The 71,653-nt window shown below is 49.1% G+C and overlaps 1 pseudogene; it reads right to left on the reverse strand.

Annotated features, from left to right (window-relative positions):
• Nucleotides 1-13,501: 13,501 nt before the first annotated feature.
• On the reverse strand, nucleotides 13,502-38,274 carry LOC110146362 (ribosomal protein eL22-like 1 pseudogene; annotated as a pseudogene).
• Between the last annotated feature and the right edge of the window lie 33,379 nt (nucleotides 38,275-71,653).

The raw sequence follows: 71,653 nt of genomic DNA on the forward strand, positions 1-71,653 counted from the left end.
GATTCCCGTCCCACCGCAGTTACGTGGGGACTCGGTTCTGTCACAGGGCCTGGCCAAGCAGCTAAGGACCGGGGCGGCGAGGCGCCAGCCTGTCCTTGGAAGAGGTCCCCTGGTCTGGCTGTCCTTCCTCTAACAGAGTCATCACATTTGGGGTGGAGAACCAAACCTCCCCTTTACTCCCCAACTCATTAGAGTCAGAGCACATCAGAGCCAGACGGCCCATAAAGACTCTCCCCACGTTTGGGGTCCGGAAAGTGTGGCTTGGGAGGAGAGTGACTGCCCAAGTCACAGGTTTACCAGGGGCAGGGCTGAAGCCAGGATCTGGAACTCTGGGCCGTGTTCTTTCCACAACAGCAGAGGAAGTGGAGGGAAGCAGTTAAGAGCCCAGACTTTGGATCAGGCAGGCCTCGGTCCAGAGGTGAGCCCAGCTCCAGCCTCGCTGCTGTGTGATCTGGGGCAGGTGTCTCAACATCTCTGCTCCTTCAGAGCATACACCCTGGTGAGGACTGCTGTGAGGCTCAAATGAGACGCGTGCCTGAGGAAAGCCCGACCCTGCTTGCTGTTGTCACCGCTGTCCTTGTTGTTGGGTTTCGTGATCAAGCAGAGCAGAGGAGGAGGAACAGAGCAGGCGGAGAGCAGGGCTGGAGGCAGAGTGTGAGGGCACACAGCTTCCTCCCCGAGTGAGGGGCCTGAGTCAGTGACCTGGGCTTCTTGGTGATCAGACCCTTGACATAGATGATCGCGTTTATTTCCCCCACTACCCTATGAGCTGAGTGGAACGATACCCATTTTACAGATGAAATGAGAACACTAATAAGGTTCAGAAAGTGAAAGTCTTAGTCTCAGTCGTGTCTGACTCTTTGAGACCCCACGGACTGTGGCCCGCCAGGCTCCTCTGTCCATGGGATTCTCCAGGCAAGAATACTGGAGTGGGGTAGCCATTCCCTTCTCCAGGAGATCTTCCCAACCCAGGGATTGAACCTGGGTCTCCTGCATTGCAGGCAGATTCCTTACCATCTGAGCCACCAGGGAAGCCCAAGCAATTCAAGCAACGTGACCCCGTTACCCAGTTGGTGAGATGGGCAGGACTGGAATCCTGGTCCCTGTTTTTGTTTTTCCATTTTGCCAGCGGCCCCTGAGGCCAGCCTCACTCTCCAGGGGTGCCTGTGTTTGCAGGGCATGAGATGGGCAGCCGACTCTGTTTCGATCCTTCTAAGAGGCTGGACCCACTCTAGCCTGGCCCGGATGGGGCCCCCAGCTTTCAGGCTCCCTCCTGGCTGAGTCCAGCCTCCCCCGACAGAGGGAGGCAGTGCTCTGGTTCTCGGGCCGTCACGTGGCCCACCTGGTCCTGCCTGTTTCCCTGGAGACAGGCGGGGTTGACTCGCCCCGAGTTGGTGCTGAGGGAGGGACAGTCTCCTTTGTTCCCCAGCTCCTGCCTGCGCTGTTGACTTAGGCTGGTTCTGTGGCTCTGATGGGAGAATAACACAAAACAGACCAGAATGTTGTTTCATAGTAAATTACTCTGATTTTTATGGTGCTGTGTATCTTGTTGCCTGACAAAGTATATCTAGTTTACCGTGGGAGTTTTTCTTGTTGAGTTTTAGCTCCTCTGCCCCCTGCCTCCACCCTCAGCACTTGATTACAACACAGAGAAGGACGTGGAAACCACTGAGTCCCCCTCAAGTTCACTTCGAGGAAACTGGGGCCCCGAGAGGTGAGATGCCAGCACCCAGGTCCCGTGGCAGGGCGAGATTCCAGGATCCCTCTTACACGGACCACAGCGCTGCCTGTGGGATGCACAGACGGGCAAGTCTGGGGGCCCTGTTCTCAGAGCTGCCCCCAACTCCTCTTGCTTAACACCAAGGCCAAGTGGGGGTGCTCCCCACCCTGCCTCACAGTCTGCCCTTTCAGGACCCATCATCTTGTCTCCTTTACCCCCAAAGCTAATATTTACTGGGGAGGAGTCCCCTTGAAGGCCATTGCTGAGGTTCTTGTAACTTGATTTGTATTAAAAGGCTGAGCATGTGCTATCCAAAAGTCTACAAGTAATAAATGCTGGAGAGGGTGTGGAGAAAAGGCAACCCTCTTACACTGTTGGTGGGAATGCAAACTAGTGCAGCCGTTATGGAGAACAGTGTGGAGATTTCTTAAAAAACTGGAAATAGAACTGCCATATGACCCAGCAATCCCACTTCTGGGCATACACACTGAGGAAACCAGATCTGAAAGACACGTGCATCCCAATGTTCATCGAAGCACTGTTTATCATAGCCAGGACATAGAAGCAACCTAGATGCCCATCAGCAGACGAATGGATAAGGAAGCTGTGGTACATATACACCATGGAATATTACTCAGCCATTAAAAAGAATTCATTTGAATCAGTTCTAATGAGATGGATGAAACTGGAGCCCATTATACAGAGTGAAGTAAGCCAGAAACATAAAGACCAATGCACTATACTAACACATATATATGGAATTTAGAAAGATGGTAATGATAACCCTATATGCAAAATAGAAAAAGAGACACAGATGTACAGAACAGACTTTTGGACTCTGTGGGAGAAGGCGAGGGTGGGATGTTTCGAGAGAACAGCATTGAAACATGTATACTATCTAGGGTGAAACAGATCATTAGCCCAGGTTGGATGCATGAGACAAGTGCTCGGGCCTGGTGCACTGGGAAGACCCAGAGGGATCGGGTGGAGAGAGAAGTGGGAGGGGGGATCGGGATGGGGAACACATGTAAATCCATGGCTGATTCATGTCAATGTATGACAAAAACCACTACAATATTGTAAAGTAATTAGCCTCAAACTAATAAAAATAAATGGAAAAAAAAAAAAGGCTGAGCATGTGGAACTGCTCTCTTAAAGAAAATACCAGCATACCAGCATATTTGAAATTGGGTACAGATTGGGAAAGGGGTATGTCAAGGCTGTATATCATCTCCCTGCTTATTTAACTTGTATGCAGTGTGTGTATGTGTGTGTGTGTGTGTGTGTGTGTGTGTGTGTGTGTGAGTCATTCAGTCGTGTCCAACTCTCTGTGACTCCATGGACTGCAGCCTGCCAGGCTCCTCTGTCCGTGGAATTCTCCAGGCAAGGATACTGGAGTGGGTTGCCATTTCTTTCTCCATATATGCAGAGTACATCATGCAAAATGCAGGGCTTGATGAAGCACAAACTGAAATCAAGATTGTCAGGAGAAATATCAATAACCTCAGATATGCAGATGACACCACCCTTATGGAAGAAAGCAAAGAGGAACTAAAGAGCCTCTTGATGAAAGTGAAAGAGGAGAGTGAAAAAGTTAGCTTAAAACTCAACATTCAAAAAACTAAGGTCATGGCATCCAGTCCCATCACTTCGTGGCAAATAGTTGGAGAAACAATGGAAACAGTGACAGACTTTATTTTCTTGGGCTCCAAAATCACTGCAGATGGTGACCGAAGCCATGAAATTAAAAGATGCTTGCTACTTGGAAGAAAAGCTATTACCAACCTAGACAGCATATTAAAAAGCAGAGACAATACTTTGCTGACAAAGGTCCATGTAGTCAAAGCTATGTTTTTTTTTCCAGTAATCATGTATGGATGTGAGAGTTGAACCATAAAGAAAGCTGAGTGCCAAAGAATTGATGCTTTTGAACGGTGGTGTTAGAGAAGACTCTTGAGAGTCCCTTGAACTGCAAGGCAATCCAACCAGTAAATCCTACAGGAAATCGGCCCTGAATATTCATTGGAAGGACTGATGCTGAAGTTGAAGCTCCAGTACTTTGGCCACCTAATGCAAAGAACTGACTCATTGGAAAAGACCCTTATGCTGGGAAAGACTGAAGGCAGGAGAAGGGGACGACAGAGGATGAGATGATTGGATGGCATTACCAACTCAGTGGACATGATTTTGAGTTAGCTCAGGGAGTTGGTGATGGACAGGGAAGCCTGGTGTGCTGCAGTCCATGGGGTTGAAAAGAGTTGGACACGACTGACTGACTTAACTGAACTGATGTTTAAAAACTGCCAGGATTGGTGGAACTGAGGTGACACCTTGAAACTCCCAGAAATTTCCTGGGCCCTCCATCCATCTGACTGCACTCCTCCATACCCCATTGCCAGGGAGCCAATGCTATTTGCTAGGCTTTAGGTGAGGTGTTCAAATACAAGTCACTCCAAGTATGCCAGTGCTGCCAGCATAACCAAGAACTTGCTAGAAATGCAAATGGGTAACCTGATCCCCTGGTGAGTGCACATACATGAGAGTTTGAGCAGGGATACTTTATTTTGGTTTAGTGTTTATTATTTACTTTTGGCTGTTCCGGGTCTTAGTCGCAGATCTTCCTTGCAGCATGAGAGATCTTAGTTCCCTGACCAGGGATTGAACCTGTGTCCCCTGTATTGGAAGGTGGATTCTTAACCACTGACTGCCAGGGAAGTCCTGAGAAGTGCTATTTTAAACCATACTTTTAACCTTCACTCATCCCCACTTCATAGATGCAGACCCTGAAGCTTATGAAGGGTCCATGGCTAGTCTGGGTGATGCTGTTATTAAGATATAGGGCTGGGATTCAGACTGATCCTTCTAATGCCAAAGGATCTTGGAGGATGGGGAGGGTTTCAACAGGAGAAGATGGAGAGAAGGGGCATTGAGAAAAAGTGACTGGAAGGTGGAGATATAAGATGGTGAGGGTGAGTTTAGGAAGAATATTAGAGTTATTTGGAAAGAGGCTTTGGCTCTTTTCAGCAGGCGATGGGGAACTACTGAAGACCTAGGAGCGGAGCATAGTCGCTCTATCAATCCCTCTTCCCAATAGGCCCTGCGTTGCAAGAGATGCTCCCAGGTCTGTCTAAAGGCATTGGGGGTCCTCGTGGCTGAGAGGTGTTCTTGACCCTTCTTTGAAGACTCTGGCTACACATCTGACCTCATAACTGGCTGCTGGTCTGAATTATCCAGCCCAGTGTGGAGCTCAGGGTCAGATGGGTAGGCCGCTGGGGGCTTGGACCACAGGGAGTCGGGGGTGGGGGCAGTGGGAGGAGCCCTGGATGGGGAGGAGGATTCACGTGCTCCGTGTCATCTCCTCTCCGGCAGAAACACCTGCACTTCCTCCACCTGGGTCTCGAGGGCTTCTTCTCCTGTGCCAGCTTGAGCCACCTCCTGCTCCTGTGTGCCCCTGCTCTGCCCACAACCCGGGCTCGGAAAGGACCAGGGGTTCCATCTCCCTGCGTCCCGGAGTTCTCTATCTAGCGCAGCCCATTATAGCATTTTTGACAGCGAGCTCAGGGCAGGGAGCAGTTGCCAGTGCAGTGGAAGCAGTAGCGGGTTTCCAAGTCTAAGGTGCTTGTCCCATGGGTCCGCTCAGACACACGGCCACTCCCCCGCCTCCCCTTTTCCTAGTCGTCCCATCCCTGCTCCCCTCACTATGCTGGTCAGTGCTGATGGCGCTTCCTACATCGCCAGACTTACAGAACCAGACACTCATGTGCTCCTAGGACAACCTGATGAGATAGGTAAGATTTATCATCCCCATTTTACAGATGGGAAGGTGGTGGCCAATAAAAGTCAAGTGACTTGCCCAATATCACAGGCTCAGAGCCAAGGCCACAACCCAAGGCTCTCGACTTTTAGTCCATAGCTCCTTCCACTTCAAAACCCTGAACACTCTTTCTAGTCTGCTTTGGGGAACTTTCCAGAATATGAATGCCCAAGGTGTCACCAGTCACATATCCTGGCCTCAGCATCTCATATGCTGGAAGGTTCCCTAAAATAGACCAGAAATAGCTTTCAGGGTTTTTAAAGTAGAAGGAACGTGAAAGTCGCTCAGTCATGTCCGACTCTCCGCGACTCCGTGGACTATACAGTCCATGGAATTCTTGAGGCCAGAATACTGGAGTGGGTAAACCTTTCCCTTCTCCAGGCGATCTTTTCAACCCAGGGATCGAATCCAGGTCTCCAGCACTGCAGGTGGATTCTTTACCAGCTGAGCCATAAGAAACTATGGACTAAAAGTCAAGAGCCTCGGGTTGTGGCCTTGGCTCTGAGCCTGATACTGGGCAAGACACTTGACTTTTATTGGCCACCATCTTCTCTTCTGTAAAATGGGGGTGATATTGAATAAACACTACCTATCTCCACATCTGTCCTTGTCACCCACCTGCCACCATCCTTGTGGTTCTCCTCCTCTGCCCCCACCTTCTGGGGAGACTGCTTTCTGCTCTCTTGCTTCTCCATTTCTAGAAGCCCCGCCTATACCCAGCCTCGAGGCTTCCCTTTCCCCCAAGCCTTCCCTTTCTGACTCAGAGCCATAAATCCTAGATACCTAGGAATCCAAGGTAATGGTGGGTATCATGGGGTGAGGCTAGTCCAAGCTGCCCTCCGGCCCCATCTATGTTCCGTGGCCAGTCCCAGTTCCATGGGAACAGCCTGGAATGCAAACAAAAGCTTGGCCTGCAACCTTTGCTCCCAACACACCGGGTGACCCTGCATGGTGCTGAAGGGCACGTGTTCTGGAGCAAGCCTGTCCAGACTGGAATTCTCATTCTGCTCCCCTTAGCTACATGACCTGGGACAAGCTATGCTACTCTATGTCCCCATTCACCCATCTTTTAAGATGGATTGATGATAGTACCTACTTCATAGGATTTTGGAGGACTGAATAAGTAAATGCCCCCAAGTGCTTAGAAACAATTTGCCACACATCAGGTATTTGTACTAGAGAAGACTCAGTTTCCCCATCTGTAAAATAAAGGGGGTGTGCTCTCTGCTCCCTAAGAGATCCCTCTCTGGCTCTGACATTGCAGGGTTCAAGCTCTGTCTGGGCAGTCTTGAGCTCTGCTTATTTCTCTCCCTTTGTGGAATGCTCAGCACAGGGTCATGTGCAAGATTAATAAATAAATGGATAAATAAATAAATAATGCCTTTCATTTGCACAGTGTTGAATAGTTTGCAAAGTACTTTCTCATCCATTAATGATCTCAATGGAGTCATCACGCAGGCTCTGGGAAGTAAGCCACCCAGCAATTATTACTGCCATTTTCAGATGGGGAATGAGAGCTTTGGAGAGGCAGAGTGACTTGCCCAAGGTCATGTAGGTATTTGATGTTGGGATGAGAAGAGGCGAAAAAGGCTGAAAAGGAAAGGAAGAGGGGGGAAGGGTGGTGGTGAAGAGCTCTAGGTATCAGAAAGTAGAAAGATGAAGTAGAAATTTTTCAGTAAGGGAAGGGGAGGGGAGGACGAGTTGAGAGAGTAGCATTGGCATATGCATACCACTGTGTGTGAAACAGAGCTACTGGGAAGCTGTGTTTTAGCACAGTGATCAGCTCGGCTCTCTGAGGTAACCTAGAGGGTGGGATGAGGGTGGGAGGGGAAGGAGGCTCCAAGAGAGGGGATATATGTATACACAGAGCTGATTCACTTTGTTCTACAGCAGAAGCTAACACACCATTGCAAAGCAATTATACTCCAATTAAAAAAATAATGAAAAATAAGTGCAAAAATGGAAAGAGTATTTGTCAAACTCAGAGCTTTGAAGTGTCTCCTGTTTGTGGTTCCTCAAATATATGACTCCTGAGGGAGTTTTCTCCCCTCACTGTGACTGAGTTAGTGTCTGGGGCTCAGTCTAAGCTTCAGCTAAAAATTAGTAAAATCTTGGGCTGCATTAATAGAGGTATGGTGCTCAGGCTCAAGGAGGTGAAAACTCCTTTCTGTGTGGGAAGCCCATGTCTGGTCCTAGGTATGGCACTTTGAGATGGACTCTGACAAACTGGAGGTGGGTGAACCCTGAGCCCTCTGGGACAAAGTTGAGGGAAACAGACTTGAGGAAGAAAAGACTCGGAAGTCTCAGCAGAGTCTTCACCTATTAGAAAGAATCTGGACTTGCTCTAGGAGGCCCCAGGGGGCAGAAACAGGACAGATGGATCAAGGTACCAGGGAATAATTTAATTGCAACAGGAAGAGAACTGGTTAATCTCTGCCACCAGTTCTCTGAAATAGTTTCTGGCCCCTGCCATCCCCCCATATCACCTGCACACTGAAGCTCAAGTTCCCTCGATTCCCCCCTTTCCTGGCTCTCCACGATGTCCTTTCCAGGCTCTAGGAGTGATATGCCCCTTGTCATTCTTCCCTCGGGTTACGAGCATCCCAGGGATCCCTGCCTTGGTTGCGGACCCTCCCAGCCCTGAACAGTCATGCGAGGCTCTGTGCAGGGAAGGCCCCTGGGAAACCCGAAGGGGCTTGTTTTAGAAAACAGCCCCTGGATGGGGCAGGATTAAACAGCCCCCCCACCAGGCCTGGGGAGCTGGTTGCTGAGGAGGGCGAGGTCAGTGAGGATTGGGCCCGTGTGGGGAAAGGCAGGGGCCAGGGCAGGAGTGTGGATGAGGGTGCAGGAATCCTGAAAGGAGACAGAATGAGCTCTGCGGGTGGGGGACGGGGGAGGGGGAGACGCATCTGCCCAGCACCATCTCTCCGGGTCTAGGGCTCAGTCTGGAGCCTGCTGCCCTCTCAGCCGTGGCACTCATCCTCAGACGGAATAAAAACAAGGCGATTATCGTGGGTGTTCTGGCATCCTGAGCACCCCCTTGGAGGCCGCGCCGACTGATGGCAGAGATGGGTCTTTAAGAGAGTGAGAACTAGAAGGGCTTAAAAAAAACCCCAGCTTGTCAGCAGTAATCGGCTTTTGTTCTGCTCTGTCTCTGCTGGGGTTCCCGCGCTGCTTCGCAGGGAGATGATTTACCTCTAAGAAGCTTTGCCGTCTCAGGGGCCGGAACACGGGGCCCACGGTCTGAACTTGGGGCTCTGTGGCCCCTCTGTCCACCCCTGCCGGCCCACTGCTGCAGTGGCAGGCGGCCTCCAGGAAGGCCCTGTCTCTCTGCCTTATCTTCCCACACTTTCTCACCCCTGCCGTTGCTCTTGGCAGTGGTGGGGGGAGGCGGGGATTCCCCATGTCTCCTTCCCTGCTCCCTGCTCCCAGCCCCGTGGCAGGGAGGACCACACGGGGGCAGGTGAAGGACTGGGAGGGGAGGGGTGGGAAGATGCGGGAGTGCATTCAGGTGCTTTTTTTTTCGTATTTTTTTGGTGTTGCTACATGTGGGATCTTAGTGCTCGGACCAGGGATTGAACCCGCACACCCTGCAGTGGAAGTGTGGAGTCTTAACCACTGGACCGCCAGGGAAGTCCCCTAAGGCTAGTGTCCTGCAACCCCTCCTCCATCATCTGGGCCTGGTTCTGATTGAGCAGATGAAAACACAGGATGGTCAGGTAATTCATTAATTTTTAAATGTTTACATTTTTACTGGGGTATAACTGGTTAACGCAGAGGAGGGCATGGCAACCCACTCCAGTATTCTTGCCTGCAGAATCCCCATGGACAGAGGAGCCTGGTGGGCTACAGTCCCTGAGGTCGCAAAGAGTCAGACACGACTGAGCGACGAAGCACAGCACACATAGCCGATTAACAATGTTGTGATGGTTTAAGGTGATGGTTAACAGCGAAGGAACTCAGCCGTACGTCCACATGTATCCATCCTCCCCAAGTCTCCCTCCCATCCAGACTGCCACATAACATTGCGCGGAGTTCCATGTAGTGTGTATGTGCTTATACGTATACAGTAGGCCTTTGTAGGTTACCATTTAAAATACAGCACAGGATGATCAGTTAATTTAAATTTCAGATCAACAGTAAATAAATGTTTTTGGTATAAGTATGCCCCATGGAAGATTTGAGAGGTACTTACTCTAAAAAATGCATTTATTGTTTTTCCAAAATCTAGATTAACTGGGGGTCTGTGTTTGATCTGGCCATGCTAAGTCTTGATGGCTCCTTCCTACTGCCTCTGGGATGGTCCAGGAGCATCTCCCTGGCTGGGAGGGCACAGTCCCAACTCTTAACCAAAACCATTTTTAATTAAAGACAAAGGCCCCATTTCACAATAACACAGAGATCATGATGACTGATGGCCTTCGGGAAGCTTTGCGGGGTGGCCTCCAGCAATCAGTGATTGTTGTCAGCACTGCCTAAGAGAAAGGCACATGTGTAAACATGTAAGCATCCCTATCAGAGATGATGGAAGGGAGGCCTGGAGAGGCAGACCAAGCGGCCCAAGGCAGAGCAAGGCAAAAAGGCCTCCGGGCTTTTTGCAAAGCACTCTGCTCACCCCATGCACCACTCGAAGCAGCCACTTGAGGAAGGGTGGAGGTGGGCATGGTGGTCAGGGCTGAGAGAGAAGGAAGGACCCGGGCTCACATTTCTGGCCGTGGTGTCTTCCCGCCTCCAGCCAGCCCACTGCTAAGTCCCCTGCCCGGGGCAAACCCCATGCAGTCCACAAACATCCTCCCTGGAGGGCTTCCTGGAAGAATCTTCAGTTGCTGAAAATGACCCTGGGGGAGTGGAGTTCAACTCCTGCTTCTCCAAACAGCACCCTGGGCAGAGAGGTTGGGCTGCTGAGAGTACAGGAGGCAATGATTCTCTCTGTGGGAAGTTAGGGTCCAGTCCCCAGCACTGGACTGTGAGACTATTGACAAACTCGAGGTGGGGTCGGGGGGAGAGTCTGTCCCTGAGACATCGGGGTCAAGTTGGAGGAACTGGACTTGGAAAGTAAAGGCTGAGGAGTTTCCACCTCTTCTTTACATGTTAACAACCTGGACTTGCACCAGGAGTCCTGAGGGTAGAAATAGGACCTCAAGGTGGGGGTTCCCAGGGGTAAAGCCCTCATTTGCCCAGAAGCATGGGGGGTGGCTGATTCTGGTCTCTGTTCTGTGTGACCTTGTTTGAGATGCCTGCCCTCTCTGAACCTCAGTGCCCCAGTTAGAAAATTGCAAGGTGCCCTAGATTGTATTCAAGCCTTTTTCCAGTGCAGAGTCAAGGTGAGTCTCACTCATGGTCCGTTAGCGGACTCCACAGCCAGCGAGCTGAGGTCAGAGGTCATGCTTCACTCTGTTTGGTGAGTCCCCTCGCCCTCTATCTGGCTTCATCAAGATGTGTTAGTTGTTGGGGGATAAAAAGGAGAAAGATTCATTCAAACCAGATGGGGACAGTTAACAAAGCAACCAAGGCCTTGTTAAACCCCCCAGCCGGTGAGCCCAGCCGCACACTTCTTGTCACCCCAGGGCGTCCACTAGGCTGAGCTTCACTCTCCCTGAAACGTGCCTGATCCCCTTGCCTGTAATTCTCTCATTCATGTCCTACCTCGTATCTACTCGTCCTTAAAGACTTAGTTTAAATGGCTGTGTGGCGACTTCCCTGGCTGTCCAGTGGTTAAGATTCCATCCTTCCACTGCAACGGGGGTGCAGGTTCAATCCCTGGTGGGAGAACTAGGATGCCCCATGCCTTGTGGCGAGGACAAAAAAAAAAAAAAGAATTGTTGTTGTTGTTCAGTTGCTAAGTTGTGTCCAACTCTAAATAACAACAGCAACAAAAAAGTCTGTGCAAAGCCTTCTGACCTCCCCTGTGCTTGCCCCCCCTCAGCCCCTCCAGAGGACTTCATCGCCTCCTCCCTGATGTCCCAAGGGAGGGATCCTGTCCATTTCACCGAACACTTGCTGTGCTGCTGGGCAGGGTGTCTGTCTGCTCGCCTGCTATGCACATGGGATGCTCAAGGCTCCTTTCGGCCTCCCTGTCTCAGCTTGAACAAGCCATCACAGTGAGCTTTCCCCTCTAGCTCATCTTCTGAAGTGTCTCCAGTATTATTTGCTTCATGGGACATCATGATCTGTAACTTAAATAAAAACATGTTGTTGATATCTTTGTTTTCTGTCCTCACTTCTGGAATACAATCCCAGTGCCTTTTTCTTTTTGGTATCTCCAGCACCTAGAATAGAGTCTGGAACACAACACACACTCGATGGATTTATTGAAAGGAGTGGGTGAATGAATGACTCTAAGGCCCTGGGAGAGCCTTGACTGCTTCGTCCAGCCAATCTCCATCCTCCCTCCCTCCAGAGGCCGTGCTGTGGGTATCCTTTGGGGAACCTTCTCCTCTCTCTGTCTGTGCTGAGGCTGAGTAGGTCCACCCTCTTCCCCAGTCGCAAAGCCAGGCCTGCCATCTAGGCTTGGCCCATCCGAGCATTCCTTCTCCCTGACTGGGGACGGGCCCTGGGCCATGCTGTTCCAGGGAGCCCCAGTCCCAGGACATTTGCTGCCAACATTGTAGGATGTAAACTTGTGCTGCCAGTGGGAAAGTCTGCCTGGGAATGATGCCCACATGGAAGGGAGCTGGTCCAAGAGATGGAGAGAGACAGGTTCCTGGCAACATCGCTGCGGCACCTGGATCCAGAGGCGCCTGAAGCCACCCCTAGACTTTCTAGTTACACAAGCCAGTAAGTTCTCGTTTCTGCTTAAAGCTGATTTGAATTGTAATGCATTATTACAACCGGAACAGCCCTCATTAATGCCAACTGGAAAAGTGTGTTAAATCATCTTTTTATTATCATCTAGCCTCCAACAGAGCCTGGCATGCAGTAGGCACTCCGATACATGTTTTGAGTGAATAAATGGCAGTGGGCACTTTAAGAGGACGAATAACGTCCCATTTACTTCAACATTTTCCCCTTTTCTATCCAGACGAATGTTCAATACACATTATTCATGTGGTGAATGTTGATTGATTCCCGTTGGATGTGATTCATCTCTTTGCTCTTCCTCCTCCTCCATTAACTTCCTGTTCATGGAGGCCCCTGCCTCTTTCCCCCATCCTCTTTACAGCTCCCGAGTCCCCATTTTCTCATTCTTCTTTATGTTAATAATTACAATAGTTTGCAATTTATCATCCAGAAGAGGTCTGTGTTCCAAGTTTCAAAATAACCTGGGAAGAAAAGTGAATGCTAATAAATAAAATCATAGGTATGGTGAACGCCGGGCTGACCGAGCTACTCACCTGTCATGTGACTTATTCAAGCTGTTCAGTTTCACGAGACTCTCCAGAGACGGGAAGGAAGCAGAGGGCATGGAAAAGCTCCCCTGGTGTCACCTCAGTCCTCCTTACCTTGGGAAGCAGGACACAATATTTGGAAGCAGGACACGATATTTGGAAGCAGCTACAATGATGAGGGTGCCCTTCTTTCCCTTGGGTCCTGTCATTGGACTCAATGGAATTTGGAAGTTGGCCAGTCATTAAAAAGAGAACTTGATATCATTAAAAACTTCAGCCACATGCAAAAGTAGAGACAATCATATAATCACCCATCATACACTCATCCATCAACCTCAATAAAATCACAATCTTCTTTCATCTCCATGCCCACCCACTCTCGATTACTTTGAAGCATATCATTTGTGTGGCAATATTATAATATGCCATATTAAAGATATATTTATACACATATAAATATATTGAATATTTATTGCTAGATGATAAATGCTCTTTTATTTTTTTTAACAGAGTAATTTTTTTATTCATTAGAAAGCTTTTAAAGTAAAGGTCCCCTTCAAGAAGTTCCTCTTGTATGTTTTATTTGTTTTATTAGCAAATAAAGCATCCCATTAGCATCCCTTTATGGGATGGCTTCATCTAGTCCTCAGAGTCAGATCCATCTTTTTCTTGACTAATCTGTAAGTAATGAAGTTTGGAAGTCTCCTTGTCAGATGCAGCCACACCAAGCCAATCACAAAGATTGTTCTTTTCATGGAATTTCCCGGTAAGGTATGTCAAATGCCTTTTAGAGAACTGTTTATCAGAAACAGTGGTGATTTTACTCTTGAAGTGTTCAGTGTGAACAGCCTTGCCAGGGTTTCCAGTCTTTCCATTCATTGTAACTTTCTCCTGCAGAAAGTGTTCAGAATTTCCAGAATCAAAACTTCCACCTTTTGTTGGATGAGTAAGCTCCACACTGAGCTTGCAGGTTGACTTCTTAAGCTTCTCGTCTTTCTTTGGTGCCGTCTTGAAGGCCAGCTGTGCGATTAGAGAATGGCCCTGCCTTACTTGTTGCTGCAAACGCTTTGCCAGCACATGGAGACACCTAAAGCCCAGGCTGACCCTCTTGAAAGTGACAGTCCTCCTGCAGAAAGAGAGAGGCAGAGGCATAGCTGGGTGCATACCGATGAGTGATCTGATTACACAGGGCAGTCTAGGTCTGAGCCATTGTAGATGATACCTGCCCAAACTGGTGACTCCCAAAATCACGAGCCTACAAAACAGCTGTTGATTCAAGTCACTAAATTTTGGAGTGCTTTGTTACTCAGTGATAGCTAATTGGTGCATACCCCAAAGTGAGTGTTAATTCCTTAATTTCATTAAACATCTAATTAGTAGCAAAATTTCGTTGATTATCTCATAAATGTTTTTTCTACACTTTGCTTGTTTTTATCAGGTTCCACTAAGGTGTGTATATTTTGATTGATGGATAAGTCTCATGTATCCTTTAATCTAGAGTTTCCATTTCTGATCTTTTTTTCCTCCTGGAATTTATTTCTCAAAGACGCCGTGTTCTTTACCCTGTAGACTTTTCCATAATCTGATTTTGCTGAGTGCTATGGTGCCATTTGGGGCTTCCCTGGTGGCTCATATGATAAAGAATCCACCTGCAATGCAGGAGACCTGGGTTTGATCCCTCAGTTGGGAAGATCCAGAGAAGGGAATAGCTAGCTACCCACTCCAATACTCTTGCCTGGAGAATTCCATGGACAGAGGAGCCTGGTGGGCTACGTACAGTCCATGGGGTCCCAAAGAGTCAGATATGACTGAGCGACTAATGCTTCATGGTGTCATTTTGTGTGTTTCTTTGTCCCCAGATTACCTGTAAACTGGCAGTCAGTTAGGTCTGGAGGCTTGTTGGGGTCAAGGTTTGATTTATTTTGGTGCTGTGTTCTTCCAACAGGAGGTATCAATATCTAGTTGCTTTTTGGTCACGTGGCTGCCCTTTCTTAGATCGAATAATCCATTAGTTTTTACAAAATTATATGGCAGTTATTCACTCTTCATTTGTGAACCACAACAGTTCTATTAATATAAATTTCTTCTTATAAAATATTTGGCTACCAATGCCACCATATGTATAGCAAAGGCAGGATAAGTGTTTGATTCTTTCCCTTTATTTGCCAATTTTCAAAAGAATGAGCTTGTTCCTTAGCATCCTTTTGGAGATGACCAACAAAGTTTATTTTATTTTTTGAGTATCATTATAAACTCATGAATTTAAACATTTTTATGCTTTTAAGGGAATTGTCCTTATTTTGATGCTGAAATTGCACCAGCTTTGACCAGTGGGAGCCTATTCAAGTCGGCTCCTGAGTCATTTTGACACAAATCCCATAATCGTTGATAATGTTTGATAGTTTCCTTGTTTCTGGTATGAAGATGTTCTGGCTTATCTTGTACTTTTTCCTGTCTTGAGCTGAGCATTAGCCTTTCCTCCAAGGATACTTAATTTTTTTTGACATAGTTATACATGATGTTTCACAGGGAGAAAAAGCTTTGTTGAGATTTCCTCCCCACCTCCCGCCCTTTTTTTTTTGGTGAGAACAGAAAGGCCAGAAATGTTCAAGGAGGTCAGATTGCTTGGCACAGACAGATGGCATTCACTGAGATGAGTTTGGAAAGGTCTACCAGGTAAGAGCCTATCATTCTTAGGTTTGCAAAAGCAACAGTCTCAAGACAGATGACACTTCTTGGTGATCTACTGGTTTCCCTCAATGAAGAAGAAGAAATCTTAGCTTTGTAAACAAAGGTGCAAAAGAAAGAGTGATCTCACAGCTGGTTGATTCCATGGGTTGGAGTCTGAAGATGGAGAAGCACATGGAAATATGACCTGTGGTCTGAGTCTTGAATGGGGCTCTTAGACCTACATCAGAGCGTGGACACAACCAACCTGCGGAGGCTGAGCTATACCCCAAGGAGCAAGGGAGCCTGGGAGACCAACCACCCCTATATCAGACGCCCCTTCTATTACTGATCCTGGGCAGTTAGCTTTTCTAAGGCCTATTTTTCTCATCTGAGAACTGAAGATAAACTCAGCCCTCCTGGACACACTTTGAGGATGAAATGAGATGATCAGATGGAGACAGGACCAACTTGCACCTCTTGACTTGAGTTTGTCTCATTTTCTTTCCCCTTCTTCTAGAGATCCATGCCCCTAGACTTTCTCCATTTGGTTCCTTCTCAAAACTAATGTAGTGTCAAAAAGCTCTATCATTTCTCTTAGGGGACATATTGGGAGGGAAACACAGAGGCAGTGGAAGACCATTACCCAGAGGCTCTGGGCCCACCAGGTGGACCATGTGGGGCTCAGAGGGGTCTGGTGTTGATTCTCTCTGAGGCCATGGGCTGTTTCAGGGTCTCCCTGACTCCCTACTTTTTTAATAATTATTTTAATTTATTTATTTGGTTATGCCAAGTCTATGTGCTAATACTCCAATACTTTGACCATCTGATATGAAGAGTCAGTTAACTATTTATCAAGACCCTGATGCTGGGAAAGATTGAAGGCAGGAGGAGAAGGGGGTGACAGAGGAAGAGATGGTTGGATGGTATCATCAACTCAATGGGCGTGAGTTTACACAAACTCCGGGAGATAGTGAAGGACAGGGAACCATGCAGTCCATGGGTTCACAAAGAGTGAGAACAACAACCACAGCAACCAAGTCTTAGTTGCAGCACGTGGGATCTTTGATATTCATCTCGGCATGTGAGGTCTTAGCTGCAGCGTGTGAACTCAGTTGCAGCATGCAGGATCTAGCCCTCTGACCAGGCTTGAACCTTGCCCCCTGCATTGGGAGTGGGAATATTAACCACTGGACCACCAGGGAAGTCCCTATTGACTCCATACCCATGATGATGATGATGGTGAAATTGATGATACCAGCAGTAATATTAATAATTTTAGGTAACACTGACGGAGCACTTTCTTTGTTCTGGGTTCTGTTTGAGGTATTATATGTGTGTTTCCATTTGTTCAAGCTACCATCGTCTCTCCTCTAGGTTATGCAATAACTTTCCAACTGACCTTCACCCCTGCTGCCCTCCATCTATTTTTCACAGGCTGTCCAGAGAGATCCTTTTAAAACACAGGTCAGATCATGTTACTCCTCAAAGGCTGTCAATGTCTTTTCATCTCACTATGAATAAAAGATAAAGCATGCACGGTGGTCATCAAGCCCCTCATTCCCTGGTCTCTCACTGCTTCTCAGATCTCATTACCCTTCTCCCCTAGCTGCAGCCACCCTGGCTTTTGACAAGCACAGTCCTGCCCCAGAGTCTTCGCCCATGCTGTTCCTTCTGCATGGAAGGTTCCCCTCCTCACCCCTCCACCCTTTCACTTCTTCCAGGTTTCTGCACAAATAGGATCTCCTCAGCAGGTCTTCCCTTCCCCGATGATTCTGCATAAACCGGCCCTCTCTTCTTGTCAGTTTCTAGCCTCATTTCTTCATAGCACTTCCACCACCTATTGTATTACACATTCACTCTTTGTGACTGTCTGTCTCTGCTCCCTACAGTGCAAAGCCCATGAAAATAGGAATTTTTAATCTCTATCCTAAGCACCTAAGGCAGTGACAGGTACATAATAGATGAGCAATGAATATCCATTGAGTGAATGATCGAATATTAACTCAATAATCTTCTGTGCTAGGTACAATTATTTTTCCATCTTTATAGATGAAGAAGGTGAGGCAAAACTATTAAGTTGCCACTTTAACTGGCAACCAGCTATTTGCTTAACATCTCATAACAAGTTAGTGGAAAGATGGAACTGACTGATCAGAATGGCAAATGGAGATCATTGCCCAGCATCTCCTTCACCTCTTTCTTTTCCTCCTCTTTCACTCTGGGAATTTACAGGGGATTTATTTTTCCTTTCTATCCACCTGGGCTTCTGCCCTGCCCCCTGTCTGCCTGTCTGGCCTGAATTTCAGGCTGGACAGAGTAAGAGGGAACCCGAGGTCCCCTTGCCCTCTGGGTCTGCTTGGCCAGCTCCATATATGCTGCCTCCCCGGCTGCCCCAAGGGTGCCTGGGCTACCCCAGCAGAAGGATTCTCCATACCTGCAGATGCACCTGCTTCTGTCTGACCATATTACATAAAGGGGGGATGAGAGAAGCTGCAGGGGAGAGGAGGCAACTTTGATCATTCTTTGCTCCCTTGAAGTATTTCCCATCTCTATCCCTGATACACAAGGAAGCTTGATGGTTTGATGGGACCCGTTTTTTAAATTTTTATTTTATTTTTTAGTTGAAATATAGTTGATTCACAGTGTTGCCTCATTTCTATTGTACAGCAAAATGATTCAGTCACACATGTGTATGTTAAAAGTGTTAGTGGTTCAGTTGTGTCTGACTCTTTGCAACTCTATGAACTGTATAGTCTGCTAGGCTCCTATACGTGGAATTCTCCAGGCAAGAATACTGGAGTGGATTGCTATTCCCTTCTCCAGGGGATCTTCCCAACCCAGGGATCTAACCTGGGTCTCCTACATTGCAGGCAGGTTCTTCACAGTCTGAGCCTCCAGGGAAGCCCTTACATGTATACACATTCTTTTTTTGAATATTGTCTTCCATTGTGGTTTATCATAGGATATTGAATACAGTTACCTGTGCTATACAGTAGGACCTGGTTGTTTATCCGTTATATGTATAAAAGCTTACATCTGTTAATCCCAACTTCCTGCTCCTTCCCTCTCCCATCTCCCCCCGACCCTCTTGGCAACCACCAGTCTGCTCTCTACATTGTGAATCTGCTTCTGTTTCATAGATAGGTTCATCCCTGTCCTATTTTAGATTCCACATATAAGTGACATCATATGGCATTTGTCTTTCTCTTTCTGACTTACCTCATTTAGTATGATAATCTCTAGTTGTATCCATGTTGCTGCAAATGGCATGATTTTATTTTTATGGCTGAGTAGTACTCCACTGTATATACATGCATCTTCTTTATCCATTCATCTGTCTGCTAGTGTCAATTTGATGTCATCACTTTAACAGAGCTATGTCAAAAGAGCCATGTTAGCAATTCCCTTTGGGTCTTTGTTTTCATTAAAAAAATTATTAAGTTTACACTCAGAGAAGTTTTCCTTTTGTAGTTCTATGGATTTTTGAAAAATTCCTAGTGTCATGCACCCACCACCATGATCCTGACACAGCCTAGTTCTGTCACTACCAAATTCTCTTCTTTGCTGTCCTCTTCCCATGAACACTCCCTCCCCTTCACCATCTTTGGTATGTTATCCATCCTTGTAGTTTTCCCTTTTCTAGGAAGTCATATCAATGGAAGCATATAGTGTATAGCCTTTTGAGTTAGGATTCTTTCACTTAACAAATCTGTGATGCATCGATGATAATGTTGCATGTGTCGATTGGTTATTCTTTTTTATTGTCAAGTACTATTCCATTGTATGAATATAACACATTTATATTACCCATTCACCATTGAAGAATAGTCAGATTGTTCCCAAGTTTTGACTACTCCATATGCTAAGTGCAGGTTTTTGTGTGAATATAAGTTCTCATTTTTCTTGGATAAATACCTAGGACTAGGATTACTAGATTATGTGATAAGCCCTTGTGACCCCATGGACTATACAGTTCATGGAGGTTCTCCTGGCCCGAATATTGGAATGGGTAGCTGTTCCCTTCTCCAGCAGATCTTCCCGACCCAGGAATTGAACCAGGGTCTCTTGCACTGCAGGCAGATTCTTCATCAGTTGAGCTACCAGGGAAGCCCTTAACTTTATAAGAAATCGCCAAATTCTTTCTCACAGTGGCTGGATGTTTTGTCTTCTTATCATCAGTGTATGAAAGTTCCTTTCCTCACCTGTATTTCCTTTTGAGAAAAAAATAATTTTATTTCCTTATCTATGGCTGTGCTGGGTCTTTGCTACCGCATGGGCTTTTCTCTAGTTCGCCTTGCAGTGGTGTCTTGTTGCGGAGCACAAGCTTTAGGGCATGTGGGCTTCAGTAGTTGAGGTTCTCAGTCTCCAGGGCACAGGTTCAAAAGTTGTGGCGCATGCTCGCCACCAGCATTTCATATCGTCAGTTTAAAAAGAGTCTGCGGGCGTGCCAGCAGGTATATGGCGACATAAGACTAATGATACAGAAAACATCTTCGTATGTGTTTATTGGCTCTGGAGGAGTAAAACTGGCCACCCCACAATGTGTCTTTTTAGTATAAGGATTATTTCAGACTGACTGCTTTAAAGAAATAGAAGACTCAGGAAGTCTTTCTTTTTACTTACTTTTCCTTTCTCAACTGCCTAAAAAAACTCTAGTTAAACTGCCTGGCTCAGGAAGTGAGCTACTGCCAGAGACAGCTATTAGGTTGGCCAAAAAGTTTGTTCAGGTTTTCTTTTTCCATCACATCTAACATCTTATGGAAAACCCAAATGAATTTTTGGTCAACTCAGTAGAAAAAATATGAGCTAGGTAGACCAGGGGAAACTTAGCCAGGTGTGTTTGATCAAAGTCCTCTCTGTGTTGCATTATCTCTGCTTGGCATGGCAGACATCTATTTACCAATATTTGCTTTTCTTCCATCTTCCTATGAATCACCTATGAATTCCTCCCTTTGAGGTCTCAGACCCCTCAGCCCTCTCCCTTAGTCTAGAATGACATAAATACTCCATTTGACCTGACTATCTTTAGAATCTCATGTGTGGATTCCCTGTATGTACATCATTAAATCTGATTTTCTCCTATTAATCTGTCTTATGCCAGTTTAATTCTTAGACCAACCAAAAGAACAGAGAAGGGTCAATTGAAATTTTTTTTTCCTCTCAGACATTGTCATCCCTCTATTTTTTTAGTGAAGAGTTCAAATATCTTTATATCAAAATTGTTGCCTCTTTCGTTTTTATTCCCCTCTTGCTTCCTCAGAACGGTCCTCTCAGGGGCTACGATGCTGCCTCCTGGGTTTGAATTTCTAAAACTTCCCACCGAATAAAACAACTCTTAAAAAAAAATGTGCATGCATCCTAAGAAGTTTGCTCCCCTGTCTGAGGGACTGAGGGGAAATGGTTGTTTTAAGGTTACTCCATCCAAGAACCTCTCTGCCAAATATTGAGAAAGGTTGATTGGGGGTGGGGGTGCATATATTTTCTAGAACTAAGAACCACAGTAGCTACGTTCTATTTTTGGTAGCTGAGAAAATTCTCCAAGGCTGTCTAGCCTAATCCTATTTCTCTGCTTTTCAGAAATAAGAAGACTGAGACCCAGAGAGGAAAGGCTTTTGCCCACCTCCCACAGAGAGAAGGTTCCTAAGCTGTATCAAGATCTTAGCTTGACTAACTTCATTTCTAAAAAAGCCCCAAACTCCTTCCACTGTAGACCTTAGGTGCTGCGTGAGATGCTGGAGATATGTAAGTGGCCCCAGACCCTGGGAAGTTTTTTGGAGGAACGGAAGCAATGCAGAACAATGCTGGGAAGAGAAGAAATACATGGACATGCATTTCTGGGTTGCTAAAAATTCTGGTGGAAAAGGAGAGGAAAGACGGAGTTAGCCGAGCCAAGCTTCCTGGAGAAAGGGAGCTTTGGGCTCCAGTTTAGGATGAAAGCATAAAGTCTTGTCTCTGTCACTGAGCCTGTATGTATGAGTTTCATCTTTTATGGAATTGTGTGTATTGGGTATGCTCACAGTATATATGGGACGATAATAATTTTCCTCATTTGGTAATAGACATGAGTAACTGTGAAGCTCAAAGTTAGCATCTGTTTGGTGTATTTGAGGGTGGGTTTTTGGGTCTTGCTTAACTCTGAATGTTCTTCATCACCCTCATCCCTGAGGCCTCAGGTGGGGACCGCTGGTGACCCCTCCCACAATCCAAACTGCAGCTGCCAGCACTTAAATCCAGTGAGCAGTGAGTTCTCGGATTTGCTTCTAGTTGAAATCAATATTTGCTGAGAAGAATGCATCTTAATTTCAGCGGCCAGCTCTCCGGGCGAGAATTGCTCTAAAACAAACCTCCAAACCCGCAGACTTAATGCGCCCTAGTTCCGTTGTTTAGTAAATCTCTCTGTACAGAGAAAAATCCATTAGCTGACGGGGCAGGGATGGGGGTGGTGGGGGTGTGGAGAGAAAGAGAGTGGAGGCCCCCAGATGCAGCCTCAGCAGCAGAGAAGGGACTGAGAGCCCAGGGCACCCAATGAAAACTCAGCCACGTCCCTGGACCCAGCCCAGGACATGCCCGGCCTCCTGCAAGCCGGGAGGCCCAGCCAGGGTGTCACTGACAGAATGAATGGGAGGAGACCCCTTTCCCCAGTGCCTGCTTAGGGGAGTGTTTTCTAATTGCCAACTGTCCCATCCTAGAGCTACAAGGAGGCGATTGATTTTCTTTTCAGCAGAACTGGGGGAAAGCAATCATTTACCCCAGAACACGGGCTTTAATGAATCTGTGAAACATATGAGGTCACCCTGATTACATCTTCCCCTGACAGCCTGGAATGGCTCAGCAGCAGCACTCAGAAGACTTCCTGAATGAGGAGGCTTTCCCAACCCAGCTCTCGCCCTTTGCTCTGCTGAGTCAGGGTATGTATGTCTTAGAGCTTTTCTCCCTGGAAGTCAGGGGGCCTGAGTTTAGGCTCAGCCTAACCCACCCTGGGGCATCTCTGGTGGCTCCACCCGCCTAGAGACTTGGGTTCGATCCCTGGCTCATAGAGATTCCCTGGAGAAGGAAATGGCAACCCACTCCAGTATTCTTGCTGGAAGTGCTATAGACAGGCTGCAGTCTATGGGATTGCAAAAGAGTTGGACATGATTGAGCGACTAAACAATGACCCACCATGGACAGGCAACAAGAGCCTGTGGTGAGAGCCCTGGGCTCCAAAGTCACTGCCACCTGAGATAGCACCCAACTTTCCCACTTTCTACTCGAACATCTTTAGGCAGCAGCTTTAACCTCTCTGCACTTCAATTCCCTCAAGAATCCTCTAGGGATGAATCATTGTCAAGACCGAAACCTATGGATTTAAAGTGTCAGGCAGATACTTGGTGGGAAAGGCAAGGAAGCAATATCTACCATTTAGCACCTCAGTTTTTCCTCTCTGCATAATGGGTTGAATGTTGTTTCACAATGAATTAAGAAGAGGAAGGATGAAAACAACAAGAAACAGTAGTATGGAGGTTCCTTTTGTGCTCAAATGCCGAAGATCAGAAATGAACTCAGGAACGAGGTCTTCAGGAAATGGTGTGGAAGGCATGCCCCTTTCTCTTAGAAGAATCCAGTCCAGGACTGCTGGTTCCATATTAGGACATTCCATGTTCAGTTTATTTCCTAGTTTTCCAGGTAGGGCAACCTAAACTCGGAGAGAGACAGTGACCTGCCTGGGGTCACCAGCCAGCCAGCTGGGAGCCGGGGAGTCTCGGATCCAGGGCTGCAGACTCCAGGATATCAGGTCTTTTGCCAAAGGTAGGGTCCTACCTTCACTTACTTCTTGTTTTAGGTAACCCAAACCAGCTGAGGTGGGAGGCAGTGGCCTGAATGAAACGGGAGATGAAAACTGAGGTGGTGTTGATAAAGGAGGAGGGACCGCAGAGAAAGAGGTATTTTTACCTTGAATTATTTTTATTAAATGTCACAACAGCTTCACAGCACTTGGGATCCAAGTAGACAAATCAATGAAAATAATTATAGCAAACATCCTGCCTTCCCACTTCCCTTCTTCTTCCATCCCCACAGCTCCCTTGGACTAAGCGAGGGGCTGGCTCACTCAGCTTTGTGCTCCAGCCCCAGGGGAGCAAGGGCGGCGGCCCCTCTGACCTCTGCCTTCTCTTCACTTTGTTTACAAGCTGCTTGGCCTGGCTCGAGGCTCAGATCTTAGAGAAAGGAACAGCTCCAGCCAGAGCAGCAGCTTCAGTGATGGCAGCAGCAGCAGAAAAAATGAGCCAGAGGCCAGAGAGAGAGAGACAAGCAACTCCTACAGCGACTTAGAAACTGGTAAGAGGGCTTTTATTCTTAGAATCCATTTATGGCTTAGAAATGAACCTTCTGTCAAAACTTTTATTGCTAGTCAGATGACAAGATAAGTCAGAGTCACATGAATGAAGGCTATCGGAGTCATCTATCCATTCACCCATCCATCCATTCAACCACTCATCCAATCATCCATCCTTCCTTCCATCCATCCATCTATCCATCCACCCAACCATCCATCCTTCCACCCATCCATCCATTCAACCACCCAGCTATTCACTCATCCATCTACCCACCTATCCACTCAAGTATCCATCAGGCTGTCCATCCATCCATCCATCCATCCATCCATCCATCCATCCATCCATCTTTCCATCTTTCCATCCTTCCATCCACCCAACCATCCACTCACCCACCCACACACCTATCCACTCAAGTATCCATCATTCTGTCCATCTGTCCATCCATCCATCCATCCATTTATCTATCCATCCATGTATCCATGTATCTATTCATCCCTTTTCAATCATTCAATGACCACTTATTGAGGATCTATAGGAAATGACATTGTAGTGGAAAGGGTTGGATAACTCTGATTCAAATTCTTGCTTTGCCATTTCAGAGTTATCTTTGTGTGCTGGATGTCTTCCATTTGCCCTCCAGATTCACTGTGTGGACCTGTGCAGATGGCCTCAGGAGCTCCCATGCCTCCTGACTTCTGTGTGGGCTCATCTCATGGAAAGGATGAGCAGGAGATGAGAGGGAGGAAGGAGAGCAAACCTGAAGCATTTTCCTCCCTCTGGAGACCCTCAGCTAAAGCTATGTGGCCCTCTTCACACCACCCTTTCCATCTTTGGGTTGTGGGACTCTCCCTTTCAGGTAAGAGCACCAGTATTTACCTGCCCCAAGGTACTTCCATATCCCTTACGGTTTTCCTATGCCCTGACCATGCCTTTTAAAATAACCTTTTCATTAAACTTTCCTCAAGTTATTTCAGTTTCAGTTGGCCATCCGTTTCCTGCTGGGACCTAGACTAATATACTATGTGATCCTGAGTAAATTTTTTTTTTTTACCTCTTCAAATCTCAATTCCTCCATAGGTAAAATGAGACTATAAATTCTGCCCTGCAGGATTGTTGTGAGGCTCAGGGAAGATAAAGGGCTTACCCAAGTTTGTGCAGCTGGTTAAGGGGCAGGGCTGGGAGGCAAAACCAGAAATATCTGAGCCAAAACCCAACCTCCTAGCATCTTGGGCCCTCGGGCATGGCCATTCTGGGATAAATGGCAATGGAGGGTCACATCAGTGGACTCAGTGACCCCCTTCAGCCTCACAGGATCCTCCTGGCCAGCTTGGGCTTGGCGTGTGGTGCTTTGTCGCTCAGTCATGTCGGACTCTTTGCAGACTGCAGCCTGCCAGGCTCCTCTGTCCATGGGATTCTCCCGACAAGAATACTGGCTTTGGTATCTTGCACTCATTGCTCAGATGCTGGCAGGAGGGAAGCAGTTCGCATCCTTCTTCCTCCCACTGCAGGGACAGTGTTAGAGGGACTGAACCATCAATTCCTTTCAAGAGTAGTATTCAGGAAAAGGATGCCCTAGTGTTGGCTGATGAGGTCAAGAGAAGTATGGTCAAATTTCCTTCTTAATCAAACAGATAATAAAGGAAAGGGGAGCTGGCATTTGTTGTGAGATCTCCATGAGCTAGGTGCTTAAATGAATTCTCTCATTTAATCTCCCAGCAATACAGGAGGTGGGAATTTTTCACCCCTATTTTTCAGGTGAGGAAACCGAGGCTTTGAAAGGTTAAACAGCCCATGCAATGTCCAGCCAGTAAAGGATGGGGTAGGTGAGGGACAACTCAAACCCAGTCCTGCCTGTATAGCCTTCTCTCTTCCCATAATACCAGGATTAACAGAAGGAGACCATATTCTGTTTTACTGGCTCAGCAATTTATATTTCTTTCTGCATCTTCTGGGCCTTGGGTCCATCAATTACTCTTCTTACTGTCTCTCCTGCATCTTCAAACTTGCTTTCTTCCTTGGCTCCTTCTCTTCTACATAAGAATGTGTGTAAGTCTCCTGAGTCCTCGAATCATGTGCTTGCTCAACCTTGCTTTCTCTACCCATCACCACTCTTTCTTACCCTACTCCATCTTCTCACCTACTGCTGCTGGCCTTCTGTCCCCATCAAGCCTTGTCCAGCGAAGGCCAGTAATGACCTCACCACTTTCAACAGGAACCATCTTCAGCTTCATTCATTCAATAAATTTTGTTGAGTCCCTACTCTGTGACAGGCATAATTCTAGATACTAGACATAAAGCATTGAATGAAAGAAAAGAAAAAAAAAAAACAAATCCCTGCCATCATGGAGCTTACATTCCAGTGGTTTGGGGTGACAGATGAGATCAATAAAAAAGTACAGCAGCTCTTGAATTTTTCTCTCTCTGTGTCTCAATTGTGTGTCTCCCAGACCAAGTCTTCTTGGTCTTATCTGAGAGCACTCCCTGTCCCCCTCTTTTTCTCACCTGTGGAGGCTGATCCGCCCACCAGCTCTGTTCTTGGTGCTGATGCCCCCTCATTCACTCCAGGAAGACCTCATCTACTCCCTGACTTCAGCTGCCTGAATTTGAAGGACTCTTGAATCCAAAGACCCAATCTAGGCATTGATTTTATGCTGCAGATGTATTTATCCAGCTGCCTCTTGAGTCTTCCACCTGGGTATCTTGCCTGAAGCCCCTTTGGGCCACAAAATATCCTTCACTGAGTATTCTCTCCCCTGCCCCCACTATGCTCCTTCTCATGTATTCCCAGGCTCTGTGTGGTCCCCAGTATTCCCAAGTGTGCACGCTGGACTCCCAGTCTTTATCTTATATGTCCCCCTACTTCCCCTCTTCCTGAGACCTATTTCCTAAGCTGGTTCCTCCCGTTCCCCCCACCCCCAACCACTGCCTCATTTCATCACTTCCACGGACCCCCACAGCCACCTCATCGGCCGTGTCTGTCCACTACATTCAAGCACAGCGCTTGGCATACAAGGGTCATCCACTTAGGGTGTGTTGCAGGAATGCGTGCATGTCTAAATAAGGGAATACACATGCCTTCCCTGTCTACCAGCTCATGAAATCCTCACAGCAACTCCGAAAATGGCCAATAACACCTTCCTCTCACAACTCAGAAATCTGGGGCTTAGAAGCATGAAAGACATTCCTGCAGATAATAAGGGGGAAAGCCAGAGCCGCAGCATTCCTATTTCTCTGGATTTGAGAAATCCAACACTTAACGGCTTCAGGCTGGTCTAGGACGGTTCCAGGAGTGACTTGCCAAGAAACAAGAAGTTCTCTGAGTGGATGAAGTCATGTTTCCAGAGCTAATAAAGCCAAGGTTCTTACCGCATCCTCCAAGGGAGAGAAATTTAAAGTGCAGCTGTAGTCCTTGGCGGCTCCAGGTGACCAGGGAGCCCAAGGTCAGCCCTGCTGAGAGTGTAATTTGCCCCCAGAAGCATCCATTGCGTGCTAATAGTGTACACAGTACTGCTCCAAGCCTGGCCAAGTTGCAGAGTTCATAACTACTGGCTGATTGTAGCATCCTGGGAAATAAACTCTTCAAAAAAGTAAGCAAAATTTGCTGCTGCAAGTCGGGGGAGAAAAAAAGAACCATTGCAAATGCATATTAAGTATATCTGACACTGTGTATAATATGGTTTCAATGCCAGGCGACTTGTTAGCTTCCTAATATGTGTATTCTGGAGTGTTTGCAAATATGTTACAGAGCTTGGCAAACAGCTCCACAGGCACCATGAAGAGGCTGCTCTTATTTGAAGCTGATGTCATCTGTGGCTCTTAAACTCTCTCCTGCCCCAGTTAACCCAGGCCTGGTTTGGTGGCCCCCGGAGCAACTCACCGCACTGTCATCCTTTCCATTCTTTGGGGACAGAAAATCAGTGGATCCACCAACTCAGCTTCCTATGGAGGGTTTCAGTCCCACACTTGGGCTGTCCTAAAACCCTGGAGTGCCAGGGCTAAAGGGGCCTTTCTGAAGCTTCTAGTCCTAGGAACTTTCCCAGCTGTCCAAAGGTCAAGACTTCCCCTTCCAGTGCAAGGAGTGAGGATTCACTCCCTGGTTAGGGAGCTAAGATTCTATATGACTCACAGCCAAAAAAAACCCAAAACACAAACAACAGAAGCAATATTGTAACAAATTCAATAAAGGCTTTTTAAAAATGGTCTATATAAAAAAAATAAAAATAAAGCTTCAAGTCCTAGCGCCCATTGTACAACAGAGAAAATTGAGGTCCAGATAAGAAAGGCCCTTGACTGAAGGCAATGGTGCAAGATGATAGCAGTGGGAGGACTGGATCCAGGCCATCCGCAGCATTCCTGACATTTTGCGTGGTGCCTAGCGTTTAGGGAAGAGGCTGCATGTGTCTTCAGAACTGCTGCATTTTTTGACAGAGGCCAGAGCAGCAGCTGGACTTCTCTGGTGGCTCAGTCGGTAAAGAATCTGCCTGCAATGCAGGAGACCCAGGTTCAATCCCTGGGTCGGGAAGATCCCCTGGAGAAGGAAATGGCAACCCACTCCAGTCTTCTTGCCTGGAGAATCCCCATGGACAGAGGGGTCTGGCGGGCTACAGGCAGACATGACTGAGAAACCAGCATTCTCAGGGCAGCCCTCAGGGAATGAAGGAGGAGCCAGCATCCATCTCTCGTGACTCTGGGTGGAGCAAAGCATCCCCATCCTTGTTCCCATTCTCCACCTGGTATCCTGCTTTCCAGAGCAAAGGGTGCGGGTCCCAGTCGCAGCCCCAGGGCCAGCCAGGATGAAAATGGGAAGCCTGGTGAAGGCAGATACTGCCCTAAGCACTCCTTCTCTGGCTGACTTGCCGTCCTTCTGGCCTAAGGAACAGAACCTGGGGAGCTCGCCCTGAGCAAAGGAAATCCCCACTCAACTTGGTTTCAGTAATCTGCCTGCAGATCTTGCCTGGTTAACCCCGTGGGTCATTTTAATTTTCCAGAAGCTTTTCGACTTCCCTTGGATCCTTAATCAGATAAGGGGATCTGTGCATGTGTTTGTGTGTGTGTACGTGTGTGTGTGCGCGCGTGTGTGTGTGTGTGTGTGCAAGCGCGCATGCGCATGCGTGCCCGGGCTCATTCAGATCTCCTCCCCCCACTTTTCCTTCTCTCTTTCTCTCCCACAGGCACGCTCTCTCCCCTTCTCTCTCTCTCCATAATCACTTCCCATCTCTTCCAGAATGCTTAATGGAGTCTGGAGAGGAGACCAAGGACGATTTCATCTCCAAGCGGGAGCCAGCCCTCGCACCCGTCTCCCTTCCCCATTGTCTCTTTCCCTATTATTCTGAGAGCGGATTTGACAAAGTGCTTTCTCAGAGGAGGGAGAAGGACACCCCTCCCCTGCCCCTTTGCTCCCTGCAGAAGGGTGTTTTTTGCCATCCCCTGCTCTCTTATCATTGGGTCCCTACCTAACTGCCGGAGTTCAGTGCTGCTGGCAGTCACAAGCCAGCTTGGGCTGGGGGAACAGAATATATGAGGACGCATAATTGGCTGTGGAGGCATGCTGGTGGCTGGCGGGCGCCTTGGCAATGCCCACAGAGAGACAGCCCAATAGGATGCCTCTAATAGCTTATCTCCTAATACTTGTTGTTAGGAAGCTGTTGTCTTCCCCTCCGAGCCTGTCTGCCCAGTGATGCGCGGCATGGCTGGTGTCAGCTGCCTTCTCCTGCCGAGAGGATGCCCAGCTCCCTTCTGCTGGGGAGGGCTCAGCACCCATCCTGGTCCTGGGCATTCTTCTCCGGCCTGGGGGAATGCCTTGCCCACTGGGGTGGAGAGTCAGCTCTCAGTATCAGCCCAGCAGGAGGAAGAGGAAGGAAAGGCACCCAGGACATTCTTTGCAGATCCTTTCCTGGGCCCCAAGTTGTCCAGCATGGTGCTTGGCACACAGCAGGAACTTAATAAGTGTTTGTGGTTCTGAACTGAATTATCTACGGTTGGCATGAGGCTGGACCAGATCACTTGAGGTCCCTTCCAGCCCAATGGGCTAGGGGTCTGATAAATGCTGTCATGCACCCCCAGCATGCCTGGCGTCATTGCTGGGCTCCCCTGGGAGCAGAGGGTGTTTCAGGCACCAACTGTGTGTCGGGTGCTCACCTCACCAGGCTGCAGTGAGAAGGAAGTGAAGTAACAAGTGAGAGTGCAGGGGCCATGCATGGATGAGCACCTTTCTCGTGTCTTCCCGAAGCCGAGGGCACTCACCCTCTAAGAGCCCTTGGAGAATCATCTTGTCTGATCCCACTGTTTACTGATTAAGTGCCCAAAGCCCACAGGTGCTGGTTCAGGGACTTATAAGCGTCTAAAACAGAGTTAGGAAGCAAACTTGAGCGTGAAAGACCCCCAGCCTGGCACTCTCTAGGTAACAGTAGGTTGCCAAAGAGTTCCTGGGCCCAAGACACGTGAACACGGGACCAGGCTGGACTGGCATAGATGGGTACTTGAGTCCAACAGGAAGTGCTCTGAGGATGCAGAAAAGGAAGGCACAACCCCAGCATTGGTAGTCTTCGCTCTTTCATGGTCTGTCCCTTCACTTGCTCCTTCATTCATTCACTTATTCTCTCCATGAATATGTAAGAAGCACTGTCTCTACGCCGAGCACAGGAAGTTGACTAGATGGAATCCTTGCAGGAAAGAGGCTGATGGTCTCTCTCTAGTCCAGGTCAGCTGCTCCTGGTCCCCCATCTTGGCTCTGCCTCCTGGGCCTTGCCCTTGGAGGGTCCCGCCACAGCCCTCTGGATGATGTTGCTGACTCTCTCTCATCCAATGGAAGGCCCTCTCCTGAGCCTTCGTGGGCAGCACTTCTTATCCGGCCTGTCCCAGAGCCATACACAGAGCCCAGGCCCTTTTCCCTAACTCTGCAGAAAGTGTGTGCACGCCCCTCTTCTCCACCACCTAGTGATGCCAAGAGGGGGCCCCTGGCCAGGTCGCCTGGCCGTCCCCGGATCGTCTGGAGCCCCGATGCTTCCTGTGTCCTCTGCTGTGCACAGAACAGGATGAACTCTGTCTCCAGGGAGGGGGGACTGTGGGGACTCAGCCGAGCTGCTGGCCAGGCTGTGACGTCTGACCCTGGCTCTTACCCACTCGTGATCAAGGGCCTGCCTGGTATCTCCACTTGGGAAGCCACTTCCTCTGGGATAAAGGTTCCTCTGGGCAGGGGTCCTGTTCCCATAGCTGTCCCCCTACTTTTTGCTGCGTGGAGCTCTATCCTCACCTGCCTGGGACTCCTCATCTGGTTGTTCCTGCTCCTTCTGTTCTGCTTGGGCTCCTCCTCCCACAGAGGCTGTGATGATGCTTGCTGTCTCATCACAGCCATCTATGGCCTGGCCTACAAGACTCTGACCCAGAGCCAGAGCAGGAAAGCCGAATTCCCAGGAAGCTTCCTGCATGTCTGCAAGTCTAAGTCCCAGGGTGAGGCAGCAGGAAGACATGAACTGATGTTTCAGGAGTCCAGGGAATCCTTTCCTTCCTGTGAGCTGAGGCCCAGCGGGTGGTCACCCTGGTGAGCGGTCACACGCATCGTCTGATGGCTTGATCCCTCCCCGGGAGCTGGTGGGTCAAACTGGCAGTGTCTCGGGGACTGGAGTCAGGCTGGAGTCTCTGAGCTGCTCGTTTTGGGGACAAGGGCAAAGGGTAGCAGGCAGTCCTGGTCCTTCCCCGCCTCCCTCCCCCTCTGCCCCTTGCTGGCTCTGGTGGCGGGTGAAGTGGGAAATAACCCAGCTCTTAGGGGAATGTGTGTCTCGGCTCCTTCCCCTGGCTGCTAATGGAACCAGCAGCTGTCCCCAGCCACGTGTGGCTGCCCTGACTCTTGGAGACTGAGGGTGGAGACCAGCTGACGAGGAAAGGGCTATGTTGGGTTCATTTCCCGTGGGGCACAGAGCTGACATCAGGCAGGGAGCGTGGAGAAGCAGAGCGATCGATTGCAAGGTGGAGACTTGAGCGTAATCGTTCCATCTACTGAGCGCCTCTTGTGAGTCAGGCAAAACACAGGTCGTTCTAGTTGCATTATCTCATTTAATCCTCAATCCCCAGAGACAGGGTCAGAATTACTAACGCTCTTCCTTTGTGGCAACTGACGCTCAGAGAGGTGAAGTACTTGTCCAGAGTCACATAGCTAGAGAGTGGCAGCTGGGATCTGAACCGGGACTGCTTGACTCCGAAGTTCTTTCCTGGGGATGCGGAGGGGTTCCGAGAGGGCACAGAGGTGCTCTAACTCCTGTTGCACAGGGCTGCATACCACCTTGGAAGTGAAGAAAAACAGGCGGCCGGGGGGCAGTGAGAGGGGTTTTCCAAGGGAGCCCGAGAGATCATTGGAACCCTGGTTGATGGTATACCCTGGCCTTACACTACCTTTTGAACTGGCATTCAAGTCACTCATGCCTTTTCCTATGGTCACACTGTGGGTTTCCCCGATGGCTCAAGTGGTGAAGAATCCGCCTGCCAATACAGGAAACAAAGGTTTGATCCCTGATCTGGAAGATCACCTGGAGGAGGAAATGGCAACCCACTCCAGTATTCTTGTCTGGGAAATCCCATGGACAGAAGAGCCTGACAGGCTACAGTCCATAGGACTGCAAAGGGCTGGACACGACTGACTAGGCGCACACACGTGCATGGTCACACTGCATACGTTGTGTGACTGATTCTAACCTTGCATGGGTTGATCACCTGTGTTGGGCTCGTGAAATCCAGCTCTGGGAAGACCCAGTGATAAGCCCTTTGGTGAGGTGAGATGAGGTTGGACATGGCCTTGGAAGTGGCCAATGGAAGTTCTGAAGCCAGCTAGAGCCCAGAAGAGGAATGGGACGGTGCAGTCCTGCAGGGAGCCAGAGACTAGCTTGGCATAGCTTGCTACTTCGCATGGGCCAGAGTGGCCACTTGAAAGCTCTTTGCATATATTTCTGTTAGTTGCTCAGTCAAGTCTCTGACTCTTTGTAACCTCATGGACTGTGGCCCTCGCGACTCTTCTGTCCATGGGATTGCCCAGGCAAGAATACTGGAGTGGGTTGCCGTTTCCTCCTCCAGGGGATCTTCCTCACCCGGGTTCAAACCTGTGTCTCCTGAGTCTGTGCACTAGCCGGCAGATTCTTTACCATTTGAGTCATCTGGGTAGGCCTTGTGCATAATAGGTGCTCAATAAATACTTGGATCAAGAACAAATGTTCTCTGGGAATTCCCTAGTGGTCCAGTGGCTAAGACTGCAGGCTTTCAATGCAGGGGGCCAGGGTTTGACCCCTGGTTAGGGAATTAGATCCCATTTGCTGAAATGAAGATCTTGCATCCTGCGACTAGGACCCAGCGCAGCCAAATAAATAAATAAATATTGATAACAAAGAACAAATGGGCTCCCTCTTGAAGATTTATCACTCTTCTTGCATAAAAGGAAATGAGTGAGCGTTTATGGAGCATCTCCTCTTTGTCAGGCATGTCCATCCATTCTCAGGTAGTACATTATCTCATTATCTCAGGTACCTTATCTCAGGTAGTCTGGACTTTCGTCAAAGCAGGACATGTAAGCCTCCAACATGGGGGATGCAACACATGATGTCCCCAGAAAAGCACCCACTGCCTGCAAAAGCCTGAGTCCCGTCATTTGCCCAGTTCTTCTGGGGAGCCCTCTAGAGTCCATTCTTCATCTTCAGCACCCCTCATTCCAATCTTCCACTTCTGTGATTGTGTCACGGTGTCATTTTTTATGCCACATCCATCTCCTGAGGGGCTAAGATGACTGGCATGGAGAAGCAGGAGATGGCCTGGTGGAGGCTCCGAGGTGTGGTGAGGATTCCAGGGCTCTGGGTCCATCCACCTCAAGCCCTGGCTGGCATCCTGTCTGGCTGTCTTGCTGTGTGATCTTAGACAAGGGCTGCCCACTTCTGGAGCCAGATTCTGGCTGTATACTTTACAGATTTCCAATTCTATAAATGATGGGGGTTCAGGGAAGGACTTGGCAGCTTCCTAGGTCTTTCCCTGCCTTTTGCTTCTGATTTGCATTTCTTTTCCTCTCCCTACGACTGGGCAGAGTCAATCACACAGGATTTGTGAGTCCTGGCTCCGCCACTTTCAGGCTCTGTGACGTCAGGCAAGTTATTAACCTCTTTAAGCCTCAATTTCCTCATCTGTAAAGTAATACCCTCCTTATGGGTTGTCGTGAGGATTAAATGAGATAATGCATATAATCACAGAAAATGCCCGATTGCAGGCCTGGTGTAGGGTGAGTGCTCAGAGGAGCCTGGGCTGATGTTTCTTCAGCCCCTTGACCCTCTTCTCCTTCTTTCTCACCATCACCACTGTCTCCATGGGGTACCAGGACAGAGGCAGCCCCGGAAGAGGGCAGACAAATCGGTCACCAGACCCTCTTCTGTTCTCCTGGAAGAAACAGCCAGGCCTCTGGTTCTGCTCTGTCTCACTCTCCAACCATCGTTGGATTTTGCCCACCTCATACTTTGAACTCTGCCAACCCCATTTCCTGGGGCAAGACCAGAAGGACTGTCTGCCTCTGAGTCCCTAGGAAGGGGAAGGAGGACGGCAGAGGAGAAACTTAGAAGACCAGTCAAGTCCAGCCCAGGAAAAGGTCCAGGTGTAGGGGCTGGTAAAGGAGAAGAGGCTGTGGGCGGGACCCACTCTGGGGTCCGGGACCTGGGCGGCTGGCAGCGTTGCCTCTGCTTCCCTGTTCCCAGAGATGGACAGACAGGACCGGAAGACCTCTGAGATCCCAGGAGTGGCACCCATGGGTCCTACAGCCTGGTGATCTATGGCCTGACTCCTTCAACATCCTCTTTTCCTATTTCGTCCCAGGCCTCACCATCCCCAAAGCCCCCAGCCTCATAATCCAGTATTTCCTGAAAACTCTGTTACGGACTGACATTCACCAAAGCATACTCAACAAGGCCACCAGATGTTTGGGTGGAGACAGCAAGGCACAAGGCCTGGATATCAGGAGTAGCCATTCTGAACAGTGGGGAAAGCTCCCAGTGGAGACCAGATTCTGGTCCCAGCTCTGGCACAAATTCCCTGGATGACCCAGGAAGAGTCACTCTCTGGGACTCAGTTTCCTCATCAAAGAAATGGGTTAGCAGGGCTTGATGACTCCTGATGGACTCTCAGCTGTATTCATCTGTCTCTGCGTTTCTCAGGGGCCTCAGGCTGTGGCCATGGTAGGGATGCCTGGTTCCCCACTGCCCGGAGACCCATTCCTCCTCCCGGATCCCAAGATCCTTCTCTGCAGAATCAAAGCATTACCCTTTGCCCTCCCTCCCCTTTCCTCCTTTCCCCTCCTCTCGTGTCTGTGAGCACCTGCATGGAAGGTGCTGAGTTAGGCCCTGGGAGTGCAGGCTGTGTGTGGAGGTGGACACAGTTCGCTCTGCAGAGGCGCTCATGCTGGGGAAGGCTCTGATTCAGAGGTGGGAGGTAAACTGGAGATGGGAGGCCATGGAAGAAGTCTTGAGATCTTGAGGGGCATGGGGGAGACCTGCGGAGGCCACTGGGACTCTACGGAAGAGACAACATAACTGGATCTTGAAGGATGCTCATGACACTCTCTGCAGACATGGAAGCATGAGGGCCTCCTGGACATGATGATGACAATCAAGGCAGGGAGGTCTAAGGATGGGAAGTACATTTAGGGAAGGCGGTTCCAGGTGGTTGGAGGGCAGGTTGTGTCCAGCAAGACTGAGTGTGAAAAGCTGAACTATCAATGAGCCAGAAAGGAGGAGCTGGACCAGATTAGGGAGGACTTAGAACTGTATTCACTTTTTTTTTTAATAAACCGTGTATCTATTAACACTAATGGTAATAATAATAGCCAACACACAGCATTCATTCTGTTTCAGAGGCTGTTCTAAGCCTTCAGTACATGTTCTGTTTTATCCTCCGTCAGTCCCTATGAGGTATACCCCATCAGCATCCCCATTTTCCAGATGAGAAAACTGAGGTATGGAGAAGTTACTTGCCTGAGGATACACAGCTGAAAGTGACAAGGATTCAAATCCAGTTAGTCGAGCTTCACAGCTTGTCTTCCAAAACCCCAAGGAGGGCAGTGAAATGCAGCCTCCAAAGGGTCCTGGCTGCCCCAGGCCAAGGTTTTCCTCAGCAGGTGGGCCTCCTCCCTATCTAGGAGGCCCTCCCTGTCTGGACCACCCATCACCTCTCACCTACCCTCTCAGGTAGACAGGTGAGGGATGGCAGTTGGGAGCCTGGTTTGGGGGAGCATCTGCCTCCGTTTTGATCTGATTACTCCCATCTGCTCCCTACTGGCAGGAGACAGCACCTGCTTTCCAGGGTCTTGATTCATCCGCATTTCTATTCTTGTTTACTTAGCACCAGACTGGGAAGAGAATCTCCAGTGAACGAATGATGAGTGGCAGGTGAAGGGGTGGGGCTCATGCTTGCAAAGTCTTGCTCTTTGAGCCCGGGAGAGCCTTGGCCACTGACAGGTACACCCTAAAACCCTGCAACTTTCAGGGATGCTCCACTGCCTACCTGTACTGGCCAAGGTCCACATTCCCCGAGGTGTCCATCAAGCTTCCCTTGATTTCAACCTCCTCCGTGATTTAGTGGTTCTGATACCTGGGTTAAGATACTTAATCTGGGGACTCCCTTGGTGGTCCAGTGGTTAAAAATCAGCCTGCCAATGCAGGAGACATGGGTTTGATCCTTGGTCAGCGAACTAAGATCCCACATGCGGTGGAACAGCTAAGCCTGTGTGCCACAACTGCTGAGCCCGCGTGCTGCAGCTATTAAAACCCAGACGCCCTAGAGCCCGCGCTGCGGAACAAGAGAAGTCCCCACAATGAGAAGCCCGTGCACTGCAATAAAGAGTAGCCCCTGCTCACCGAAAGTAGAGGAAGCCCAAGCGCAGCATCGAAGACCCAGGGCAACCAAAAAATAAAAGATACTTAACTTTATAGAACCTCAGTTTCTTCATCTGTAAAATGTGTGTGGTTGGTGATATCTTTCAGAATTAATATGATATAAATGATTTTCTCTAAGTCTCTAACCTCTGGTCGGCACACAGTAGGTGCTTAAGCACTTTCTCCACTATTTTTTTTTTTTTGGAAGATGACTTTTATTTATGTATTTATTTATTTTGGCCAGGCCACACATCTTGTGAAATCTTAGTTCCCTGGCCAGGGGTGGAACGCATGCCCTCTGCACTGGAAGTACAATGGGAAGTCCTGGCAGGGAGGTTCCTGTCTGTGTTTTCTATCATCCTCCCCAAGCCCCTGTGAGGTAGGGAGTGTTATCACGCCCATCTTCCAGAGGAGGAAACTGAGGCACTGAGTGAAGTGACTTGTCTAAGGCCAAGTAGCATAGGTTGAGCAGCCCCGGGCCGCTGCGCAGCAGCCTCTCCTGGGGAGGGCTCCTTCCGCACACACCCTGCCCTCGTTCAAACTACACTGCTGCGGCTTCCATTTGGAGCAGCTCTGCCTTCGCCTTCACGGTCCACACTTCCAGTCCCTGGCTCCACGCTTTCAGGTCTGTCTCTGCTGCTGCCCCCTTCACAAAGCCTTTCCTGATTTGTGACTAGAACGGAGTTTCTCTCCCTGCGCTGAACTTGTGTCTTTCCTGGATTTTAAATGTAAGGATTGGGACTTCCCTCGTAGTCCAGTGGTTAAGAACCTGCCTTGAGATGCAGGGCGCGTGGGTTTGATCCCTAGTTGGGGGAGCTAAGGGGCTTTCCCGGTGGCTCAGATGGTGAAGAATCTGCCCACAACGCAGGAGACCCATGTGCGATCCGTGGGTCGGAAAGATCCCCTGGAGAAGGGAATGGCAGCCCACTCCAGTATTCCTGCCTGAAGAATTCCATGGACAGAGGAGCCTGGCGGGCTACAGCTCACGGGGTCGCGAAGAGTCAGACACGACTGAGGGACTGCAATGCACTCATGAATGTGGGGAACTAAGATCCTGTAGGCCACAAAGCCACTAAGCCCGGGTGCCGTAACTAGAGAGTCTGTGCACTGTGACAAAAGATCCTGCAGGCCACAGCAAAAATGCTGCATGCCACGACTAAGGCCTGACGCAGACAAATGTATAAACAAATAAATAATTCAAAAAATAAATGCAAGGATTTGGGCTCAAGCCCTACTTCTGCTACTTAACTGCAGGGAGTGACCGTGGGTCACTGGTTTGAATGCTGCCCTCGCCTTTGCCTTGGCTGTGTGGCCCTGGGCGGTTTGAGTGAGTCTCTGTTTCTCTCTGTTGTTACGAGTGGAGATGGCGTGTGCTCAGCACTGGGACAAACGGTGCCTGAATTCCAGGGCCAGAGTACTTGGGCTCAAAGCCCAGCTTGGTCACTTGGTATCCATGTGAACGTGGCAAAGTTACTTAACCTTTCAATGCCTCAGTTTTTCCATCTGTGGCATGGAGATGCTGTAATGATACCTACCGCATCATGCCGTTGTGAGGATTAAATGAGATAATGCATGAGCACATTTAGAACTGTGCCCGGCACTTAGGAAGCGCACAGTAAGCCTTGGTTGCTGTGATTTCTGAGGCTTGCTTGGGGATTAATGGAGACTGTGAAAGTACTTTGTAAATTTCCAAGCTCTGGACCCACACGCAGTATCGATTGTTCTCCTTCTGCCTTGGACCTGGGCCATTTGTGCCTGGCCTCATTCCCCTCAAGGGGCAGGGCTCAAGCCCCGTCATCTGGGTCCCTCCAGAGGCTCTGCCCCAAGCCCCATGTTCTGTACACAGGATTCAGCTGTCCTGCTTGAGCAAGCAGCCCTGCCTCAGTTTCCCCAAGGACCCCAGCTGCGGCCACATTGGGAGTTGATCGGCTGGCCTCCTGGCATGGCCCCAGGCTGCTGCTTGGGGCTCCTGGTCAGCACTTCCTGCAGAGCCCTGGTCAGCATCTCTGCGGATGCCCGCAGTGCTCCATCCTGACCCAGGGCCCACCGCAGGGGCGAGTCCACTGCAGGGGCGAGGCCTGCCTGGAGGGAGGCAGGAGGCAGACCTCCTAAGACCCTTCCTGCTCTGACTTTCCAGGAAGCCAGCCTTTGGAAGTTCCAGAGATGCCCCTGTATTCCACTCCTTCCAGCCTGGGGCTCTGGTGGGGACACCTGGCCGGGGGCAGGGGGGTGCGGTGTGGTGGGCTCTTTGCTGAATCATCAGGACCAGTGGCAGGCGAGGGAGAGAGGGTTCTCCCCTCTTCTGCAGTTTGCATTTACTTTTCCAACAGGTAAGTGCGCGGCTGAGTTAATTCAGAGAATTGCCGAGGCAGCAGCAGCAGCTGTGCCCGGGGCCCAGCTGATCAGTCAGCCATCAGGGCGCTAACCAGGACAGGCAGCGCCGCCTGCTCCTCGCCAGGGACAGCGGAAGGTGGCGCTGCTCAGTGAAGCTCCCGCCACCATCCTCACCCCGTGCCTGGCTCCCCCGCCAGCTCCTGGTGGCCCAGCTGATCAGGTACCCCAAGGAGCCGGACGGGAGGCCACCGCGCTCACACAGCACCTGGTGCTGCTGGGCACATCTGGCTTCACATCCCAGCTGGCATTCACTAGCTGGGAGGCCCAAGAGGAGCTCCTTAACCTCTGAGCCTCAATGTCTTTGTTGGTATCATGGGCACAGTAACACTGTCTGCTTTTTCAGGCTCCTGGAAGGATTTTAGACCAGCTGGAAAGGACCTAGCCTGTGTGAGGGTCACAGAGAATCCTCCCCATGCCTGTAATTATGATTAAGAGACAAATATCGTTTATCAATGCATATATGTGGAATCTAGATAAATGGTACCGATGAACATATTTGCAGAGCAAGAATAGACACAGATGTAGAGGATGGACATATGGACACAGGGGGAGAAGGGGAGGTTAGTATGAATTGGGAGAGTTTCATTAGCATATATACACTGCTGCTATGGCTAAGTCGCTTCAGTCGTGTCTCTGTGACTGTCTGTTGTGACTCTGTGCAACCCCATAGACGGCAGCCCAGCAGGCTCCCCCGTCCCTGGGATTCTCCAGGCAAGAACCCTGGAGTGAGTTTTCCATTTCCTTCTCCAATGCATGAAAGTGAAAAGTGAAAGTGAAGTCGCTCAGTCGTGTCTGACTCTTAGCGACCCCGTGGACTGCAGCCCACCAGGCTCCTCTGTCCATGGGATTTTTCCAGGCAAGAGTACTGGAGTGGGGTGCCATTGCCTTCTCCGTATATACGCTACCATGTGTCGCTGTGTAGCGGGTGGAGCTCAGCCCAGTGCTCTGTGATGACCCAGAGGGGTGGGTGGGGGTGTGTGAGGGAGGCCAGGGGGAGGGGAACATGTATCACGTAGCTGATTCACTTCTTTGTACAGCAGAAGCTAACACGACCTTATAAAGCAACTATGAAAAAGTGAAGGTGTTAGTTGCTCAGTTGTGTCTGACTCTTTGTGACCCCACGGTGCCTGCCAGGCTCCTCTGTCCATGCAATTCTCCAAGCAAGAATACTGGAGTGGGTTGCCATGCCCTCCTTCAGAGGATCTTTTGGACCCAGGGATCCAACCCACGTCTCCTGTGGCTCCTGCATTGCAGGCAGATTCTTTACCACTGAGCCACCGGGGAAGCCCTGAAATATGTATACTTATAGCTGATTCACTTTGTTGCACAGCACAAACTATTAATAACACAACATTGTAAAGCAACTATACTTCAATTTAAAAATAAATAGTGTTTACAGATGAAATTCCCATGTCCAAATGTGGGACTTCATTTTTCCATCTGGGTGGATAATACAGAGACGGGTTAGAAGATTGTGCTCACTCTGTGTTCACAAATGTTTCTGAGCACCTGCTGTGTGCCAGGCTGAAGGCTGGCATTGAAACCAGGTTGAGACGACTTGACCAGGACATAAGCCCCCTCCTCAAGGAGCTCTCCCCCGACCCTTGGTTGGTGGGCGGCGTGGAGCCATGAGGAATAACCAAGGAAGCAAGGGAGCAGGGCATGGAAGGGCAGAGCGAAGAAGAATCCGGCTCTCACGGTCTACGGCAGCTTCTGAGGGGTGACATGCAGCCAGGGGATGGGGTGAGGAGAAGCCCAAAGTGGTGGGGAGTGATCCTGGAGTTTAGAGGACCTGAAGTCTGCAGCTTTCCTGGTGCTAGACCACAGAGGGCCTTGGATGCAGAACCTAGGACCCAGGCTGTTATTACCCCAGCAGCAGATAAAGGATGTCTGATGCTCCAGCCTCATACCAGTAGGTAGGAGCTGGCTCCAAGCACAGTGCATTAGGAGAAAACGTGCCCGGTTTTGCGAAACTTGATAGCCTAGAGCTGACACAGAGCTGCTGGGACAGGCTGCTTTCTATACTCAGACAGGACTCTCCCTTCCACAAAAGACTGCTACAATCCCCTTTAAACAACAAATCTCCTTGGTGTCTTTTCCTTTTCTTTTTTTGTAAAGGAAATATACTTGGTATGTGAGATGTGGCAGACCTCTGCATTGAGCAACAGCCATAGTTTCCTTCTTTCTTTAAGAAATAACTTTAAAAATTGTGATTAAATACATATAACATGAAATTTATTGTCTTCGCCATCTTCAAGCATATATGTAGAGTGTTGAGTACATTCACATTATTGTGCAGCTCATCTCCAGAACTTTTTTACCTTGTAAAACCGAAACCCAGTATCCATTAAAGAAAGAACTCCCCTTTTCCCTCTCCTCCTCCCATCCCCTGGCAACCACTATGCTTCTTTTTGTCTCCATGAATTTGTCTCCTCCGAGTCCTCATAAAAGTGGAATCATGCAGAGTTGTTTTTTTTTTTTTTTTTTTGGTGACTGGCTTATTTCACTTAGCATGATGTTTTCAAGGTTCATACATGTTGTAGCATGTGTCAGAATTTCCTTCCCTTTGCAATAGTAAAAGATTTTTATCGGTTTTCACAATCTAGAGCCAGACAAAAGATAAAAGATACTTAAAATTGCAAGTCATAGTGGGAACATGACCTAACAATTTAAAATAATTGCATTTAATTCAGGGAGTCAAGCAAGGTGAGTGGAAGTGCACATATGCTCATGTTTTCATCACTCAGCTGGTCTATGTCTTTTTGTTGGTGCATTTAATCCATTTACATTTATGGTAATTAATGTATGTATGATCCTGTTCCTGTTTTCCTAATAGTTTTGGGTTTATTTTTTGTAGGTCTTTTCCTTCTCTGTGTTAAGATTGAATATTATGTTAAGAATATAATATTCTATGCCTGACTATAGTACATTTTGTTTATCTATTCATCCATCAATGAATACCTGAATTGCTTCTATCTCTTGACAATTGTGAATAATGCTGCTATAAACATGGGTATACAAATACCTGTTCACATTTCTGCTTTGCCAGCCTTTCAGGTATACACTCAGAAAGGGTAGATCCGATGGTAATTCTGTATTTGATTTTTTTAAGGAACTGCTATGCTGTTTCTGATCATAGACTCTTAGATATAGGAGGAACTTCAGAAATCACACATGCCTGCTTAGGGACAGGGAAATGGGCACCCTGGCAATGACCTTCTTTCTGCCTCTCACGTGAGCGGGTGGCCCAGTCAGGACTAGAACGTGGGATTCGGTGTTCTCAGTACATGCCTCTTGTGCCCCTACAGACGGCTGTGGGAGTCCCCCGCGAAGGCATGCTGATCTGCTGATGGGGACAACGGAGCCCAGAGAGGCAGGGGCTCCTGAAGTCACACAGCCGCCGGGCAGACGAGCAGGCAGCCTCTCCACCCAGTGCCTTCTGCACCCAGGGCTCCAGGGGCCCTTCCCCTTCCGAGCTTTAGTTCAGAAGACAGAGCCTGCCCTTTGGATACCCAAAGCCCCCACAGGCTGACAAAGATGCTGTTGGCTGCTGATGAAGGAGCACAGCACGGAGACCCTAGACCTATGTGTGGCTCCACACGAGTCATTCTCTCCTCGTGAGCCTCAGTTTACCCTCCTACACAGTGGGTGATGGGGCAGATGGCCTGTGGGTCCCTGGCTGCTTTGCTGTTGCCCATCCAAGGAAGCCTGGCTCGGGGGTGTGCTGACCAGCACCCTCTGGTGGACACAACCAGCATCCCTTCATTTGGACCATGGCTCCCTAAGCTCCGTTTTCTCTTTGTTTCACAGCTGAGCAAACCAAGGCCTTGGAGCTTCCCAGGTGGCACAGTGGTAAAGAATCCGCCTGCCAATGCAGGAGACTCAGGATTGATCCCCGGGTCGGGAAGATCCCCTGGAGTAGGAAATGGCAACCCACTCCAGTATTCTTGCCTGGAAAATTCCACGGTCAGAGGAGCCTGGTGGGCTACAGTCCATGGGGTTGCAAAGAGCTGGACATGACTGAGCAACTGCATGCACGCACACATGCACACCAGGTCTCTGGGAACAGGAGCACTGCAGGGAGGGCGGGTGAGAACCCAGGCAATCCAGGCTCCCTCCTCATCGTGACTGTGTTCAGATGGGTGGCCCAGCCCCTGCTGATGCGGTGCTATTTGTTCCCAGCAGCCTCCCCAGGGTCAACACTGCCAGGGACCAACGGGAGCAGCCGCCCTGAAGACCTTCACCCACCAGCTTGGGGGGAGGCCCTGTGCCCTTAGCTCATTAAAGATGCATGCGTTTCAGTCTGTGAGTGAGACCAAGAGGCGACTGGGTCTGCAATAAAGGTCCACCTCCCGCCCCAGGCTGGCCAGCGCCATGGAAACCTTAGGTGGTGGCCAATATCATTTATTACTGAGCACTTAGGCAGCTGTTCTGGGCTTCTGCCCAGGGCACCCTCCTCCCTCTTCCCATCGTCCAGGCCCCTCTCTACGCAGGCTGCCTCCTCTCTGCTTCCATCTGCCCTGAACAACCCGGGCTGCCTGGGGTCAAACACAGCCACTCAGTACCACGTGGGATGGGTCTTGTCATAATGACCCCAGCATTCCAGGTAAGAAAACTGCCTCTCCGAGAGTCAGAGACTGACTTAAAGGCAGACAGGTGATAAGTGACAAAGCCAGGACAGGACCTCAGTCAAGTTCATCGACTGACCTGCTGAGTTCCTATGCAGCCTCCCAGCCGGCTTGGAGTTGCTCTGTGAACAGGCAGGAGGAATCTGGTTTTGCCAGGCTGCTACTGCTTAAGTGCTTCAGTGGTGTCTGACTCTGTGTGACCCTATGTTCTGTAGCCTGCCAGACTCCTCCGACCATGGAATTCTCCAGGCAAGAATATTGGAGTGGGTTGCCATGCCCTCCTCCAGGGGAGTCTTCCTGACCCAGGGATCAAACCCAGGTCTCTTGCATTGCAGGCAGATTCTTTACCGCTGAGGCACCAGAGAAGCCCGGTTTTGCCAAGGTCAGCGACTCAGTGGGTGATTTGGCTTTAGAAGCTGGCCTCGCTCATAGATGATGGAGGCACAAGTCTGCTCCTGGCTTTCTGAGGTAGATGGTGGCTGTGTGGCTTTGGACCAAGCACTGGCTTCTCTGAGCTGCTGCTGCCCATCTTTACATCTGGGATCATAACAGAATCATCTCTCAGGGAGCCATCCTGCCTTGCGAGGCTATGAGCCTTGTGCAATGATGGTGTGGGTCAGGGAGCCCTTAGAGCCCGTGGTTACTGTCTTACCCTGACCGTGAGTTAAAGGAGGGTGCGCTCAGGGGATGAAACTCAAGAGCCGGAATTTTCTGAAGGAAGGCCTGCCTCCTCCAACAAGGAACTCTAGAACAAGTCAGCCTTAATGCCTCCAACCCCAGGAAGCCCAGCCAGAAAGGACAGTCAACCAGCTCGTCTCTTCTACTCTGTGTCAACTATCATTGAGGTCACAGCCACAGGAGCCCGAGGGACCGTCTTGTCTAGTCCCTGAGCTTTGGAGAGGGAAAGCGGCTGGCCCCAGGACACAGCGATCAGAGGAGCAGAGTGTGGTCCCAATCTGCTGGCTCCACGCCCCCCATCCTATGCTGCTGGCAGTCGGGGTGTGGGGCCTGGCTGAGCAGGAGACCTGCAGACACCTCAACTTTCTCCTTGAGCTAACACTTGCATCAGGGGTCACAGGCAGCGTTCCCTCTCCTGGAATACCCCTGACATGGGATGGGGAGATGGGGAGTGGAGCAGTGATGATGAGGCCTCTGCGGGCCCAGAGAGCTGGACTTGTGGCCCCAGGGATGGTCGTTCAATCAGGTGCCCAGGATTGGGCTCAGGAACAAGCCATGAGTTGGAGTATTCAGCTGTGGGTCATGGTTGCTATTTTCTGGATGAGAAAACCAAGGCTTGGTGAGGTTACATGGCCTTCCCTGGCTGTGCTGCTTTGATTCTGCTTTGAACACAACTCTCCTGGCTTTCAGAGTCCACACCGTCCCCCCTGGACCTGGTGACTTGCCCTGTGCAAGTTCAGGCAGGTGGCCCCCTGCACTCTCCTGGGTAGAGGCTGGGCTGAGCCTCATTCTAGGTTCCTTTTGCCCTCAGGGCTCTGGCCAGGCTCCGGCCAGGCCGGGCACTCAGTCTGCCCCTGGTGAGTGGTGACGTCAGACCGAGTCCATTGTCATGCCACCGCCACCCCCGGGATGCATCAGCAGCTGCCTGGCTGAATAATTCATCAGAACTTGTTTACTCTTCCTACTGTTAGTGGCTCTCAAAACCCCCTCCCAGGTCCAGCTGCCCTGGCCTCCACTCCCTCTCCAGTTTGGCCACCAGAAAGCCGCTCCAGGACTGGGCTGTGTACACTGGCCATGAATTATTCAGGACCTGTTTGGCTGGAGCCGGGTGGATAAGGAGGCTGGAGGAGAGTCTGGGCCGTGGGGTCTGCCCCACTGGGGGCCTGTGGAAGGAGCATGGCAGGAACAGAGGTGTCTCCGCCTGCATTTGAGCTGAAACCCAAGTCCTGATGGATCCAGAGTCATCTGCCAGCTGTGGGCCCCAGGGAGCAGGATGAGAGGTCCCCAGACTTAAAACACAGAGACCCGCACACAGCTCGCCTTCATCGCTCAGGGCTGCAGGTCGCTCACCAGGCTTACAGCCTTCAGAAAGGGGATGAGACATCCTATCAGCGGGGCCAACAATGTGACTCGGGAATCAGACAGGCCTGGGTGTAAATCCCAACCCTTCTTCTCTGCAGCTGAGTAACCTTGGGCCAGTCACTCAACCTCTCTGTGCTCAGTAATTTTTCATCTGTAAAATGGGGATAGCTATATTTCCCTCCTTGTGCAGAGTGAACAAAGTCATCCCCCTAATGCACCAGAATGTATTCTGTGTTCTACCTGCACTCCACCCTGTATTCTGTTGTCCCTACTGGTTTATTTGCCTTTCCCATTGTCCTGAGAGCCTTGTATAAGAAGGTATCGGGTCGCTTTTTCCCCAGAAAGGGAAAATATCTCTTTTCTTCAAGAACTAGTCCTGAGGTGGCTCCTTGTAGATGCGTGGTAAATACTTGTTGAATGAATGAATAAATGAATGAGTGAGAAATGGCTCTCTGGAGATGCAATGGGCTGATTTATGAGGCAGTGAGTAAGCTCCTTATTGCTGGGAGTGTCCCACTGGGTCACAATTTAGCAGGCATTCCAGAGCGAGAATTGATGCCCTGGTTAGAAAGATGCTCTTTAAAGCTCCTCCCCTCTCATTAAATGCCTGTGTTTCTAGGATTCAATGAATACATATGGGTTGTGGGAGTTGGTGGGTAGTGGATGATGATGATGGTGATGAGGGAGATAAATCCTGTGATGGGAGGTGGGATGAGGTAGACAGAAGAAACAGCAGATCTGCTGGTCCAGCCTATCACACACTGTGCTCCAAACGGTCAAGGAACTATGGGACTTCTCAGCACTCCTTGGTGGCTTAGACGGTAAAGCCTCTGCTTACAATGCGGGAGACCCAGGTTCAACGCCTGGGTCGGGAAGATCTCCTGGAGAAAGAAATAGCAACCCACACCAGCACTCTTGCCTGGAAAATCCCATGGACGGAGGAACCTGGTAGACTACAATCCACGGGGTTGCAAAGAGTCTTAACATGACTGAGTGGCTTCACTTTCAGTATGTCTGGGGCTCGGTGTTCAGTAAACAAGCAAGAGAAATTGACTGAATGAATGAATAGATGTCCATAGTCCTAAGACAGTCAGACAGGCTTAGGAATCATCTCTTTCCAATAGTGTATCAACTCCTCAGTCTGCCTCAAGCCAGCTCCTGTGGCCCTTCTACCTTGTCCTTTGTCTCAGTTTATCCAGCCATAAAAATAGGTCACGTGGCTCACTTTCCTTCCCCTCTGGTAACCTCATCCAGACTGGCTAGTCCTGGCCACACCAGACCTGCCAGGGTGGAGCCCTGTCACAGGATTCTGGCAACCACAGACATGAGGGTACCACACCCACACCATGGACCGCTGATAAACTATTTTGATATTTCTGTTGCTTTCAGAAAGACAGCTTCCAAGATTCAAGGCCAGGTGGTGCTGGTCTTTTTTTGGAAGTGCTAATTAATAATTTAACTTCATATAATGATAATTTTATCTTGTTGCAATTTGTGAATTTATGATTATCTCATCCATCCGGTGTCTGGTGCTCAGCACGGAGCGTCTCTCCCGCTGTCTATGGGAACGTGCTGCTGGGAGAATTTCCCCGAGGGGAGAGGGGCCCAGGAGAGCCCCTCCATGGAAAGTCTCCCAAACCCCTGGGGTGGGGTGGCTTTCTGGCATCTCTCAAGGACTGTTTGCCTGGGAACAGAGTTTGGAGCCAGTTGGCCCTTCATCTCGGTTTCCTTGGAAATGGGTATGAGGAAGCCCGGGGCCAGCTTATCAAGGCAGGAAGGGTCTTGAATCTGCCTGTCCCTGGCTCAGCCCTTCAATACATCCCTCCTCCATGCCAGCTCACTCAACCTTCATGCCTCTTTCCCTGGGCACTTGGTGGGAAGTGGTCCAAGTTCATCTTGATGGAGACAGAGGATGAACACTCAAGCCCCTTCCTCCCCTGAGGGTTGGAGACCAGACCACCCTAACCAGGTCTTTCCTGCCAATGGGGGGAGAGTTGGGAAAAAGCTGAAAAAGAAAGGGGATTGGTGGGCATAGTTGGGAATCCCTCCTACATGAATGTAAAACTGTCTTTCCACAGCATCATGTTCTTCCTCTCTGCCGGGTGATACTGGCATCCTGGTATCCAGAAGTGGGCGTGACTTAGACTCAACTGACCTGGAAGAGACAGCAGAACTAGGACTGGGGGCTAGGAATGTTCCAGACTTAAAACTCTGGGGCATCGAAGAGGGAGCCATGAGGCTGGAGCAGGAGGCAGGGGCCAGGCTCTGGAAGACCACTATTGATGTCATCTTCGCCCATGCCAGGAATGATTAAACTGCTTAGGTGAGACCTTTTGCCTCTGGGGGCTTCAGCTAATTTTCCTAGCTTACTAGGAAAAGCACTCAGGAGGATGCTGGAGGCAGCCTTTGTGTGCCTGTGTCCAGCTGAGACGGCGCCACGGATCAGAGTGGGGTGGCTTGCTGGCCACCCCCACTCCCGGCTCTGTCCATCAGGGCTCCCAGGTTCCCCTCCACCCAAAGCTGGGCTGGTGGCCGGGCCCCAGGTTGGCCTTGGTCCATGCTAATGAGATGCTAATACTGAAGACCAGATTGGCTGCAGCGTCAAAGTGTTTAGGGACCCTCCTGACAGCTTGAGAAGCACCCCCAGTCACTCTGGGCAGCTCGAGCTCTAAGCCAGGATGTTCTCCTAGCAATTGTACCTGTCACTTCTCATTACAGCTGATGCGCCCGGTACCTGCCAGGGGGCCATGGGGCATAACTGGCTGCATTCCCTCCCAGAGCCCCCGGGGAGGTTGGTGCTTGGTCTGGCGGAGTCCCTGGGGGCTCTGGAGGCCTCAACGGTGCCAGAATCAGGTCTTGTCCATTCCGGATCCTGGTGGCTGAAGATGGAGTAAAAGATCTCACAAGGACCTCTCACACTCAGAATGATGTGGCGATCTTTCTTTGTTTTGACTTCCCTATCCAGTTTGTGTTCAGACAAATCTCAACGGTGGCACGAGCTTTCTCCCTTGGATGCTTAGAATTCAAGGACCTTAGAAGGTCGGAAGGGAACAGCAAACGCAGGGTTTGCTTCTCTTTTTTAGCTTTAGTTTTTGATTTGCCTTAAAAATTGTCCAGATCAGATGTATGCAAGTTGAAAACAAAGAGAATACTGAAAGCCTTCTAATATAGAAGCACACTTTTTCCCCACCCTTCTTACCTCCACTCTAGCTTTTTAGGGACGATGCATTTTTTTTAATGCATCTTTCGGCTGCTATTTTTGCTGTTTGCCTTCATGCTTCTAAATAATATGTGTACAATGCTGTGTCTTGCTTTATCAGTTTCTGACATCACCTGTTGATTTCCTGATATGGTAGACAAAGGTTTCTTTCTGTTACCTATGTTACTTCTGTCCCCTCCTCCTTATATAGCTATATTGTACTTTTTAGTCAAATCTAGAACATTGTTTAGTTGCTAAGTTATATCCAACTCTTCTGTGACCCCATGGACTGTAGCCTGCCAGGCTCCTCTGTTCATGGGATTTCCCAGGCAAGAATAGTGCAGTGGGTTGTCATTTCTTTCTCCAGAGGATCTTACTGACTGGGGATTGAACCCATGTCTTGTGCATTCTTTACCTCTGAGCCACCCAGGAAACCCTAGAACATTATTATGATGTTGTAAATGTGACTCATTTCAGAGTCCAGATATGGACTATGATTTTATTTTCTTCCCTATACTGTTTTTTTTTTTTTTTTTTTTCTGGTGTGGTCAAGACAGTAAGGACTCTTCAGCTATCAATCCGCTCCTCTTTATTTCTAAACATCCCTTACAGTTAGGGAGGAGACATGCTACTGGAGATATCCCGTTGGGCTAAGGCAGTTAAGAGCCTGTATGTCTCTTCCATCTCTCTTCCCCAGTGAGGAGACTGCAAGCGATGGGTTCCATGTCTGCAAATACCAAGGAAAAGACTGCTTGGCCAGTGTGGCAATGTGATGTGAGTGAGAAATAAACTCTTACTGTCTGTCATGACATCTATCTGGGAAAATACACACAGAAATAATAAAAATCACCCAACACTTTTAATTGCATCATTTTCATTTTTTAAACTGAAGTATAGTTGACTTACAATGTTGTATTAATTTCTGGTGTATAGCAAAGTGATTCAGTTATATATATATATATTTTTAATTCTTTCTTTTCCCCATACCACAGGGCTTGTGGGATCTTAGCTTCCCAACCAGAATTGAATCCCAGGCTCATGGCAATGAAAGCACTGAACTCTAACTACTGGACCATCAGGGAATTCCCCAGATTCTTTTCCATGATAGTTTATTACAAGATATCAAATAATATTCCTTGTGTTATACAGTAGGATCTTGTTTTTTATTTTACGTATAATAGTTTGCATCTGCTAACCCCAAATTCCTAATTTATCCCTCCTACTCTCCTTTCTCCTTTGGTAACTTAAAGTTTATTTTCTCTGTTTGTGTGTCTGTTTCTATTTTGTAAATATGTTCCTCTGTATCATTTTTTAGATTCCACATATAAGTGATATCATATGATATTTGTCTCTGTCTGGCTTAGTATGATAATCTCGACATCCATCCATGTTGTTGCAAGTGGCATCATTTCATTATTTTTTATAGCTGAGTAATACTCCATTGTAGATATGTACCATGTCTTCTTTATACTTTCATGTGTTGATGGATATTTAGGTTGCTTTAATGTCTTAGCTATTGTAAATAGTTCTGCTATGAACATGAGGAACTGCATTATTTTCTTAAATTTTTCCAAATGGTATGTCACTTTTGCTGTACCATTTTTATTAGTATTTTGTTCACAGGTGTTATCTCACATCAGTTCATCTATCAATTCTTGTTTCTCTGGATTCTTCCTTCTGGGATTCTCGAATTTCTTATTTCAATCTGGCCTATTGCTCTCTAGGGCTGCTGCAAAGGTTTGTTCTTGGAATTTCCTCTAGCCGTTCCTATTGTTAAATATGTTGACTCTCCTATTTCCTGGATTTTATTTTCTTGGTTTGCATGCTAAGTCACTTCAGTCATGTTCAACTCTTTGCAATCCCATGGACTGTAGCTTGCCAGACTCCTCTGTCCATGGGATTCTCCAGGCAAGAATACTGGAATGGGTTGCCTTTCCCTTTCTCCAAGGGATCTTCTTGACCCAGGGATCAAACCTGAATCTCTTCATCTCCTGCATTGGCAGGCAGTTTCTTTAACACTGGCACCACTTGGGAAGCCCGTTTTCTTAGTTTACTTCCCACTTTTGCTAGAGCAATCCTCTGATAGCTTACTAAGTAAAAAAGCATTTGAAATGAATTTTCTGAATCCTTTCACATCTAAAAACGTATTGTATTCTCAACTTATATTTTAATTGGGTGTCCAAGTGTAGAATTCTATTTTGAAAACAGTTCCTCCCAGGAATTTAAAAGGCACTGCTTCACTAGTTACCTAATATCCAGCATTGCTCTTAAGAAGTCTTATAACCATCCTGATTCTTGCTCCTTTGTAGGAAACCAGTGTTTTTCTTGCTGGAGGCTTTTAGGATTATCCTTTTGTGTGTTTGGACATTTTACAATAATATATCTTGGGAGTGAATCAGTCTGTTGTTCTGGGCACCTGGTAGCTCTTTGATCTGGAGGCTCATATCTTTCAGTGCTAGGAGATGTTCTTGAACCATTGCTTTGATCACTCTCTTGAATTTATTTCCCCTTTTAATTGGATACCAGCTCCTGGGTTGATACTTGCATGAACCATGACTACAAAAATGCTACATAATGAACCAACCTATAACTTGGTGGCTTAAAACGTAGTTACTTATTCTCATGAATCAGTGGCTGAAAGCCACCTATTTAGGCTGAAATTGACTAAGTGGTCTATGTTGATTGGGCTTACCCATAGAACTGGAAGTAGGGTAGGGGATAGTTAACCTGGAATGGGATTGGGTGGAGGAGCTTAGCTTGGTTCTAGATGGCTCTTATATTCATTGTGGGACCAGTAGGTTAGCATAAGCATGTTCTTTTCAGGGAGATGGAAGAGAAAGCAGAGCCTGATCATGTAAGAGCTTTCAAGCTTTTGGTCACATCCTCCCAACTAACATCCAGGGGCCCAAAGCAACCAACACAGCAGAACTCAAAGTCAAGATGCCTCTTTAGAGGGAAAGCTGCAAAATCACTTGAGAGAAGGTTTGATAGTGGCTCAGTGGTAAAGAATCCATCTGCCAATGCAGGAGACATGGGTTCGATCCGTGGGTTGGGAAGATCCCCTGGAGAAGGAAATGGCAGCCCACTCCAGGATTCTTGCCTGGAAAATTCCATGGACAGAGGAGCCTGGGGGGCTCCAGTCCATGAAGAGCTGGACAGGATTGAGCAGCTAAACAACAAAGAATTAGGACAACTAGTGGAAACTACTACCATCTTTTAAATGTTTTGTCTTTTTTCCACATTTGCCACATTGGTCCATATCTCAGAAGGTTTTGTTAATGCTGTTTTACACTATGTGTTGTGGATTTTATTTCACATTGTTAATTTTCTAGAGCTCTTTATTGTTCTCTAATTAATTCTTTTCAAGGTATCTAATTACCATTTTATGAATGCAATGTATTTTCTATCTCTATTAGAAATTTATTATAGTTTCTCTGTAAGATTTTTTTTTTTAATTCTTTACATTATCTCTTTTCTCCCAGGGGGCTGTCCACCCATTTTTGTTGTGCCTGGTCTCTGCCATCTTGGTGGTACATCACATAGCACAGGTCTGGGGTATGGAGTTGGAGGCAGACTGCCTGGGGCCATGCCTCAATCCTATGTCTTACTAATCAGATGATGGCATTTGAACCTGACCTCTTTCTTCCTCAGAGTCATCATCTGCAAAATGGGAACAGAGGTAGTAACCTATCACATAAACTTTTTGGGAGGATTAAAAGAAGTTACCGCAAGCAAAACACCTCGCTCATCCCCAGCACACGACGCAGAACCCTTGTTATCAGCTTCTCACGCGGACACCTCTTCTCAACAAAGTGTGTGGTTAGTGATGAAGCTTGAGGAAATGTGGGTTTCATCATAGAGTGAAGGGCTGCGGAGCTTGTTCTTACAATTTGAGATCATACTGGCATTGTAGGCTTTTTTTTTTTTTTTTTAATCTCCGTGCATTCTTCTAGTAAAGATGGCAGGGAGGAGTCTTCTGACTTTGGGGGGTGATAAGCCTGGGGCTCCCAGTGATTTCTGTTTAGACTTCCACTTTTTCCCCGAGTTTCCAGCCCAGGCATTACTCATCACTCATCCTTGTGTGGCTGTTGCCTGAGCTCAGGATTTGCTATCCAAACGGCTTCTAGGAGAGAAAGGTGACAATGCCATCTTTATCTAGAAGTCAGAGCTGCACCTGAAAACTGCTTGAGCTGCAAAAAGTCTCTTTCAAACTTTCCTTGGAAGCCAGTGTGTACAGCCAGGGAAGCAGAACTGCCCTCGTTGGGGTGGGGTGAGGGTCCCCACTTAACTCCCCCGACCAGCCTCCGTCTGAGATGTTGATTCTCCAGCACTCAGTTTGAAAACCTTGAGATGCAACCATCCCTCCCTTCATTTCACAAATGACCAGTCCCAGCCTAAGAGAGGAAATTGGCCAGAACTTGGCCTCCCACCCCAGGTTCAACAGTCTTCCATCCTTTTTGTCTCCAAACAGAAGGCCTACTGGGGGCTTCCCTGATGGCTTAGATAGTAAAGAGTCCCCCTACAATGCAGGAGACCCTGGTTCCATCCCTGGGTTGGGAAGATCCCCTAGAGGAGGGCATGGCAACCCACTCTAGTATTCCTGCCTGGGGAATCCCATGGACAGAGCAGCCGGGTGGGCCACAGTCCATGGGGTCTCACAGAGTCAGTCAGACTGAGGGACTAACACACACCCCCACACACAGAAGGCATAGTGGTTGACATCCATTTCCCTCTTTATAAAAAGTTAAAGTCTCAACTTCCTCCCTGCACAGACTCTTCTGGGTCTAGCTTCTCTGACTCTTGATATTCTATTTTCATCCCCGCCACCTCTGGGGATAATGACAAGAGGCACATAATTGCTATCTGCTGGGAAAAGTAGCTCTACCTGGGGTGTGTCCTAAAATATTCTCTTCCCATAATTTGGCCGCTGCCACCCTCTGTGATCTGAGCTCGCTTTCCTCCCTTTCAGAAACCCCTGTCCCAGTCGGCAAGGATCTACTCCCCTAACCTGCACCCTCCCCAAACACACTCTAAACAGACCCCCCAGGTCATGGGTTGTATTCTAACAACCAACCAGGGTGGAAAAGACTAGCATCCTTTCATTTCAGTCTCTCCAGGTCAAAATTCATTTGGAAATTTTTTTTTAGCTTTATTTTATATTTTAATTTTTTGGCCACGCTGCACGGCATGTGGGATCTTAGTTCCCCTACTAGGGATCAAACCCATGCCCCCTACATTGGAAGCCCAGAGTCTTAACCACTGGAGCACCAAGGAAGTATCTCTCCAGGGTCAAATTCTGTCTTCTTTCAATGTTTGGCACAAATGTCCCCTTTTCAGAGAAGTCTTGCTTTGAGTAAGCTACTTAATCTCTTGAGCTTCATTGATTCAGCTGTAGAATGGGTTGTGTGGAGGCTGCCTTCCTGGGATTTGAAGGTGTGAAGGTGTTAGTCGCTCAGTCGTGTCCGACTCTTTGAGACTCTGTGGACTGTAGCCTGCCAGGCTCCTCTGTCCATGGAATTCTCCAGGCAAGAATACTGGAGTGGAATACTTCTTCAGGGGAATGTTCCTGACCCAGGGATCAAACCTGGGTCTCCCTCATTGCAGCAGATTCTTTACCATCTGAACCACCAGGGTTTGGGGCAAGATTAAATATGTTGACATAAGACTTGGCACTGTGCTGGCCTCACACAAAAAGGAGACTCAGTAAATGTTAGTGATTACTGTGTGTGCACCTGTTGTAAAAATGTTCCATTCTGTCTTCTGGTGTATGTCTAATGTCTCTGCTAGACGGGTGGATCTCTGCTCTAAAGGCACATTAGAATCAGCTGGGGGGCTTTTGAAAAAACATGGCTGTCTGGGCCCCACTTCAGATCAATTGACTGTGCATCTTTGGGGACAAAGCCCAGGAGGTGGTTTTTTCAAAGCCTCCCAGGCCACGGATTCTATCAGATAACCACTGCTGAGAATGCAGAGTTGGCCCATGAGCTGCCTGAGAGCAAAGACTAGGCACTGTTCACTTTTTTTTTTTAATCTGTGATACTGTGATTTATAATAAGAAATATATATATATTTGGTTTTTGTCCCATTTCTGGCTCAGAGCTCCTAAAACTCTTGGCATTTCCTAAATGTTGAGAGCACAAAGATGTCTTTTGTTATGCTAATGATGGGGTTTATGGAAAACCCCTAGGTCCCTGGTGGCTCAGATGCTAAAGAATCCACCTGCAATGCAGGAGACTCTGGTTAGATCCTTGGTTAGGGAAGATTCCCCTGGAGAAGGGAATGGCTACCCATTCCAGTGTTCTTGCCTGGAGAATCCCACAGACAGAGGAGCCTGGAGGGTTACAGTCCACGGGGTCACAGAGAGTCGGACAGGACTGGGCAACTTAGCACTACTACTACTAGGTCACCTAAGGAAGGGGGCTGGCCACTGGAGCAGCCAATCATATTACTAGAGGGTCACAACTTTCAGTCCCATCCCAGACCTCCGGGGAGGAGAGAGGGACTGGAGACTGAGCTTAATCACCAATGATTTCATTAATCGTGCTCGTGTAATGAAGCTCCAGCTGAAAAGGACAGGGTCCAGAGAGCTTCTGGGTTGGGGAGCAGGTGGAGATTTACAGAGAACGGCTTGTTCAGAGAGCACAGACGCTCCTTGCCCTCTCGCTGCACCCTGCCCTATGCATCTCTTCCATCTGTTCCTGAGTTATACCCATTTGTAATAAACCAGTAATCTAGCAAGGAAAATGTCTCCTTGATTGCGGTGAGCCACTCTTGCCAATGAAACCCAAAGAGTGGGGTGTTTGGAGCCTCTAATTGACAGCTGGTCTATCAGAAGCACAAGTGACAACCAACAGGGTGTTGGGGGAGATAGTCCTGTAAGACCAAGCCCTCCACCTTGTTGCAGTGAAAAGGAAAGAAAGAGGAATGACTTTTTCTCTTTCCCTTCCCTGAGAACAAAGAAGATAAAGGGAACAGTGAGCAGGCCTGAACCCTCCTAGTTTTTTTTTTTTTTTTTTTTTTTAACTTTAACTGCTCCTAACTCTGAATGTCTGTAACTAAGACTGCTTTTCTGCACCCTAGCTCTGCAGGAGCTATGCTTCACAACTATTTTTCCTTTGACTCTAAATACATCCTGTATCTGGTGTTTACCCTTATAACAGCCTTCCCCTTGTAGTTGTCTATCACAAAGAAGGCCACAGACCACAGAACTGCCAGACTCAATTACCAGGTTACTGATGCCAGTCTATGACTGTCTTTGAAACAATGTGCAAAAGGAAGAAATCAAGATCCTCGCACTTTCGTTCCTCATCACCGGCTCCTGATTGCCCGCCCTCGTTTTATATAAGCCCCTCATGGAGGGAGGCACAGTTCCCGAGGCATGAGTCTACTATGTTCTCTTCTCCACCCGCTGAGAAAAAAAAAAAAGTTAAATCTATTTCTCCAAACTCTGTCTCCATATGTTTTATTTGGCTTCGGTAGGCAAATAAAGTCATGATTTTGGCCAGCAACAACCTGAGGGATCTGATTCTCTCGCAGGTAGACAGTGTCGGAAGTTGAGCTGGAGAATCGCTGGGAACTGGGTGCAGAATCGTGCCATCAGAGCAGGCACTTTGCATCCAGGATTCCACAGCTGGATGAATGAACGTACGAGTGTTGAGAAGCAAAGTCCAAGTCAGAACGAGAGTGTGTTTGTAGACGTGGATTTTGCATTGAGGTTCATCAAGATCTGGGCTGGTAGGGGAAACAGCCTGGAAGCCTATGTTTGCCTGTTGGTGGGGTTCTGTGCCCAAGTCTAGGGTCACACTTATTATGGCCTCACAACGAGCTTTCATTAGACCTCACTGCCGTCCTGTGAATGGGTGCTTCCTTTCTCTTCCTAGTGATCCCATGGGACAGATGAGGAAACTGTGGCCCAGAGATGGCGTGACTTCCTACTCAGGGACGTCCCGTCAGAGAGCTGCAAAACCAGGCCCTGGACCTTGTGTCTCCTGACACTCGGTCCTGCGTGGTCAGCGTTTTTGGAGTGAGGCTCTGAGTCACTTGTGCTGCCTTCTGGGAGTGAGTCACGTAGGCGAGCAGGTCGAGGAGTGGGCACCTCTGAGAAGTGGGTTTCAGGACCGCAGTCCTTCCTGGGGACGTGCGGGAGTGGCCCTTGGGGAAGCGTCAGCAGTGGTGGAACTTCTATGTGTATATGTGTGTGTGTACGTGTGTGTATGTGTGTGTGTACATCGTATGTGTGTGTGTATGTTTATATGCACACGTGTGTATGTTTATATGTGCATGTATATGTGTGTACGTGTGTATATGTGTATGTATATGTGTGTGTACGTGTGTGTGCTTATGTGTGTGTGTGTGTGTGTGTGTGTGTGTACCACTCTGTGCCTGGAGCACACATGTGCCTGTGCAGTGCACCCCCCCACCCTACGTGTGGTGCGTGTGTCTGGACACACACGTCTGCTGTGTGCAGGGCACCGTGTGCTGTGACATTGGAGGCCTCTCGAGCGCCTCACAGCCTGCTCCCCCCACCATCGAGAGTCCCGCCGCCCCCAAAGTTTAGAGACTCAGTGACCGCCCCAAGAAAGGTCACAGCGGGGAGTGTCTTCCCCTCGGGACGGGGCCAAGAAGGGTGACCTGGGCTCCGGTGCCCCCGTGGCGACCCCTGTCTGTCCAGCACCAGCACCTTCCCGCTCCCTGGCCCCAGTCTCCCTGCCCACTCACCGGGGACGTCTTTCCAGGAAAGCACCAATGTGCAGAGGAGGCTGCCTGTGGCTCCCCAGCCCACACCCCCCCATTCCCTGCCCTGCGCCTGCTGAGCCTTCCCTTCTGCCAGGCTCGGCCTCAGTGGGAAATTTCCCTGGGCATCTTTACTCCCCACCGCGTGTTAATTGCTTAGTCTCTAGCCTCCCCATCCACTGCAGGGTCACCTTGCCATGAAACTTTACTCCAGGGGGAGGTGGGAGGGGCACACGTCCAGGAGTGGGGAGCGGGTTGGGGGGGGTCTCGACCAGGACTGTGGCCACCACAGGAAGACTTTAATTAAGTAAGGAGGGCTGAACACCCAAATCTGGCCTCCACCTCCCTCTGCCTTCTTCCTCTCCTGTATCTACAAACACAGAGGACTCATCTCAGGATCTGAAGGTCCTTCAAAAGGAATGACTCCCAGTTTGCCCTGGACTTTCAGGGGATGTGCCAAGCCTGTATCAGATCGGAGGAGAGGTCTTTTCCAGAAGATGGCATACAATGGGAAGGTTGGGGGGTTGGCCCGGAGCCGCATAGATTCACCTGCCTGGAGGCAGGGGAATGGTGGGACAAGGTCTCCCTGGCGTTACCTCTCAATAAGGACATCAAGGCTGTATGTCACCTCTCTTGAATGAGATGATATTGTGTCCTCAAACTCTCCCCAATCTACTCACATCCCTATTGCTGGCATTTTCAGGTCTTTTATCTGAGGATAAAAAGCATTTTTTCCAGTATCCCTGGCCATTCTCTTATTGAGCCTGGAAGGCAGGGGTTGGGGGGCTTGTGAAAAGTGTGAAAAGTGTAAGTCACTCAGTAGTGTCCGACTTGTAGCTCAACAGGCTTCTATGTCCATAGGATTCTCCAGGCAAGAATACTGGAAGTGGGCTGCCATTCCCTTCTCCTGGGGATCTTCCCAACCCAGGGGTCTAACCCAGGACTCCCACATTGCAGGCAGATTCTTTACCATCTGAGTGAACTGAGCCCCAAGGCAAGAATTCTTTCTTTCAAGGGCACACCATCTGAACTCTAGTTCTGACCCTGTGGCCATGTTGCTGTGTAACCCTGGGCTCACCATCGCTCTTCTCTGCATTTTGGTTTCTTTACTGATAAAAGAACTAAGGACTTCATACCAGCCCCCACCCATGCTCCATCATCATGCATGACAGTGGGGTTCTGGGGTTCTCCTATGCAGATACTCAGGCCCCCTAGACCATCCAACCTCACAGTGATGGAACTTCTTCCAAGGGAGGCTGAGGGGTAATCAGAGGCCCTGGTGGTGGCAGGAGCCACGGTGGGAGGAGGAGATGGCTTCTCAAACTTGACCTCCATCTCCAAGGACAAGCCAGATGGCAGTGGTGGGAACACTGGAGTGACTGAGACAGAACTTCTCAGGAATGAGGAGGCTGCCCAGGCCAGGCAGGGCCAATCAGACTGTGAGCCCCTGGGGGCATGTCTGATTCGTCTTTGTCTCTCCAGATGTCTCCTCAGAACTGATGCTTGGCGAATGTTTGTTAAAGAAATGAATAACTGGACAGAGAACAGAAGGTAAAGGTGGTTAGCTAGCCAATGAAAGAGATCTTGGGTTGCTAGGTCAAGTGGAAGGAAGGAGAAGAATTAGGGGGGAAGTGATAAGTTAGGATAAGACTAAGTTATGTTGAGATGACAAACAAGCCCTGGATCTCAGTGGCTTGAAAATCAAAGGTTTATTTCTCATTCACACCACTTATCTATATAGACTGGCAGTTCCTATATAGACTTTTTTCACTGTAGTCACTCAAGCGCCTAGGATGATGGAGCAGCCGTTATCTTGGATATCACCAGTCACTGTGCTGAGAGAAGAGAATGCAGAGGTCTCTCACTAGCAATTAAATAGCCTGAAAAGTGACACTTTCATTTATATTTCATTGGCCTGATCTAGTCATATGGTTACTTTTGCTCATACCCCATTGGCCAGAACTAGTCATGTGATACCTCCAATAGCAGGGGACCAGGAAATACAATTCTACCATGTGCCTGGAAGATAGATGAAATACTTAATGAATATCCCTAATGAGGGTCATTAAAGAATTAGTTATGGAGAACCAGAGGGGGAGGGGAGCAACTGGCATTCTAGATCTTTACTGACTCACATTCCAGAGCTCCAAGCCTGTGGATGGCACTCATTTGAGATCATAAAGTCATAAACTGACCTGTGGAAAAGAAAGGGAGAAGACAGGTTGCATATAAATTAAATTGAGTAACAGCTCTCTGCCTAGCTGTACTGAGCTCTGGGAATATACGTTGAACACAGCTCCTGCCCTGATGGAGGCCACAATTATATAAAAAACAGTAAAGCATGAAATAGCATAAAGATTTTATATCCTAGATCCAAGGTGAAAAGTGACCAGCCAAGGAAAGAGGAAGCAGTATGGTCTAGAATTGCACTTGATAGTTGCTGCATTTTCTTCTGTTGCCATAAGGCTGGTGCTGCCCAAATGAAGTCACAGTCCAATGAGATTATGTGGTTTCTGGTTCCTGCCTCTATGCTCACCCGTGCCCTCCAAGACCAGAAGCCTCTGTAAATGAAGACATTCCTGGGAGAAAACCAAAGACTCACCCTGAAGCCTCAAAGGTGCACCGAAGTTATCTCAGTAAGTTATACTCTCTTGTAATGGAAATGTTTTCTTTTGATTACATTTTTACAGACATTTTCCTGGGGACATTGTGCTATCCTTGTGCTCCCTGGTCCAATCAATAAAAAGACTAGAATGAGAGAGAGAGAGAGAGAGAGGAGAGAAAGACTGGGGAAGATTGGCACCCTTCATTTTGGCAAGATGGGTTTGCTTTTCAATCACCTGGAGGAAAATCCCCTCTCTCAACAAAGTTTGACTTTGCGTAATTCATCTTGAATTAGGAAAATCAGAGAGCTTAGAGTAATACTTGGAATGAGTATCAAATGTAATAGTGTCAGAAGAACGTACATATGTGTGCTCACCTGTGAGCAGTAACTTCATTAAAGAATCATAGTTGCCAAAAGTCAAATCCTTTTATGCCCCCTGTTGCCTTCAGAATCAAGACCAAAGTCCTTGGCTTGGATCTAATGACACTTCATGATGTGTTTTCACCCCATGTTTCCCTCTAGCTTCCCCTTTCCTTTGATGTCCTCTAAATGTAGGCTGCATCTTATACTTACCCCAATATGCTTATGCCTCAGTGCCTCTTCTTCCGCTGTTCCCTTGGCCTGGGATAACTTTCCATCAGCTACTTGGAAACTTCCTCCTCCTCCTTGTAACCCTGGCTCGAATGCCTACCACCCATTCCCTGTGTGGTCTCTGCTGTCCCTGGTACAAATCTCCAATACAGTCGTTATCACACCGACCGGCAATTGTTTCCAGGCATATCTCTCCAACTAGACTGCAGAATCCTTGAGGGCAGTAATAGTGTCTTATTTCTGTTTTTATCTGTTTCACTAAGTGTAAGATCTAGCAGGGGCTTGGTGGACATTTATACAATACGTGGAATGAATGGATGAGTAAATGAATGAATGAATTGGAGAGATTCTGAAGGGGAACTTGATGTAAGCTCCCACTCAAAACCAGGATTCCTTCTATGGCAGGACTCAGCAGACTATGGCCCATGGGCTGAATCTGGTCTGATGCCTATTCGTGTGAATAAAATTTTATTGAAACACAGCCACATCTGTTTACTTATTGCTCATGGCTACTTTTGCAACATAGCAACAGAGTTGAGTAGCTGAGACCATATGACTCTTAAAGTCTGTCAGACTCTTTGGAGAGAAGTTTGCTTACCTCTGTTCTTTAGCATTGACACAATCATTTTTGGACTAGAGAAATGTTTGAGACCTTGATAAAAAGCTTTGAGATTGTATATATGCACATACACAGGACACTTTGCATTTAGTTTCATGAGAACCAATGACTCCTTGAATCCCATCCATCAATCCCTGAGAGATCCAGTGACACCAGAATCAAAATTTAGTTGCCCAAGGCTAGTGAGACTAGAGCTGAGAAAGTGATGGAGAATGGGTGCAAGGTGGCTGGGAGTCTTAAAAATCAAATCTTAAGAAAGAGAGAGAGACTGCCTCGCCCTGAAGCATCTCTGACATATAGCTGGCCACCTTGTGTACTGTATCTTCAGCCTCAAGAAACTTACTGCGGGGCATCCTGTGATGCTATCACAGAAATGTCCAGTTTGTAAGGAAGCCCGTCTTTGCACTCAACTGAGCTGTTATAACGGGAGCCCACTGGTCCTCTGGGCTGTGAAGGCTCTGGCCCAGTGTGAAAAAGCTCATTTTTTCAGCTGCTGAGGTGAGACTGGAAGAAACCGGAAGACCAAGCAGAGGCTGCCCATCCTGATCTTCCCAGAGGACTTTGGGAAGGGGTGCAGAGAGGAGGGGCCAGGACCACTGCAATCCCTCAAATCCACCAGACTTGCCTCCTTAAAAACCAAGGGTGGATTGGGGGGGGTGGGGGTGGGGTGGGAAATGTGTGTGTCTGGCAGCTAATGAAGTCATGAGCAGTAGGAGGCGTTAGGCCTCTGGGAAGCAAATTGTGGGCCAAACGAGCTCATTTTTTTAGCAGAATTATTAAATTAGCAGATGAAGGAAACACATTAGGCATTATGAATCTTGCTGCTAGCGGAGCCCTTGATAGAGGGTTGTGCAGATGCTTGCTAAATTCCTTCCATCCAGGCTTAAAGGCAAAGCTGGCACCCCTGGATCCCCAGTGGGAGGAATGGGTGGGATTGATGTGTCATGAACATCTGGGCAGGGTGCTGTCTTGGGGCCTTTAGGTCCACTGACCCATTCAGTCTCCGCAACACTCAAGGGAAGATGACTTTCCTCATTTCAGCAGGAATTATGGGCTCAGAAGGGTGATGGGACCTGTCTCAGCTCACAGAGTCAGTGGCAGAGCTCAAGGCCAAATCTCCATCTGCCTGAGTCCAAACCCAGGACTCTTGCCCCAGGGGTAAATGAAGACCTCCCTCTGGGTTAACGTAGAAATGGAGCAAGGGCATGTGAGAAACCAGTCGGATGGGAGACAAAAGCCGGAGTCAGGCAGGAGGGCTGAGTCCAGGATAGGAGAGGAGGCTGGCCCCCAGGAGCAGAGCTGATTGTAATTTCTGCTTTTAGAAAGATGTGATGAATAGACATGTGTTCAGAGAAATGAAAGGGCATGGAATCTGGGTCAGGTGGGAAACAGTTAAGTGCTCTGTCCCTTGCTCAGAATATTCACAAGCCTGTTCCGGGGGATGCTGGTGACTGCTGTGGTCTCAGCGGGTTGGGCTGGGTCACCGGTGTCCCACAAAAAAGCCAGGAGAGCTTTATAAGGATGGGGGTTACCCAACCCTGTAGGGAGAGCTCCCTGTCACTGGAGACATTCCAGGAGCTGACATAACTTGGCAGGAGAGTCTGACTCTGGGTAAGATCAACCTTTTGATTGGCTAAAGCCCTGCCCAGCACTACAATTCTCTGTCTTCAAACTCAAGCTCTAGGAAAACTATTCCAACAGCAAAACTCTCCAGAGATACCTGCAGAAATCTGGCAGTGGAATGGGAGAGTCTGTAATTGTCTCTGAGATCTGCGAGTGACCAACCATGCACCTGAACGTGGAGGGGAGGCATTTAGTGGTCCCTGGAGACAGACACCCTCTAGTCTGAGGACCACTTCTGGACAGAGGGGTGACTGATGGGCCTTCCCAAATCCTCCCAGCATAGGGTGAGTATGGGGGAGGGCAGGAACTTCCAGAGAACCTTTTCTAGCAGTGAGAACCAGTTCATCAAAAATAAGAGAGGAGAGGGAGACTTCCCCGGTGGTCTAGTGGCTAAGTCTTTGAGCCCCCAATGCAGAGGACCCAGGTTCAATTCCAGGTAGGGAACTAAACCCCCCGTGCCACAGCTAAGAGTTTGCAGGCCACAGCTAAGACCTGGTGCAGCCATTTAATATTTTAGTATATATATTAAAAATAAGAGAGAAGAGCCAAGGTAAGGGAAGAGGTGCCTGAGACGGGACAATGGCCCAAGCCACTTGCCTACAAACATTTCCTGAAGTCCTAGTGAGTGCCAGAGCCCCAGACAGACAGAAATGAGCTGTGGGAAGCTGGAGTGCTGTGGGCAAAATGAGGCATGGTCATCCTCCTCTCGTACAAGCTGGACAGAGCCAGGATACCCCAAAAAGGGAGCAGGCAAGGAGATGGGTTTACTCAGAACCACAGGACACCATGCATTCCAGGGTATCTCTGTTTGTGATTCTCGGGTTACGTGACACTGAAGAGGATTTGGCTGGAGGGAGGTGGAGGAAAGACAATACGTGAACAGGGAAAAGTGAGGGATAAGGAGATGGGAAAAGAGCTGGGAAGCTAGAAGGGGCCAGATTTCGTAGGGCTTTGAATGCCAAGCTCTGTTCTTGATGCTGGAGGCAGCAAGGGGCTACCAAAACTTTCTACATGGGAAAGGATCAAGGTGAGAACAATGTGGCCTCCACGTGGAGGCCAGATGGAGTGGATGAGGCTGGAGGCCAGGGAGGGAGTCACTGCAGGATCCAGGGATATTGGCAGCCCCAGGGGGGTTAGACCTAGAGGCGCTGGTTAAGAGCAGAAGGTTCCATACGTGTGCAAGCACACCTCGAAATGAATGTCTATTTCTTTGCACACATTTGGGTGGGAATATGTTTATTGTGTGTCTGCTGGCCAGCGAGCCTAAGGGTATGTGAGTTTTTTGTCTTGCTGTGGAGGGGTGTGCATGCCGGCTCCAAGAATCCGGAGGCTTTGATTCTGCGTGTATATGTGTGTGTGTGTGTGTGTGAGTGTGCCCTCACACGCACATCTTGCCCAGGAGGAGAGGCAGCACCGATAAACCCTGCTTTCGGTCTTTGGAAATGAGTCAAGCAAGCAAACCTTGCCACAGCCCCAGGATGGACTGGGCTCCTTCCACCTGAATCCCCTCTCTGATCTCCTGCCACCACCTCTCAGAGTAGCATGGGCCCTCCACGGAGGACCCATGGATGGGGTACACCCGTTTCACAAGGGTGTCCCCATCCCCCACACTGGACCACTTTACCATCCCTCACTCCTGCCCGTGTGCCCTTAGATGACACAGTAACTGCCTGGACCCAGAGGGACAATGCCAACCCTTCCTGTTTCTTTTTTGTTGTTTCTTTATTTCTGGCCGCCCTGGGTCTTCGCTGCTGCACTCAGGCTTTCTGCAGTTGTGGTGCACGGGCTTCTCGTTGTGCTGGATTCTCTGTTATGGAGCATGGACTCTAGAGGGTGTGGGCTTCAGTAATTGTGGCACAAGGACTTAGTTGCTCCAAGGCAGGCCAGATCTTCCCTGACCAGGGATTGAACCCGTGTCCCCTGCATTAGCAGATGGACTTAACCATAGGACCACCAGGAAGTGCCCTAATACTTTCTTTAGCAGAGGGATGGGAGCTGTGGGTGAAGTTCTTGGTTGAAGGACAAGTGAGGTCCCCTTCCCACCAAGCAAGGCTCACCCCACAGCGCACCCAGGGTCTCCTGAGTGTTCTCACCTGGGTCAAGGCCACACTGACCCTGCCATTCCTGAGACCTGAACCAAGAGCCATGGCTTACTCTGCAGGCAGGCTTTACAGGGGCTGAGAGGCCTCACCTAGGCTGCAAGACCCCAGTCCATCTAGTAGGTCCTCTTGACTCACAAGATGACCTGGGGCTCCTTCTTTTAGCCTCAGTTTTTCCCTGTGTAGAATGGGCCCAGGGCATCTCATTGGAATCCCTGTCGTGGACTTGTTATCCAAGATGCAGCAATATGGAGTCCTGTGCAAATCCTTTATCCAGACTTGTGATGGTAAGTTTAGCTACTAGTTCCCTGAAAGAAAAAACAAACAAAAACATCTGATTTGCAGTGTTTGCCAGTTTCTCTGGTGTAAATATTGCCACCATGACTGAATTCTATCCACTAACGCGGAGCCACTGAACATGAAGTCGAGAAGAGATGCGCACAGTTGGCTCTTGTAAGTTGGTCCAGGACACCCCTGCCTTTATCCTAAACAGCCAATGTTAGCCCAGCAAGAGGAAGAATTGAAATCAAGGGTAGGCAGGAAGCAAAAGTCCAGGGAAAAGAAAGTCCAGCTACGGACTTCCCTGGTGGTTCAGTAGCTAAGACTCCACATTTCCAGGTTCAGTCCCCGGGGGGATCGAGATCCCACATGCTGAAAGTAAGAGGTCACTTGCCACAACTAAATGATGCTGCGGGCTATGATGAAGATCCACGATCTCTCATTACCTCAACGAAGACCCAGCACAGCCAAGTAGGTAAATAAATAAATCTTAAAAAAAAAAAATGCCCAATGCCAAGCACTGGGTTTGAGTGAGAGGTGAGGCTGTAAAGAGTCAGAAAGTTCGACTCCAGGAGGATGAGAAACAGGTTGGAAAGGCTGATGGCCGGGGAGGTGCCAGGAAAAGTGGTTCAGGAGGGAAACTGCATTGTGCCCAGTGACGCATGGCCAGGCCAACATGGCCAGAATGGAATATTGCCTCCTGCCTTTCTGAGGCCTGGGAGAGGGAGCAGGGTGTACGTGAAAATGAGGGAGCTGAGTAAATAGGCTGGTGTTTCCTGAGCTCCAGGGATGACGTCTGAGCAGACCGGTCGGGAAAGGGCAAATCCAATTCCGTAATTGTTGGCGCATCAATTCCGGTGACGATCCCCGAAGGGTGATGCCAAGGGCCCGGGGAGGAGGGATGCCCTGGCTGACATCATCTGCTATTTCTGGACCGATTCACAGCTTCCTTCAGTGGGAACTTCCTTCAGCACATAAATCACCATGGTCTTCTCATGACTGCCTCATTTCCCCAAGAAGATGGAGGGAATCCACGCACATGGGCATCCCTGGAGAGGGTGCTGGGTGCGGAGAGGAGAGTGCAGCCTTCCTGACGCTATGCCGACGAGGGTTCAAATCTCGCCTCTGCTCCTTGTTAGCGGAAAGGCTTTGAGTGACTCATTTGTCTTCTCTGACACTCCGTTCCCTCGAATGGGCTAAAAATACCTGGGAGAGCTGGAAGCGTGACTCAGTGAGACGGTAAGTGGGAGGGGCCAGCCCAGGGCATGCTCACTGCAACACCATCTCTTGCGCATCCCCTTTTTGTGTTGTTTTGCTCACTTTAGAGAACACGTTCTTTAGAGGACAGTGGTCACTTTAGAGAACAGTGGTCAATCCGTGGAAGCTTCCAGAAGAATAAGTTGACTCCCTTTCTAACCTCTTCCTCGACTTTGCAAGGCTCACAGGGTGTGGGAGTGGGCTGCCTCTGGCAGGGTGGGGTTGGTTCTCCTGAGTGGGGGACCTGGGGTGTGAGTGGCAAAGCTCTCTCCCTGCAGATATCAGACTTCTCCTTGGGAACTTTGGGGCAAGCAAGGCTCAGAGGCCAGGAGGGCATTTGGGAGCTCAATGGCACAAGGCCCGCCTCCCAGGCAGAGGGACCTGCCCTTCCGTCACCAGTCCCCATGTTTGCCTGGTGCCCACCCTGCTTGACGCCTGGCTTTCCGTCTTTCTGTCCCCACTGTCTGTCCATCTGGCCAGGGGATGGGGGTGGGGACTGTTAGACTAGTTCCTGTCGGCCACACGCGTTTCTGCAGAAGCCTGCCTGCATCTGTCCATCTGTCAGTCTTCCTGCGCTCCGCCTCCCGGTGGCTCTGATTGCGGCTGACTCGTCTGCACCTGGGCTCCTTTTTATGATGTCTGAGTGACAGAGAGGTGATAAATGAGGGTGACAGAGAGTGACAGACGGGAGCACACATAGGGGGATGGAACACGTGCGCATGCAGAGGACTGAGAGTTGGGTTGTCCTCCTTGAGACAGGGTCACTCAAGGTCTCCCCAGCCCTGAAGGGGAGCCAGACCACCATCCATCCTACCTTGAAGCACCATCTGTCGGTCTCCCTGACCGCAAACAGGAGGGACCCACCCCCCACCCACAGGCTCCAGGAGGAGGAGAAGGAGGAAGGACAGTCCCCATGGCAACCAATGGAGAGGCCCTTTTCAGCTCAAGGAGAACCTTTGTCACAATGGAGCTATTCAGCAAAGAAAATGGGCTGTAAGTTAGGAAAACGGGCTGAAGTTTGGTTATGGGCTGGCCCCCCGCACCTGTCAGGGCAGCTATGATGGAGACTCCTGAGTAAGAAGTGAGGGGAGTCAGGCTGGGGTGAAGGAGATGGGTCGGCCTTTAAGACCACCTCCATCACGAATCCAAGGCAAGCATGTTACACCAGCGCCTGGCTTGTAGCAGGTGCTCAAAACCAGAACTGTTACTAGGATGGAGGTTGGACTAAGTGACCTCAAGGCCTGACCCCACAGCCACCGAGCTGGAGAAAGACAAAAGGCCAGTTAGGGGCAACAAGTTATGAATATCCAGGGGCTGGGAACCTGGGATAACACAGGGCTTCCCAGAATAGAGTGTCTCCATCTCCCTCACCCTGATTTGCATGGCTCCCACAGGCCTCCCTCCCTTCTTCTAACTCAATTTCAATTTCAATTTCAATGTCAATAACTTCCTTGGCACAACAAGCAGCCCTTGGTTGCCAAAGTGCATTGGAACATTGAGTTTCAGAGTCTCCAACCCGCTTGTCCGGCCAGTGTCGTCCCCTCCCAGGCCTTCCAGGCCCTTCCTGTGAACATGTCTCATCTTCTGTGCACTTTCAGGAGACTTAGTTCTACCCTCCCCAGCTGTCTGTAAGGTTATTTGAAAAAAAGACACACGCCCTGGTTTGATCAAGATGTTCCAAGAGCGATGGCTCACAGGGGCACCAGCTCTCCTCCCAAAGTGACGAGATGAGAGGGGGAGAAAGGCTTAGCCCCTCTCTCTTGAGATGCCAGCCACACGGGAGAGGCAGATGAGAGTCAACAATTCCAGTGATGTGGCAAGTGCTTTGATGGGGGGCGGTGCTCTGGGAGCACCGAGGAAGGGCCTCTGAGTGGGGAGAGGGAGGTGGAAGGGTGAGGGCAGAGTGGGGGGCCTTCTGAAGGACACTCAGAGGGCAGACCACTGAGTTCCTTCCGTCACGGGTCAGTGATGGCTGGCATGTCACCATGATAGCAACGCCTTTGACATGAGCCGTAACGCCAGTGTTAGCAGTGGTGACAGCCTCTGGAAAGGGAGAGTGTGACACAGATGAATGGGAAAAGGGTAAAAGGAACCCCAGTAGACAATGCCGGAGGGACACAGTGCTGTGCGTGGGCAGGGAGGTGCATGGGGAGCCCATCAGTGAGGCCGATTTGGACCTGACACCCTCGGTCACAGGCAGAGAGGCCCAGGAAGCAGAACCAGGGTGCTAAGAGGCCCCACCCAGTGCAGAGGGAACACTGGAGATGCTCGGGTTCAGGGACAGAAACAGAGGGATCCCAGCTGAGGCGGGAGCAGCCTCGGAGCGCGGAGATGAACAGGCAGTGATGCTGGCTTTGCCACCGTGACATCCTGCGCTACCCTGGGGTCACCTGTTGCCGCCACCATGGGGAGCCCCAGGTCAGGGAGTCAGACAGACAGGACTGGACCAACTTTGCCAGGAAGCCTCCATGAGCAGGACCTTAACCCTCACCCTCCTCTCTGCTCCCCAACCAGAATGTTGCGAATACTAATGGAAAACAGACAGCTCCCCTCAACGCCACCAGCAAGAGAGCAAAACTCTCCTGCAACAGAGAGGAGCCGCAGGAGCTGACACTGTCTACTTCCATAGCCTTTGGCCGGGCAGAGAAGAGCCTGGGGGGCAGACAGCTTTGGGCAAGACTGACAAAGCTCTGAGGCTCCAGGGCATCTGCTTGGGAGTCAGGTGGGTGTCCTGTGTGGTTATGCTAAACCAATAGGAGCCAACTCTCCTCCAGCAGTGCCCCAATCCTGAAGATTCCTGGGGGCCCCTCAGCTGGCAGGTCCTGAACATTCGCAGAGGCTCCTTGGGCAGGAGAGCCATGCATCCCGTTCACCCCTTCTGGAACCCCTCTTTGCTCATCATCAGGGTCTGACAAGGCCGGGGACTCGGCAGGAGGGGAGCTGTGATGAAATGAGGGCCCCGAGGATGAGGTTCCATTTGGGGATCTTGGGGAAGCAGCCTTGTATCCTCATAGCCTCATTCGACTCTTCTGTAAGATGAGAGGAATGGACCGAGGAATGGATCGAGGGTTTACAAAAAGGGTGCCTCAGAAGCCTATTCCTGTAAGGTGTCGAGGGGAAAAGCACTTTGGGAGCGCATCCTTTCCACCCTCCAATATGCATGACAGACTCAGAAATGCTCCGTAGCACAGAAACCCGTTCAGCAATGGCTTTTCGGCCTTTTGGCTAAGATCGAGTGTAGAAACCTGTTCAACAATGGTTTTTCGGCCTTTTGGCTAAGATAGAGTGTAGAAACCTGTTCAACTTTGTCTGACCCGGTGTTTCCCAGACAGGCCTTGTTTTCTCAAACCGCCCATTTTCATCCCAAGGAAGGACATGTGACGTAGTTTAGAAAACAGTAGAATAAACGCTCCTTTGCAAGATCCCCTCCAGTTCTAAAAGTCTGTTTTCTTTTCTAAAGCAAGTGGGAGGGGTGGGGAGGAAATGACATTTGAAAGCTCTTCCCATGTGCCCAGTTCTGCATCATGTCACCCGCCCCCTCACCTCCCCACCCCCTAGCCACATCACCACAAGGTGTGGGTGTGAGTTCTCCCCCACCAGATCAGGGCAGAGAGGCCTGAACTGGCTCCAGGGAGAAGGGGGAGGCTTCCTTGGGCTTGCTGCCTGCAGGAAGGTCAGAAGGCTTGATGTGACCTGGAGGTCAAGGCTCCTTTCCTGGCAGTCTCAGACTCTCTCCAGCCTCCATCAGCTCCATCTGGGTCGCTCCCTGCTCCACCCTTTTCTTGGAAGAGGTTTTCAGACAGTGATAGAGGTTGAAGGGGCTTTCCTAAGTTGCGCTAGTGGTAAAGAACCCACCTGCTAATGCAGGAGACATAAGAGACGTAGGTTCGATCCCTGGGTCTGGAAGATCCGCTGGAGGAAGGCATGGCAACCCACTCCACTGTTTTTGCCTGGAGAATCCCCATGGACAGAAGTTTGGCAGTCTACCGTCCATAGGGTCGCAAAGAGTCAGACACCGCTGAAGTGACTTAGCATGCACGCAGGGGTTAAGACAAGGAAAGCCAAGGAGTGGGGTAAAACTCCTACATGTAACTGACAAAACGAACTCCCAAGAGTTTGATCCGCAGAGGACAGGCCCTGAACAAAAACATAAAGCTGCCAGTGTGGGTCTGTGTGATGTAGTGAATAGAAACTGAACTTTGGAACTAAACAGACCAGGGTTCAATGTGTCGTGAGGAACCTCTCCTAACTAACCCTACTTAACTGCTGTCTGGGTGAACTGCTACTATCCCCTCTGTGAAACCTGCTGACTACAGCAGGCAGCACTTGGGATGCCTGGCTGTCAGACAACTCATTTCTTGTTTGCCTGTGTTATTCGTGTTCCCAAACTTGTTCATGTCAGTTGCGCTTGTCACCGTGAGCAGATAATTGAATCAACTGTAACCCAAGTCAATTAAATACAAGTGGAGAAAGGAGTTATGCTTTTGTGGTAATTAATTTAATGCTTTGGGAAGAATGTTATTAATTTTAAAATTGCTGTTGAGTTAGGTGTGGCCAAGACTCTACAAGATTTGAAGAAAAATCAACCCTTACAAGGAGATCTGTGTACATTGACTAGCCTTGCAGGGAATCAAAACCAGAAATCTCTTAGGTGATATTTACGTGGTCTCCATTACATGTGATCCTGGGAAGCCAAGTCACCTTTCTGAACTTGTTTTTCTTGGCTTTAAAATAAGTTAAGGGGACTTCCCTGGTGGTCCAGTGGTTAAGACTCCATGCTTCTAATGCAGGTGGTCCTGAGTTTGATCCCTCACCAGTTAGCTAGAGCCCACATGCTGCAACTAAGACCCAG

The sequence above is a fragment of the Odocoileus virginianus genome, chromosome 17, assembly GCF_023699985.2.
Source record: "Odocoileus virginianus isolate 20LAN1187 ecotype Illinois chromosome 17, Ovbor_1.2, whole genome shotgun sequence".
Classification (NCBI taxonomy): Eukaryota; Metazoa; Chordata; class Mammalia; order Artiodactyla; family Cervidae; genus Odocoileus; species Odocoileus virginianus.